Here is a 72,089-nt window from a genome sequence, read left to right as displayed (position 1 = left end):
GTAATTGGACTGAAATCTCGATCCATTCTTTCTGTATCCTAGGGCGACTTACTCCTTCTCTTTGCAATCCTATTTTTCAGTCCAAATTGTGCTCAACTTACCTAAAATAGTCACTAATTGACCATTAAAAAGTTCTCTAACAATTTCCTAAGCCAAGTCACATTTTCACCTTTCCTAAACCCTAATTCAATTTCATGATTTATGCCATTTACCTTGGTTAGCTACTAATGCATTACTCATATGTTTATAACTTCAAACATGGTTTCTATTTCACTTCAAGCTCATCAAAAACACTCCTAAATATTCCTTTTCTAGGGCAGCCGAAATTCAAGAGCTCCTACACATAGGTTTTTGGTCATTTAAATTACAAGTCTTACTAAATTTCAAGTCCAAAATCATGAAATTTAAGAGTTTTATGTTTATAGTTGCACTAACCTTTAAGTGGCAGAATTTCCCAAGCCCCAAACTTCACTTTCCTTCTCCCTCTTGGCTGCCAAAAGGTTTAGCAAGGTGTGGGATTAATTTTTGATGAAGGGACTTATGGGTTTTAGGGTGAGGAAGCATGGAAATTTGAAGCTTTCAAGAACCAAAAATGGAGGAGCATAGTGAAGGGATTTCGGCTGCAATGGTAAAGGAGGGATGGCTGCTGCATTTTTTTGTTATTTTGGTCTTCTTTTATTTGTTAGTCAAATAGTTGCTTAATGGTGATTGGTTGGTAATTTTAAATGACATCATATTATGTCATTATTTGCATTATTTTGCATTTTCTTTTCTTTTCTTTCACTACTCATTTCCAATTTCATTTCTAGTAATGTTTATTCATATTTTATGTCATATTAATTATTTACTCAACTGGACAAGTCGGCCAAAAATCACCTCTGAAGGCGAAATGACCAAAATGCCCTCCGTTTGGCTTAACGGGTCAAAATTGTCTGTACCGATTGAAAAATTTTTCTAGGTATTTTCTTGGCATTCTAATGCCATGGGAACCTCAATAACCCTTCTTTGGTGTCCCAAAAATTATTTTCTAATTTTTCCCCCGGGTCTAGGGCTCCTCGTTGCGAGAACCGCAACTTCCCTCTGGTTTACCCCTCGCTAGGGCACCGGCTCGTTTAACTTGGTTGTATTTTATTTCTAAAATTTTTACTAAATTTTTCTTATTAATATTTGAGTTAATTATGATTCCCGACTTTAATTTAAATATTTTTCCGGACGTTCTAGCTGTCCGGACCGACACCGGTCACCGAAACAGTAGAATGTACGGAGTTGCTACTGGGAGGGTGTTACATGTTTAGTGGTATCAGAGCCAGGTTTTAAAGTAAATTTTGAACTGTGAATTTGAAATATTTTGCCGGTACATATAACTGCTCAAATATTTAATACACATAGTACAATTGCAACATAAATATGAATTAATGGAGAGAAATCTCCTTGTGTTGGTTGTCCCAAGAAAAGAAAATTTTCTGAATAGAAATGGAAGAGGGGAATAAACTAGTAGAACAATCAGATACGATTGAGGCACAAGGGGAGGCCTCAGCTCTTCAGAGTGTTGAAAATCCGACTGCACAAGTGGCACAACAAATGGCCACCTTCTTCCAACAAATGGCTGATAGTTTGTCAGCCCAAGCTCAAACTCAAGCTCAAGCCCAAGTACAGACCTAACCACCACAAGGGCAGCATGAAATAGAGAAGTGTGAGAAACCTAGTGGTCAGAGCTCGAATAGTCAATTGGGGAAAAGAAAAGAATTTGAGGAACCCCAAACTCAGAGATATGATAGAGGTGGATTATCAGAGCAGAGGCCACCAAGGTCCAGTCATCGAACAACTAGAAGTTCATATCCTCCTCGCATCTGCAACTTTTGTGGCAAATTGCATGGGGGCATTTGCCGTAAAGCCACTGGAGCCTGCTATAATTGTGGAAAGCTTGGACACTTTGCTAGAGATTGTACTAGAGCACCTCGATCTACTCTCCGAAGTTCACAGACAGTTGGTCAGGGCTAAGCTAGAAATAGAATTGGTACTCCTCGCAATCCAAGCACAGTAAATCAACCCGAACCTAATAGCGCATCAGCTAGAGCGTTCACTATGTGCCAAAGGGAAAGAGCAGAAACTTCGGATGTAGCTGCTGGTGAGTTTTTAAATCTTTGGAAGAAACAATTGGTTATTATTTGATCCCAGCACTACTTGCTTATATGTTCGCGTTAGAATTATATGTTTTGCTGTTATTCCCTTGTATGGGAATAAATTTTGATATATTAGTGACCTGTCCTTTAGGATAAAAATTACGATAATAAGTGTGATTAAAATTTGTTTTGGAAGAGTTGTCAGCACAAAAAGTATTTGCTAGCATATATTAATTTATAAAGCTAAGTAGTTAGCCTATTTAATGTAAAGCAAGAGGACCTAAAAGTAAGTTATAGTAATATAGCTACCTTAGATACGGGTAAGGGTATTACTGCTGATAGATGTCAGTGGGTACCATAATCAAAATAAGTTTAAGATATTAGTGGATTTGAAAGAAATAAGATATAGGGAAGTTTGATCTATTGGGATGTATCGTAGTAACTATGCAATATTCTTGATGTTTGTGCTGTAAGCTGCAGATTACAGTACTGACTTGGGATTTATTGTGTAGAGCTACGTACTACCCAATAGTACACAAGGATAAGAATAGTTGCAAACGGCATCTGTTTTGGTATAGTTATGATAAGATAAAATTTTCTTATTAGAAAGGAGTTTAAAAATCCTAACCCGGGATTTAAAACTCTAAAGTTAGAATATCGAAAGGTTATAGTACAGTATAAAAGGAAGTAATGACTGCACATCAGTGCAAAATAAGCTATAGAATATCGATAGATAAAAGAGTTGTGGAAGTAAAAATTTGAATACTTGGAGCAAATGTAATAAAGAAACGTTATGAATATTAGTTAAAGTGTTGACTAGAATGGTCAGAGGACCAAGTCAAAGTAATATTGAAGTATAGCGGATTTATTAGGGATGATAAGAGGTGCTGAATCATAACTTGACAGTCGAGTTAAGAAAGAAGATAAGATTAAGGAATAAAATAATTAAAGTTATGTTGTGGACTAAAAAAATAAAAATAAATAAAAAAAAGAGATTACAAAGGAAAATAATTGCTAAAGCAACAGTAAGAAAAGATTATGATTGTACAAACAAACTAAATGTTACATGAGATTGTTAGAAGTCTTACACAGACTCAAAGGAATAAAGATTATAAGATTATGTAAAAAGGAGAAAGACTAAGTTCTCATTATCTAGGATCACACGAGGTCCTAGAAAGAGTGGATCCGTTAGTACACAAATTTGCTTACCTCTAGAATTGAAATGAATTCAAAATTAACTTATGACAGAAGCTCATAAGGAACTTGGCACACGAGGTGTAACACCCCTATGTTTGGTAGTGCGTTCTACTGTTCCGGTGACCAGTGTATGTCCGGACAGCTAGAATGCCTAGAACTACATTTTAAAGTTAGTGAGGAGACATAAAATAATGAAATACAAGAAAGGAAAATACAAGAAAAATAAAAGAAAAATAATAGCAATGAAATGAAACTAAATTAAACGAGCCAGCACCGCAGCGATGGGTGACCGCATCGGGAAGTTGCGGCGTTGGCCATTGACTAGCCTTGGACCGCGGGAAATCCAGGAAAATATTTTTAGGACTTAAATAAACATCTATTGAAAAATAAATGATATTAGAAATGTCAAAGAAAAATTAAATAATTAGTACAAAGAAAAACGAAAAATCGATAAATCGACAAAAATCGATGTTACCGAAAAATTGGGAATACAACCCGAAAAGGGGCATTTTGGTCATTTGACACCTAGAGTTGGCTTTTAACCTAAATGTCCATTAAAAATAAGTAGTGTTGAATTTTGAAAATTCCATGAAAATTTGAAATTGGAATGAAGTGGAATTAGAGAGAAATTAAAGGGTGGACTTATAATTAATCAAAGTTAATTATTTAAATAAATAAATTCACATAAGTGGAGCACTATGGGATATTTAAATACTCAAATGGCCATGTGTATTAACCATTCAGCATCTTCTTCTTCATTTCCATAATATTGCCGAACCCATTTCCTCTCCCAAATTCACCATAGATGGCCATTCATGCAAAGCTCCCTTCCTAGTGATCAAGCCATGGTTTCACCCATTTTCCTTCACTAAAGTTAAACTACACTTCTTGGGTATTGGGAGTAAAAAGGAAAGGATTTGAATAAGTTTTAGCAAGCTCCAATAAGAGGTAAGTGCTTATTTTCTTCCCTTGCTTAACTAAAGTTTGTATTGAGGTTATTGGGAGTATTTTGGTTGAAAATTTTGAAAGAAATTGTTGAGTTTGCAATCTGCCCATTTTAGGCAGCCAAGGTGAGCTTGCTTGAGTTTTTCTTACATTAAATTGGTAGGAATTGATGGGAATTAGTGTTGGTTGAGTCAATTTGAAGTGCTAGCAATTTAATCCTCTTGTATGTGTGATTGAATAATTAAATTTAAAGTTTTGGAAGTAATTATGAAAGCCTTAGCAAACTGTCATGGTTGATAGCTCGTAAACCCTTGAATTTGCATGTGAATTGATGAAAATTATTCATGAAATATGATGGAGTTGAATTGAGGGCAGTATGTGTGTATTTGTTATTGGAGTGTAGGTGACAATTTGGTGAGTATGTATATTGAATTTGGGTTGGCTTACATGTTGAATATTAATGGTGTATTGTGTGCATTGAACACTTGAGTGTTCTACCCAAAATGCTTGCTAGAATTGTGTTTAGTATTTGTAGAAGTGCTATGAATGAATAATGAAGTCATGAGGAGGAGAATGAATGTCAAATTGGAAGTGTAATTGTCTTGTGCAGGTTGTGTGTTGTTGGTAGTATCTAAATTAGGTTATAAGTGCAAAATTGTGAACCCAATTGGTATGAGACCAATGGGAGGTGAAACTAGACACCAAATAGGCCAAATTTCATGTAGAAATGTTACCAAAATTCTGCCTAGAAACTGACCTTAAAAATGACCAAATCCAGATTAGTGACTTGAAAGCCTGAAAATTGACCATTTGGGCAGCAGTTAGTGTTTTGACCATAACTTACTCAAAACAGGTCCAATTGACCTGAAATTTTTACCATGAATAGTTTATACATATATCTACAATTCTTATGAAGACACCAAAGCCCAGAAATGGCCAGAACCAAGCCAAATAGCTTGCACAAGTTCAGGTACCAAAACTGGCCGAACCAAAAGTGACCTAAAAATGACCTAAGCCTACCATTTTAGTGCATTCTCTCCAGCATTGATAAATTGACCATAACATGGTCTACAGAACTCAGAATGACCTGAAATTTTGCCCCGTGTGCAATAAGACACAGACCTACAAGTTTGTAGTTTGGATTGAAACCCGAAAACCGAGGGAACTAGGTCGTCCCGCTAGGTCAAAATAGTACACCGAAATCCAATAAATTATAATAAAATGCAATACACTTGAAAATGAATTTGGTAACATATACCAACACTAAAAGGCTATAAAATATGACATATTGGTAACATTGAAATTGACTCACTTAGAGTGCATCAAGGGTCAACATTATAAGTTGACTAATGAAATGAATTGAAGGGAATAGTACCAAGAAAATTTAGATATTGGATTTTATGGTTAGAAACAATTTAACTGAGTACTGAAATACTTTAAATTGTGTGTTTCAGTTGAAAAGGATATTGGGAAGCATAAGGAACATTGAGTCAAGGCCTTTGAGCGACTCAAATCAGGTATGTGCACAACTAGTTTTTAACTGATTTTGTTCTGAATATTTCATATGATTAAATGACATATTTTTCTTATGTATTATGTTTAACAAGCATTGGATTTAATTCAATGATTATCGAAATTGTTATAGTATGTATGAATTTAACTTTGTGAAATGGTATTTCCATAAGTATTAAGCATTGTTGTGAATTGAATAAATTATGTTTTGGAAAATTGTGATAGAACATGTTTTGAATTGTGATGGGCAATTTGCATGGAAAAATGCAAATTTATTATTTGAATTGTGATGAGCATAAAAATTATTGGATATTGGAATTGACTTTGAATCGAATTGTATTGTGATTTATGCTCACTAAAAGGATTGTGATATTGTTTTATATCTCACTATAGATGCTTGACTAGGTTATTACCCGTCTCTCTCATTTGTAGAGAAGACAATGGAGTTAGTTGTGTTTTGATTACCATGGTACGTGCACAGGCTTGGATTCTCCTCTTATTAGAGGTTAGATCTAAGTTTTTTTATGTTATGGCCCTTTCGGAAGATTCATTATTATGGTGTGTACTATGCACGATGATTCAACCTCCCCGACCATAGGGAGTTAGAATCCGATTCGACCTCCCCGACCATAGGGAGTTAGAATCACCCTGAAGATGGCCCTTGCGGATTAGTCTTGCATAATTAGTGAGATAAAGAATTGTTTTTTAGATAAAGAATGGTTTTTGAATAGTAAAGAATTGTGATTTCAATTATGATTTATGTATAATTGATTTTGTTAGAATTACCTTAAATGGTTAGTTATGATTTGATAAATTGAATTTCGTGATTAAAGTCATTTTATACAAATGATTTGTATTATTGGCAATGAATATTTTGAGTTTTGGAATTTGATGAGTATCCAGATTTTCAAATTATTTGCTGTAATTTTTGTTAAGGTATATTGTACTATATTTTAAATTATAGTTGTGCACCACTGAGTTCACCACTCAGCGATAGCTTTGTATGCTGTCGCAGGTGAAAAGAGCATAGAGCAATTGAGTAAACTTCTTTGAAGAGACATTCAGATTAGCTTTAGGTATACCTATGTATACAGGTTTTGATGTATGCATGTAATAATATGTATGTAAATTATTTGAGCAGTTGTATAAAAACTCTTGTAAAATATTTTGGTATGTAATTAAATGTAAATTATTGTAATGTAAATTTGAGATTTCACTTACCTGTATAATTTTGTAATATTAATTTTTGAGTCTTGTAATCAATGAAATGTTTCATTTATGATGAGGTTAGTTTGAAAATGAAATGATTTGATTATTGAGATTGAATTGTGAGATGAAATGAAGTTATTGGAGTTGTATTTGAGAAAACATATTGGGAGTGTTTTCCTTTTCAGGTTTGAAGAACTGTTTTCTCAAAACACAGCCGACACTTTGCCGAAATTTTGAAAAAATTTTATAACACCAGATTTTAATCAATGATTTAAATTTCACGAAAATTGTTTTAAAATCCCTTGTAGTATATCTAATGGGTTATCGGTAGGCGAAGTACGGTAATTCATTAGGTGTACTACGGGATCATGTTACATCTTACGAGGGAGTAGGGTGTGACACAAGGTGAGCAATCGATATGAAAATATTATTGGTTAAAGTGCTACGGACCATCATTCCGACGATGAGGCTACATGGAAATGTGAGAAAAACATGAGAAAATAACACATATGACTAATTGAGGACAGATAGTGGGCAGAATTTCGAGGATGAAATTTCTTTTAAGGGGGGAAGAATTGTAACACCCCTATTGGCATAGCCTGGTACATTTTACTATTTCGGTGACTGGTGTCGGTCCGGATAAGTAAGAGAAGTCGAACCACATCTAAGACACATAGATAAGCCTTGAACACAAATAATTAGTAATTTCCAAATAGTTAAGTAGAAAGAAGAAAAATAAAGTACAAAAAGTTAAATGAGCCGAGAGTCACAGTGATGGGTGACCTTCTCGGGAATGACTGCGAGGTCAGTCTAAACTCAAATTTCAAACCGTAAAATGTGATGCTACAGTCCTTAGGACTATTGTGAACACAGTGGAAAAGAGAAAATCACGAAAAATAATTGTTAAGCATGTCAAATAATTAGGTCAGGGATCCGAAAGAAATATTGAATTACTTGCAAACCGGATTGAACCGGCGAGGGGCGATTTGGTCAATTCACCCCTAGAGCTGACTCCTGACCTAACTGTCCAATAAAATAGAAGAAACGAATCTTTAGGAATCGAGAATTAAATTAAAGAACTAATAGAAAAATAAATGCAAAAGAAAAAAAAATTGAAAAAGTTTATTACATCATTGGATGACATCATCATGATCTCAAAACTAATTTTGATTTTCCCCACCATAATTGACCAAGTCAAATAAGACTAAAAGGCATAAAATAAACATAAAATTGAAAAAAAAAAACAAATTTCTCTTCTTCTTCTTTGGTGTGCCGCCCCACATCTTTCTCTCCATTGAAGAATTTCATGAAAGCTTGAATCTAAGCTTTCTTTTAACCACTTAACCCTACTTAACCCTAAACTAAACCATAAAAACCTGTTAGTTCAACTTGAGAAAGCTTTGGAGGAAGGAAAAAAAAGAAAAAAAGGAAGAAATTGAAGAGTTGAACTTCAAAGTTAAGGTTAGTGATTTGAATTGAAAATTTATTGTTTAATACTTATGTTTTTAGTGTAATTAACTTAGATCTTAACTTAAAATCAAAAGAAAACAATTGTTGAGGGACCAAACATAAAATTCATCCAGCTAGGGTTAGGGTTTGATATGAATGAGTTTGATGGTTTTGAATGGTTATTTGAGGTGAATTAGATGTGTAGAACATGAATACACACTTTAAATTGCATTAGATTGAGCTTTGTGTGTAGCTAGGGTTTTGAGCATGTGAAAAATTGAAGAAAAATTTGAGGATTGGCCAAATGATGTTATTGACCTTATTTGAGTTAAGAAATGGTCAATTGTGACCATTTGTGATGTGTATGAATTGTTGGAAACAAGTTTAAATTCGGATTGGTGAGGGTCAATCTATAGGCAGCTTGACCTAGGTCGCTTTCAGGGACCAAAACTAAAAATTTACCAACCCAATTGGTGTGAGGCCAATTGAGAATGAAACTAGACACAAAATGGCACATTTTTGTGAGGCCAATTGAGAATGAAACTAGACACAAAATGGCACATTTTTCATTCAGGAATCATGCCCAGAAAGTGACCATAACTTAGTGAACAATTAGGCCAAATCCGGAATTGGCAAACTGACCTGTACAAAAATAATCAAATGACCAGTAGTTACGTAAATGACCATAACTTGGTCTAGGAAGGTCCAATTGACCTGAATTTTTACCAGTAGAAAGCTGAGACATAGCCCTACAACTTTTTTGAAGAAAACAAACCCAAAATTTGACCATAAGCTGTCTGAAAATCCACCTGCAGTCAACCCACAAAATTGCCAAAATCCAGAGTTTGCCCAGAATTCTGGGTAAAATCAAATCCGGCCAGCCATGTTCAAATGGCTATAACTTGGGCTACAAAACTCCAAATGGAGTGATTCAAAAATGGAAATAAAGCTAAGACAATAAGGAACAACTTCTATGAAGAAAACTTAGTAAAATTACCACAGAAACTTGACCAATGGAATAGTAGAAGACAGAGGACCAAAACTGAAAAATTATAATTTCTCTTAGGAGACTTAGAAATTGAATTGGCAATTAATGCCAACAAAATTGACACCTAAAATGTGGTATATGGGTGCAATTAGAACTAATAAACTTATTAAGCATAAGAAAGTCAACAAATTGACTAAAATAGTATCATGAATAGTAACCCCGAAATGAAAATTTCCAAGAACGTTAGTTTAAGCATATTGGGGCTAGAAGTAAGTATATATAAATTAATTATTGGAATTTAAGTATTAGAAATGGATATTGAAGCACTTTAAATTTATGTGTTTCAGTTGGAAAGGGATCATTGAAGGAGAAACGAAGGTTTGAGTAAATTGAGTCGACAAAAGAGGTTTGTGCACAACTAGTTTTTAATTGAATTTGTTTTGAATATTTTACGTAATTAAATGATTTTATTTTTCCTTATGCACTATGTTTATCAATTATGGGATTTATTTTAATGATTATTAAAATTGGTATAGCAAGCATAAGTTTAGTTTTGTGAAATATTATTTCAACAATTATTGAATATTATTTTGGACTGGATAAATTATGTTTTGAATTGTGACGGGCAATTTGCATGAATAAAATACAAAATTTTGTTTTGGATTGTGATGAGCATAAAAAAATTGTGGAATATAGAAATTGATCTTGAATTAATATTGTGTTGTGATTTATGCTCACAAAAAAGATAAAGAAATGGATGATATGGTTTTATATCTCACTATAGATGCTTGACTAGGTTATTACTCGTCTCTATATCATTTGTTGATGAGACAATGGAGTTAGCTTTGTTTTGTTTCGAATACCATGGTATGTGCACAAGCTTAGATTCTCCTCTTATTAGAGGTTAGATCTAAGTATTTGTTATGGACCCGTCGGAAGTTTTATTATTGTGTTGTGTACTGTGCACGATGATTTGACCTCCCCAACCATAGGGAGTTAGAATCCAGATTCGACCTCCCCAACCATAGGGAGTTAGAATCACCCCGAAGATGGCCCTTTCGGATTAGTCTTGCATAGTTAGTGAAATAAAGAATGGGTTTTGATTGATAAGAAATTGTAATTTTAAATGAGATTGTGCACAAATGATTTTGTTAAAATAATTTGATTATTTCCATAATTGCAGGAATTATTTTTATTGTTGAGTTGTGATTTGACAAATTGAAATTTTGATCAAGGTTATTTTAACAAGTGACTACTATTATTGGCAATGAAAATTTTGACATTTGAAAATTGGTTAAGTTTCGAGATTTCAAAATTTTTGGTATAATTATTGTCAATGTATATTGTATTACATTTAAATTATAGTTGTACACCACTGAGTTCATCACTCAACAATAGCTTTGTATGTTGTCACAGGTGAGAGTAGAGATAGAGCAGTTGAGTGAGATTTCTGCAGCTGCACCTTGAAGACTACTTGTGACTAGCCTTGGGTATATTATAGGTATACCCTTGTATATTAGATTTTGATTATGCATGTAAATATATGTATGTAAATTATTTGAGCAGTTGTACAAAAACTTTTATAATATTATTTTGGTATGTAATGAAATGCAAATTAATGTAATGTTCAAATTTATTTCTAAGTTTTGTAATTAATGTAAATAATTCTTTTTGTATTTTATGAATGATAAATTATTTCCTTTTCGGAAATGAGATGTTTCAATTGCGGGTGATTTTGTGTTGAGCATATTGTATGGGATTGAGATGAAGATGAATTGAGATTGAATTGTGTTGAGAAATGATTTGAAATGGAGCTATGATTGAGCAACAATATTGAAAGTGTGTTTCTTTACAGGTTTTGAAGAACTGTTTTCTCAAAATATAGACGGCACTCTGCCAAAAATTTTTCAAAATTTGTGTAAAAATAAAAATGTACAAAAATTTTAACTAGTCTTTCAACTTCAAGTAAAAGTTTTTAATTCCTACCAAAAGTGCTCGCTACCTTCGAAAAGTAAGAAAATTGTTTTAAAATCTCTTGTAGTATATTTAATAAGTTACCAGTAGGCAAAGTATGGTGATTCATTAGATGTACTACGGGATCATGTTACATCTTACTGAGGGGTAGGGTGTGACAGCTACTGAGCATTGGCTAGAGCGGACTGAGAGGGTATTGCAGCAGCTACACTGCACCCCAGAGCAGCAGTTGGAATGCGCTCTATCGTTATTATAGGAGGATGCTTACCAATGGTGGGTGACAGTGTCTAGAGTAGTGCAACCTGCACAGATTACTTGGGATTTCTTTCTGGTTGAGTTTAGAAAGAAGTATATTAGTCATGTGTACCTAGAGGCTCGAAGGAGAGAGTTTCTGACATTGAGATAGAGACAGCTTACGGTCTCTAAATATGAGAGGAATTTTGTGAGGTTAAATAGGTATGCATGGGAGATGATGCCTACAGAGGCAGATCGGAGCTGTAGGTTCGAGGATGGACTGAACGATAACATCAGACTTCTGGTGATGGTACATGGGCATACCAACTTCTCGCGGTTTGTGGCTGCAGCTCTTAATGTGGAGAGAGTTAGAAATGATGACCAGTCTCGGAAGGATAAACAGCGGAAGAGGGGTTCTAGACAGGGCTAATCCAGTACACCAACTACTGGTAGTAAGAAGCCCAAGGGTTCATAGGGCCAGAAAGGCTAATCTGGAGTATCTATAGCCAGTTTCCCAGGCACAATAACTAGGGGATCAGCCCCAGTGCCAGAGTGTACCCCCTGTGGGAGGAGGCACCGAGGAGAGTGTCGACTATTGACTGGAGGATGCTTTAGATGTGGATCTACGGATCACTTTTTGAGAGAATGCCCATAGAGGGGTGCTCCTATTGCTCTACCGCCGACTGAGAGATCTGCCCCCGCGGCCTAGAGGGGTAGATGACCCACGAGGCCAGAAGTGATCGGTACCTCGCAGAGACCAGCTTCTGAGATGATTGAGCTGCCTGAGGCCCGAGTGGCACCTCGAGTATATGCCATGGCTCAGGAAGAGCTAAATCCAGCAGATGTTAGCAGAGGTATATTTTCTTTTTTTTATAATACTTTAGTATATGTATTGATAGACCCTGTATATGAGATGAAAGAAGATAGGTGTAGAACTAATTGAGATAAAATTTTAAAGCTAAATTTAGTAAAACAGACTAAGGAGAAGGTGAAGAATTATAACACCAAAAAGTGGAAAGACAAGGAGTACCAATTCCTCGACTATTTACACTAAGTAAATTTCAAGGACGAAATTTTTATTTAGAGGGGAAGAATTGTAACGCCCTCACTTTAGGTAGTCCGTACGTTCTATGTTCCGATGATTAACGTCTGTTCAGACAGCCAGGGTGTCTGGAACTACACTAAACTAGGGTGAGAAGACATAAATTAATTGAATAAAGACCAAGAAAAATTAAAGAAAAATAAAAGAAAAGAATTGTAAATGAGTTAAACGAGCTGGAGTCACGGCGATGGGTAACCATACTAGGAAGCGACTGTGAAGACAATTGCTGACCCCAGACCTGTGAGGAACCCTGTGGAATAAATATTTTGGATTAATTTGAAGGTTTTATGAGGATTAAATGACATTAAAAATTTCAAAGAAAATTTAATAAAATTAGCCTATTGATAAGGGAAAATATAATCCAATAAATACAATGAAGGGCATTTCGATCATTTCAACCCCAGAGTTAAATTTTGACCTAAATGTCACTTAAAGTGAGAGAGATTAAAACATATGAAATAAATTAAATTGTGAATTTATATATAGAAATGAGAAAAGAAAAGAAAAGAAAAAAAATAAAATTATTACCTAAGCATGATGTCATAATGACATAATTTAAAATTTGTGACCAATTAAAATTTAACAACTACTCTTAAAGGGATAAGAAGAGAATTAAAATGAGACAAATTAATTTAAATAACCACAAAAAAGTCATCTTCTTCCTCATTATCTTATCCTTGGCCGAACCTATGGGAGCTCTCTTCATCAATTTTTTTTTCTCACTTCTAAGCTTGATTCCCATGCAAACCCACCCCAAAATTCATACCTTCCTTCAATAAAAATTTTCCCCACACTTTGAGAAAGATAATGGCTGTCAAGAAAGTGAAAGAAATTAGAGTTTTCATAAGTCCAAGAAGTTGATCAAAGAGGTTAGTGCATTATAAGCTTTCCTTTCACTTCTAGGTGTAGTAAGCATGCCAAATTAGGTTAGAAATTCATGAAGTTGAAAGAAATTGATAAGAAATTGAACACCCCTAAATTCTGCAGCCATGATGAAGAGTAGACTTTGATGTTTTTAATTCAGATAAATTGGTGTAGTGATGATGCTTGATAAGACTACATGCATTAGAAGTTTAATGAATTGAGTTTGCACAAATTGGATAATTGAAATTAGGGTTTTGACCATAAATTGGGAATTTTGTGCTATGGCTAGAATTTAACCTTATTGAGATGAATTATTGATCTTTAGAAGTTCTATGAATGCCATTTGAAGTTTGAGAGTTGGAGGAATTGAAATTGGAAGTGCACATTTTCATGCAGGTTGTGGGACTCTTGAGTCCAGTGTTGTTTTTGAGCCATATCTAGATTTGTATTGCTCCAATTAGTATGAGGCTAATTGGAGATGAAACTAGGGTCAAAATGCCCCATTTTTCATGAAGAAACCATGCCCAAAAACTATCCACAACTTGACCTAATTACTGCTTGAATTTAGATGACCATAACTTAAACCCAGAAAAAAGACCAAATGAAGAGCATTCATTTGGCCATAACTCCCTCTAGAAAGGTCAGAATGACCTAATTTTTATACCATTGGAAAGGTTAGACATAGGAGCACAACATTCATGAAGAAACAAAACCCATAATTGCCTCTATCCAAACCAAATTGCTAGTACAATTTAAGTCAACAAAACTGTCAAGAACCAAACTGTCCAGAAATTCTGAACTGAAGCTTGCCTGACCAGTTTTGGCAAAAATATCATAACTTGGTCTAAAAAATTGTAAATGCAATGAAACCACTGCCAAAATTTTTATAAGACATAGATCTAAAATATTGGTATTTTGACCAGAACCCAGAACCCAAGGGAACTAAGTCAAATTGTTAGAACAATTCAGTACACCAAATCCTGGGATTTGCCTCAACCACCACCTGACCCCTGAATAGAGTTTATATCATATCTCCCACTAGAAAATCCCAAATGGGATAAGCCAAACTGTTCTGGAAACTTAAGAGACAGGGCTCCAACTTTGATTTAGAAACTTTCCTCAAATTTTGAGTGTAAGAACCCTAAAATGGGAGATAAAGCCACTAACCTGAACCTGAAATCTTGAAGGCATAGAGTACCTGGGTCTAGGCCAATTAATTTGCTATAATTAATTCTATAAAACTTGAAAAATTGCAAATCTTAAATCTGAGTGATCCTAAGACATAGGGTAACAACTCCTATGAAGAACATTAGGCCTAAAAGTGGCCGTAACATGTCCAAATAATTAGGAAAAATTTGACTCCAAAATAGGTCTGGTTCTGGAATTAGAATGAGTTAAGGAACTAGTTTTGGTTATTTAACCATAACTTGAGTTCTAAAAATCCAAATGACATGAATCAAAAAGGAAAACAAAGATAAAACATAGAGGAACAACTTCTATGAAGAAAGTGTGGCCAGAAAGTGGCCACATCTTAAACAATTTGCTAGGTGAAGTAAAAACACGAAATCTGGACTTTGAGAAAGGTTCACAAAATGACTTGGCATATGATATGGAATTAATCAAAATGACTTGCTAATTATAAAAATGACATGAATATGTATGTAGGACTTATGTTTCCCATCACAGGTAACATGAAAATGCTATGAAACACAAGTAGTACAGAACATGAAATAATGAAACTATAAGTACCTAATAATACTACTTTTCCAAAAGTATACCTTGACTTATTTATATAATATGGATCGATTGGTATACAAATTAGGGACTGCAGATTGTAATACTATCCACAGAAATAATCATTGATAGACAATATATGTCTAAGATAGTTATTCTACTGGCTTTATACTCGCCCGTTGGCCATTGTGCCTAATTTTATTTCTGGCTTTATGCCTGCCTGCTAGCCTTGTGCCTGACATGACAAATGTATACATGTTAGACATATGGATATTTAACTAGTATACTCCCATGTATCTAGTCTTTATAGATTGTTATAGGTTACTTAGGCACAGATAAGAGTAATAAGCCTTAAATTTAAATAAGTACATGAAGAGATCACAGGTATGAGTAATAAAACTAAACATGGAATAAATGAATAGAAAAGATCATGATTAACTTAATTGCTTCCAAAGTTCTATAAACATGTAAAAGATTTTAAATTCATAAAATTCTATATTTCTTTATAAAGTTATACGTAGAATAATTATTTCAGTTATTAGTTATTTTTATTTCAATTATTGCACCACTAAGCAGAAATACTTAGCACGATGGATTGTTTTCTCGCGTAGGTACAGGAGACCACCACTAGCAGCAGCAATAGCAGTAGAGCACCGATAGAGGATTGATCAGATTTGCTACAATGTCGGTGTCACCTCATCAGTTATTTTGATAGGGCTCATGTATATATTAGATGTTGCATTTTGATCATTATACATAAGTAAATGTTGTAAATTATTTTGTGATATATAATTAAATTTTTGGATTGTATATAAATTGTACATTATTGCATGTAAATTTTTTAGGAATAATGAAATGATATGACAAGGCATATAGAAGGAATGATGTGGATAGTATCACATATGATATGAAATTATTTTAACAGGTGAATGGTGGAACCCGCCATGCACAAATAAAACAGAAGAGACTCTGTCTGGGCGTCCACAAAAATAAAATGTGATAATAAAAAAAATAAAAAAATAAAAAAAAATTTCTATACGTAAGATAATATAATTAAATTAATATTGTACACGATAAGACAGGATAGGGTGCTCCGGCACCAAATGTGGCATACCTTGCTCGACTACACTGTAAACGGGTAAGGGGTGTCACAGATGTATGGGTGAAAACCCGAAAGGGCACTCCTAGCAAAATGAGAGAAAGAAGGAAAAAAACCCATAAGGGCGCTTTCTGCAAAATAAGAGAAGGATGAAAACCTGAAAGGGCATCCCAAAAAAGTGAACTACAAAAAAAAAAAAAAAGAAAAACTAGGAGTGAAAACCTAAAAAGTCACTCCTAGTAAGACAAGAAATGAATGAATAAGGTTGCGTGATAGGCTCAGAGTTGGATGGCAGCAAGTGACCATGGCACAAGGGTTCTTCTCATATTGCTAGTATCTCCAGCATTGAAAGAGTCCTAAATGTTTATTAAAAGGAATTCGTGAGACTTCCCTTATCTTTTCTTCTGAGAATTGTATACCTTTCATGTGTTCTTATTTCTCATTATCAAAAATCATAATATTAATTTTTCTTATATTTCATGCATGACCCACCAGCCCATTTATTTTGGAATTTGCACTGATAACTTATTAACGTTTTATTATAAGGTAAGAATTTAAACATCGGTAACTCTATATATATTGCTTTGAGATTGTAGGGGATAAAATTAGTGACTCGAGATTAAAAAAAAAAAAAGATAAGATATAGGGGTGAAAATTTAAAAGGGCGCTCCTAGCAAAATGAGGGAAAGAATGTGAAAACCCATAAAGACCCTTTCTGCAAAATGAGAGAATGATGAAAACCCGTGAGGGCATCCTGAAAAAGTGAGATTAAAAAAAAATAGCAGGAGTGAAAACCTGAAAAGGTGCTCTTAACAAAAGGTGAGAATTGGAAGGGCCACTCTCTATAGTAAGGAGCCTCTGAATGACTAAGGGAAAGGGGATTAGAGACGAATGAAAAATCCTTGTCTTTGGATCTACTTTTGCTCCTCCCATCAATCATTTTGCTTCAGGTTCATGATTAAGTAAACTTTTGACTAGGTAGAGTTCTCTCACCAAGTTTGCTTTAAAGATTGAACATTCAACCTTTCATAACTAAACTTATGCTAGATAACCAAGCTTAAAATCAGCCTATTCATTTGGATATAATAGTAATCATTTGTTCTAAGCTTTAGTTTGTGTTAATTTCCTGTTATCAACCTCTAGATTCAAAATCCAAGTTGATTTTAATTTCATGCAATTTATTTTTCTGTCATTAACCTCTGGATTCAAGATCCAAGTTGATGTTAATTTCCTACAATTTATTTTCTGTCATCAACCTCTGGATTCAAGATCCAAGTTGATTTTAATTTCATGCAATTTATTTTTCTGTTATCAACCTCTGGATTTAAGATCCAAGTTGATTTTAAATTTCCTACAATTTAATTTTTTGTTATCAACCTCTAGATTCAAGATCCAAGTTTATTTTAATTTTTCCCAATTTAATTTCTTGTTAGCAATCTCTGGATTCATGATCCAAGTTGATTTTAATTCCCTGCAATTTATTTTTCTGTCATCAACCTCTAGATTCAAGATCCAAGTTTATTTTAATTTTTTGCAATTTATTTTTCTGTCATCAACTTCTGGATTCTAGATCCAAGTTGATTTTAATTTTTCGCAATTTAATTTTCTGTTATCAACCTCTAGAATTAAGATCCAAGTTGATTTTAATTTCTTACAATTTATTTTTTTGTCATCAACCTCTGGATTCAAGATCCAAGTTGATTTTAATTTTCTGCAATTTATTCAAGATCTAAGTTGATTTTAATTTCTGGCAATTTTTATGTTATCAATCTCTGGATTCTAGATCCAAGTTGATTTTAATTGTCTGCAATTTAATTTCTTGTTATCAACCTCTGGATTCTAGATCCAAATTGATTTTAATTTTTCGCAATTTAATTTCCTATTGTCAACCTCTGGATTCTAGATCCAAATTGATTTTAATTTTTCGTAATTTAATTTCCTATTATCAACCTCTGGATTTTAGATCCAAGTTGATTTTAAATTTCCTGTAATTTAATTCCTTGTTATCAACCTTTGGATTCTAGATCCAAGTTGATTTTAATTTTTTGCAATTTAATTTCTTATTATCAACCTCTGGATTTTAGATCCAAGTTGATTTTAATTTCTTGTAATTTAATTTTCTGTTATTGACCCCTGGATTTAAGATCCAAGTTGATTTTAATTTCCCCAATTTATTTTTCTGTCATCAACCTCTAGATCAAGATCCAAGTTGATTTTAATTTTTAGCAATTTAATTTCTTGTTATCAACCCCTAGATTCAAGATCCAAGTTGATTTTAATTTCCTGCTATTTAATTTTCTATTATCGACCTTTGGATTCAAGATCCAAGTTGATTTTAATTTCCCACAATTTTATTTCATGTTATCAACCTCTAGATTAACTCCGCCTAATTAGTTTGTGCTTAGCCGGTCCCAAGCCCGAATAAAGGAGGAGGGTTGCGGTAAGTGATAACCAGTGTAAAAATTTTGTCACACCTCATGATATGGATTCAAATGATATAAATGTTGGGACGTGCTCTACTTATGGTGCGCTACTTCGGAGCCTGGGTGTAGTAAGAAATATGCAAGGGTATAGGGCATTCACCGAAAGTGATGCGCTATGCCAGCGCCTGGGTGTGGTGTTAAATGAGCAAGGATTCCCACATCATGGACGGGTGTAGGTAAAGAAGTTAGTCCATAGGACAGATAATAGAGCAGATAGTGAAACAGAACACAAGATAGGCATAAAGAACAATAGAAGATATCATAGAAGGAGATTAATTAGGAAGGAATAAGATAGGAGGAGAATTAGGGTTGGTACTTAGAATGTTGGATCACTTACAGGAAAATTAATGGAGCTTATGGATACCTTGGAAAGGAGAAGGGTGAATATTGCCTGCATTCAGGAGACAAAATCAGAAAAGTAATGAAGTGGGTAATTCAGTGTACAAATTGTGATTCACTAGAAAGAAGAGGAACAAGAATAGAGTGGGCATAATCATAGACAGGACATTGAAAGTAGGAGATAGAATTATACTAGTAAAGCTAGTATTAAAAGGAGAAACAATAAATGTAGTTAGTGCTTATGCCCCACAAATAAGACTAGATAGTAAGAGCAAACAAAGGTTTTGGGAAGATATAGATGATCTAATGCAAAGCATACCAAATAAAGAGAATGTTTTCATTAGTGAAGATTTGAATGGACATGTAGAAAGTGATAGGCAAGGTTATGAGAATGTTCATAGAGGTTTTGGCAGCCGAAATAAAGGGGGAAAAAGTATCCTGGATTTTGCTATGGCATACGACCTAATACTAGCAAATACCTACTTTATAAAAAGAGAGTCACATTTAATGACTTTTAAAAGTGGGCAACATAGAAACCAAATTGACTTCCTCTTAACTAGGAAGATAAATAGAGCTCTATACAAGGATTGCAAGGTCATTCCAGGAGAGGTTTTAACAAGTCAACATCGATTAGTGGTCTTGGATGTCAAGTTTAGGAACAATTCAAGTAAGGTTAGAAGAAATAGTATAGCTCGAACAAAGTGGTGAGAGTTCAAAGGAGTAAAGCAAGTGAAGTTCAAAAATGAGCTTCTCAAGTCCAAAGTATGGAAGCTAGATATGGAGGCCAATGATATGTGATACAAATAGCATCAAAGATTATAGAAGTAGCTAGAAAAGTACTTGGAGAGTCTAAAGGACATGGACCACCCTCAAAAGAAAGATGATGGTGGAATGAGAAAGTATAAAAGGCAGTAAAGAGAAAGAGAGAATGGTATAAAAAATTACCTAAGTGTGATAATAATGAGGCATATGAATAGTATAAGATAGCAAAGAAAGAGGCAAAAAAGGCAGTTAGTCAAGCAAGAGCGCAGGCCTTTGAAAAGTTATATAAGAAACCTGGAACTAAAGAAGGGAAGAAAGATATTTATAGATTAGCAAGGAGGAGATAAAAGAAATGTCAAGATCTTAATCAAGTTAGGTGCATTAAGGATAAAGAAGGAAAAGTATTGGTAAAAGATGAAGACATTAAAAAAAGATGGAGAAATTATTTTGATGATCTCTTTAACAATAGTCAAAGAGGTAATAGCGTGAATATATACTACAGAGCAATAGAAAAGAATGTGAAGTATACTAAAAGGATTAGATCTTTAGAAGTAAAGGAAGCACTTAAGAGAATGAAAGTGGGTAAAGCATGTAAACCTGATGGAATACCAATTGAAGTGTGAAAGTATTTGGGAGATATGGGAATGGCATGATTAACTAAATTATTTGACAAGATTCTAAACTCAAAGAAAATACCTGATGAATGGAGGAGGAGTATTTTAGTACCTATTTTTAAAAATAAGAGAGACATACAGAGTTGCTCAAACTATAGGGGAATTAAACTCATGAGCCATACTATGAAGTTGTGGGAGAGAGTTATGGAACATCGATTATGTCATGACACTTCTATCTCTCCCAATCAATTTGGCTTCATGCCCGGTCATTCAACTATGGAAGCGATCTTTCTCATTAGAAGCTTGATGGAGAAATATAGAGATGTGAAGAAAGATCTAAACATGGTTTTTATCGATTTGGAGAAGGCTTATGATGGTGTTCCAAGAGATGTCTTATGGAGAGTGTTAGAACAAAAGAGGGTATCTATTACGTACATACAAGTGTTAAAAAATATATATGAAGGAGCAACTACTATTGTGCACACAGTGGGAGGGGACACAAGAGATTTTCCTATCTCAATTGGAGTACACCAAGGTTCAGCTGTAAGCCCTTACCTTTTTACATTAGTTTTAGATGAATTGATGAAACATATATAAGAGAATATCCATTAATGCATGATGTTTGCAGATGATATAATTCTAATAGATGAAACGCGAGAAGGAGTCAATAGAAAGCTAGAGCTTTGGAGAAGTACTCTAGAGTCAAAGGGTTTTAAGTTAAGTAGAACGAAGATAGAATACATGCACTGCATATTCAGTGAAGGCTGAACTGGTGATAGGGAAGGAGTTAGTTTGGATGGAGTGGTACTGCCCTATAGTAATCACTTTAAATATCTCAGCTTAATCCTTCAAGTAGATGGGGGATGTGAGGAGGATGTTAGTCATAGGATTAAAGCCGGATGGTTGAAGTGGAAAAGTGCCATGGGAGTTTTATGTGATCGTAAGATTCCCAATAAGTTGAAAGGAAAATTTTACTGTACAGCCATACGACCGGTCATGTTATATGGTAGTGAGTGTTGGGCACTGAATGAGTCATATGTGTCTAAGATAAGAGTTGCGAAGATGAGAATGTTAAGGTGGATAATTGGTCATACTAGACTAGATAAAATCTGTAATGAGAGTATTAGAGAAAAGGTAGGAGTGGTGCCAATTGAGGATAAGTTGAGAGAAGGGAGATTGAAGTAGTTTGGTCATGTGAAGTGTAAACATACGGAGGCTTCAGTTAGACAAGTAAAGCACATTAGGTTAGATGATAGAAAGAAAAGAAGGGGTAGACCTAAACTGACTTGGAGGAGAGTAGTACAACATGACCTAGAAGCATTATACATTTCCGAGGATTTAACCCAAAATCGTTTAGAATGGAGAAAGAGAATGCATATAGCCGACCCCAAATTCATGGGATAAAGGCTTAGTTGAGTTGAGTTGAGTTGAGTTATCAACCTCTAGATTCTAGATCCAAGTTGATTTTTTTTAATTTTTTGCAATTTAATTTCCTGTTATCAACTGCTGGATTCAAGATCCAAATTGATTTTAATCATTTAACCCGTCCAAAATATGAGTCTATATCTTTACATGTTTCCTATTTAAGGAGAATGAAATTAAAATTTCATTCTCTTTAATAGAAAACATGTAAAGAGGGGTAGCTGTAAACACCATATTTTGGCTGGTCAATAAATTCATCATTTGGCAAAAATGATAATTCTAGTTTAATTAATACGCAATTGGCTTACATCTGTTGAAATTTTAATGTTCATCAATTTCATGTAGTAAGTTCCTGAATCGAGGTCCGATCCTAACATTATTCGATCTCGATAAAGGTTATAATTCCGTTATAGTCCGATCTCGAGATTGCTCGAACTCAATAATACTGGTTTTAAATTTCATTAAGCTGAATCCTATATACTTGTTCGAGTTTCAGTTTCTCAAAATTTGAGTGCTGATTATCCGATCTCCAAGCTCATTCTTATTTTAATTTTAATTAAAGTTTGATTTCCTGATTTATAACCCAATCTCAATAATTGTTTTTATTTTGTTCTAGTATAGTCCTTAGACCATCCAATCTCGATAAAGTTTAATTCTATAAATTTGCTTAAATTGCAATTTTGTTCTTGATTGAAGTTCGATATTATTTTTTATTTCTAATTTCTACACTGTTAGTCCGATCTCTAAAACTCGTTGCATATAATTGAACTTGTGATGTAATTCCTATCATGTGATTATACGATCTCGATAAGAAAATGAGAAAGACTGATCTTAAAGAAATCTTTTATTTCATTAAACATTTTATTACATCATTTTGTGGGCGGGTCCTCCCCAGCCCACTCATCAGTTACATTGTTTATATCCTCTCCCTCCCATTCACTCTTGCCCTTAGCCTCAACACTTTGAGCAAGCTTCTCGAGCTGGGTAAAGTCCTCTTCAGGATAGCGCTTGATGGGCTCAGTTAGGAGATCGCCATGGGCCTGCACATAGGCGCCGGCTTCCTTCTCTAAGGCTTCGTTCTCCTTCGCTTTTATCTCCTCAGTGAACTTAGCCAGGTTAATAGCTTACATGGCCTGGGCATCTTCGAGTTCCTTCCATAACCAAGCTATTAGCTCTTCATAAGACTTTGCTTGTGGCTCTAATTCTACAATTCGAGCATTCGCAGCTGAAAGCTGGCTCTTAGAAGCCATAGCCTCCTGAACCGCCTTAGAGATCTCCCTCTTCAAAAAGTTAACCTTCTGACTAACCATGTGCTGGGTAGCGACTGCTTCCAAGCTTAAGCTCATTGACTAGTTGAGGAGTTCATCAATGCTCTCTGGGGCCATTTGAGCTCGGTCTTCAGGGAGGCAAATTAAAACATCGATGACTTAGGCCAGGTCTATATTGCCTCGCACGGTGTGATTCCTCTCTAATGAGCTAATTAGTATCTAAGCACCTCAGGAGAGTGGTCGCTCAAATGGGATTGCTTGCCATGAGGACCCACCTTCCGAAGCAGCAGAGACCAGAGGTTGAGTAGTGGGCTATTCCGAGGCAGGGACCAGCCCCTCAATAGCCGGTTCCTTTTGAGCTCGGGCTGGGGAGTTCGTCCCTTCCACTTAGGCTCATTTTTGGGCCTTAAGCTTGGCTCTTATGGCAACAGCAGTAGCCTTCCTTTTCTCCAAAACTTTTCTGGCAAGCTGTCTTTTCCTCTTCCGAGCTACCTTATCAGCAACGCCTCTCGCCATATCTACACATAAAAAGAAGTTAGTGAGTTCATAATAATCATAGGATTGGAGATGAGAAGTTTTACCCTTCTTGGGCCCGAGGTCAGAGAGCTGGAGTGGGACATTTTCTTAGGCGATCACGTTCATCATCCACCATTTAAGCTCAGCCCCAATAACATCCAAGCATAAGAATCTGCGAGAGTTTGCCTGGCTCTTGAGCTCTTTTACCATGGCCTTTTCAACCTCATTCAGATTGATCTTTTTTTCTAGCTCTCTACCAAGTAATTCCAGCTCCGTGGGATGCCTTCGAAGCCACGGGGATCTCAGCTCCGCAGGATAAAAAATCAGTCTTTCCAATTCTTCAGTGAGGAGGGGAGATTAGTGAAGAGCCCACAATTCGACTTCACCTGGAAAAACCAATATTCATTATTCTTTTGTTGGGCGAGTTGATGTAGTTTGGCAAAAACTTTCACCGTGGGCTCCAGGCCTTTAGCCCAGCATAAACGTCAAAAGGCCACTAGAGTTTGTCATGAGTTCGGATGCAGTTGAGCTATATAGACTCAATTGTATCTCAAGACATCATTATAAAATGGATCCAAGGGAAATCGCAGCCCGGCTTTGAACTACTATTAATAAACCATAATCTGATCTGCCTCCTCAAAAAAGTGATCAGCCCGGAGATCCCCGTGACATCTAATGAGCTCAAAAGCATCGGACAGGAGATTATACTCCTGACTGATCTATGCCAACTCGGAGCAGTTAAGAATTAATGCCACCTCATCTACCAGGAGAGTTTTTTTCCTTAGGATCAGGGCTTGTCCTCGGCTCAGGCTAGCGAGCTGGTTAGAGATCTAATGGACTGCTACTTCAATCTCAGATCACCCACTTGGTCTGACCTTATCACCCTCATCGGAGGTCCATGAAATGTGTACTGATGGTGGGCTCCTTGCTCTCTAACCATCCCTGCCACTCATTTTCAGTTGAAGAACAAAAATGTGCAATGGAAAAAGATCAAACACTATACCTTTGATGGAAAAATATTGCCAGAGATCAAGGACTTGGAGAAAACTTGCTGGTGATTTGAAAGAGAAGAGAGAAAGTAGAAATGCAAAATGTGAGAATGATAGCCTCCCCCCCTATATATATAGCCCTGGGCATTTAATGCTTGAGAGACCCAAAGCGATATCCTGGTTAACGAAAATATTTAATGTTTTCCCAGTATTCAAGGCACACTGGAAAAGACTGGATAAGGATAGATCAGATAAAGGGGATCGGATGAAGGGTTTTTAAGTGACCACAGAAATCAGACTGAAAGAGTTTGGATAAAGGGTGACGTGAAGAAACCGCAGGTTTCTAAGAGATCGGAGGAAGTAACTTCATAAAGGGAGACACAGGACAGATCAAGAGAGAAGGACTAAGGATGTTTCAGATGACTGAAGATCAATTCAGATAGAGAGACTTGATAAAGAGATTGAAAACCACTAGATCGGAAGGATATCAAATAAAGATCGAAGTAGAAAGGTTGTGTGAGGATTTCAGAGACATCACTTTGAATCCTAGCCTTTGGTTTACAAGATCAAATTTTCACCATTAGATTTGAGTTAGTTCAAGCGATTGGGGTACAATTCAATCTTCACCATTAATCCTACTTGTAAGGATGAATCCAGGCCATTGATTCGAGGTAGTTAAAGCATTTTGGTACGCTCCAGTCTCCACCATCGATTTTATTTGTAAGGACAAATGTCAAGCCCTTGGATTAAAATGGTATATGCAAATTTGGTACCTTCCAATCCCAACCCTTAATCTGATCTGTAAGGCATAACTCCCAATCGTTAGATCAAGGAAGAAAAGGACGGAGAAGTCCTAGGTTGATCGCTGCCCTTAAATCCTTGGTCACTTTAATTCTTGACCCAATGATGAGATGAATGATGAATGAGCCGAGAGTCCTCCTCACTTATCATAAATCTCTAGGAATCAAATAATGCCTCTCCAGAATTAGAGTATTAATTTTGCAGAGGGAGGAATTTAATAAAAATTATAATAAAAGTCAAAGTCACAATTCACCCTAGGATCATTCCATCTACTTATGTTTTTAGGACAACCCCGAATGGTGAAACATCAAACATTCCTATAGTAAATTGGGAACTAACATCGTAATTTAAACCCTAAAATTATGGGTTTTAAGTTATAAAAAGTATATCTTTTAAATCCACCTACCTCATTGAGGGACGATGTGGGGTGCCTAACGCCTTCTCCACACATATGCGGACCCCAAACTTGGAATCTCTGTCTTTAGAAGTGGTAAAATGATTTTTAACAATAAATGGTTTTTTTTTATTTTTCTCAAAATTAAAGTGGTGACTCCTCACTTTTCACTTCAGTGAAAATTGTCCGACGACCGTAAAACCCTTGCGACATCTATGGAACCCTATGTTTCACAAGAATTTCCCATCCACGATAAGAATTTTAATGTTGAAAAGTAGTAGGTGTTACAGTTAAAGTCCTAAACTAAGAATCTATAAATTCCTTCCCTTGTAAACTTAAAGATAAGAGGTAGAGAGCTTATAATCAAGGGATCCTAAAGTCTACTAATAAAAGTGAGGTAGTAGAGCCTAGTAGGCCAAGATGGTAGAACCTACTTTAAATGTTTTTAAATAAATTAATTAAAATAAATGTTTATAGCATTACTAGCACGGTCATGCATCATGGTAGCTATGTGACTTATATTGATTATAGTTGCATAATTAAGTATAGACAAAAGGCTCTTTTTGGCCCTATAACTATTGCCCAATAGTAAAAAAAGCCCTAAAATTTTTTTTTGTCTTAATAAGCCCCTCAACTATTTAAAATGGACCATAACACACCAAATTTGACAATGTTAAACACTGTTTTATGGGAAAGTTGAGTATGGCCCATAAATTTACTTAGGGTGGCTGCAATTTTCGTGTTACACAACTGAAATTATAGAAGACCCATTTAACAAGTAAAAGCTCAAATTTTGTGTGAAATCTATGTAATTTTCTCTAAAAATTTCTCTTAGTTCTACCATTGATATTGATGGGGACGATTGTATTGGTGAGGGAAGAAGATATATAGAAGCATAGGAGGAGGACAATTGTATTGGCGGTCTTCTCTCGAAAGGTAATCCATTTAACACATACATAATTATTCATTTCCAGATGCATGAGAGTGATATTATGTGTGTTTCTTACTGTAATAGTTTTTTAATGTTTATAACAACTGAGAAAATTAGTTTATAAGTGTTTAAATAAGTATGGGTTAAAAGGAATATAGGACATAAACATGTCTCTATGTGGGTATGTAGGATATAGGATTACATATTGTCGTTCCTTTGTCTTAGTGTGAGTAAATGTTTTAGAAATGTGAATAAAAATTGAGTAGAAAAGGTTTTGCAATGGTATTAGATTCAAATTTGTTTAATGCAAATTATTTTTTAAAAAATGTGATTTATTGATTATGTGTTTCATATCCAATTATCATTTGTGATGATGTTTGATTATTGAGCCTATGGATTCTTACCTTCACTAGGAAAGGGACACACTAAGGCAGCACAAATGGTTAATTCACAACAACTTGGCTCAAGTTCACAACCAATTTTCACTTCCCAACCAATTGGCCATTCACAATCAATTGGTCATTCACAACAACCATCAAATTTGGTAACCTTCGTAATTTATTTTTTTATTTTAGATTATGTAATTACTGTATACTACTTACCTTTGACTTCATGTTAAATTTTTTATAGAATGTTAATGAAATATTGCATGGTACTATGATTAGAAGCAAGCCTATGTCTACTGCTAAACCACCACAAACTAAAAACTTGGTACAGTCTGCAGATTTGTGTTTTGGTGCTACATCTGTTATGTATGAATTTGATTAATTTATAAAATCTATCTTGATTTGGTTTTAGAAAATCAATGAGAGTTATGCTAACAGATTTCATGGCACATGCCATAGGAAGCCAAAAGACGCTGATTTGAGAATGGGACCATATTATGATGATTCATTTGGGAAAATGATTTATAAGGTATTTTCAAGCAGGAAAATTCTCTGAAATTGTGTTTGTGCTATATTGTTAATAATCAATAATTTCTAAATTGTTGTAGCAATTAATAAAGTCTAGAAAAGCTATCCATAAGGGAATGGGGAGCAGTCAAAACACTAGTGTTCAAATTGGGACCAATCACCACAATACAGTTACTGATACTAGGGGTGTATGTGGATCGATTTGGTCAGGTTACATGTATTTGACTCAACCGAACCAACACAATTGGTTTTGGTATTATTGAAACCAAAACCAGCAAATTAATTTAGTAAATCATATGTCTCGGGTTAATTAGGTTTTGCATTATATTAGGTTCCTTTCAAGTTGACTTCTCATACACATAAATTGACTCTTGTTCTTGGGATTGTACAATTCACCATGTGATATTGACTTTTTTTTTTTATTTTGATTTATTTCCATAAAAAATAATAGTATGTTTTCTTGGGCCAAATTCAAGATTTTGGACTTGGGAAAAGATGTACATATATTGGGACTTCAATTTTTTTTTTTTTTTACTTATATGTACATTCGGTTTGGGTATGCTTTAAATCAAAAACTGAACCAAAAATTCGGTTTTTCTATGTTTACAACCTGTAACTCATATATAAATATCTAAACCCATCAATTTCGGTTTTAGTTCACTTAGTTTATTCAAGTTATTCAGTTTTATGGTTTTTTTGTACACCTCTAATTGATACAATGTCTTCTAATGGAGTAAGGCAACTTGGAGTATTCAATGAAGAATTTGTTGGACAACCTCTAGTCAATTTGGGATTTAAGGCTCCTGGATTAAAATGGGCAGGACATCCATATGTCACCAATAGGCATTGAATGAAGAAAGAGAGAAAAAAAAAATTGGCCAATCTACAAAGAAGGCTAAGAAGAGTGATAATTAAAAAGATCACTAATTGATCTATGAAGCTATTGTTGATGTGTTTTTAGGTCCTACTATACTGAACAATATGAAGCCATTATTGATATGTTTTTGGAAGGTCATTTTGTGATTATTTATGTGTTGACCAGGCAACAAACAATATGCTTTTGTATTTATTTTCGTTATAATCCTTTGTGTCTATGTCAAAGAATTGAATTATCAGACAGTTGTTGGTATATATTTTTGTAGTGTTGCTTGGTCATTTTGTCCTCTTATTACTGTTAACTTTTGCTCATTTAGATCTATTGTAATCCATTTGGAAAATTAATATAATGGACCTATATATTTCAATTTACAATACAATTTCATTCAAAGTTTTGCTTCCATTTCATTTATTTTACCAATGATTTTTGTCATTTCTATACAATGTCTTCTGCTGGTCATTCCCAATTAAATTTTAATCAATTTTATGTCATCACAAATGAGTATCCTTTTTACACATTTGTTGTCACTTTTTGCTTTTAAGACCATAGTTGCAATAACTCAACCACAAAACATAGGGACATGGAAATTGGAATAGAAAGCAAAGTCCAATTTCATACTTCATACTTATTTGATTACACTCATATCACCTGAAAAACTCGTTCAAGCAATTTATATCTCTAACAAACTACAGATACCAGCAAATGAGTTCATGTCATTTAACTACTGCATCCTCAACTTCTATAGTCAATCCCAGACCACAAAACACTATTATGCATTTTAGCAAAACACCCACAGCCTATCCCAAACTACCTCGGACACAACAACAATGCAAAAATCACCCATGACATGATTAGTGCTAGCAAGTAAAACCTTTCACTCCTATTCTTCCTTGAGTTGCCCTAACCATCTTCATTTTTCTTAGCTTCCTTTAATTGTTTCAATTCTGCTCTGACTGACTTGATTTCATCCAAAATGAAATCATCCCTATGCAACTTCAATGGAAGCTTCTTTTTCTTAATCAACAACTCATTAATCAACTTAGTTGCCTAAGATGGAGTTCCTTTATTAGTCCATTGAAAAAAAATCCTCAACCTCTGCAATCTATAGTCTACAATGGGAAAAAAAAAACTAAAATGCATAAATTATATACCTTAATTTTAAACCAAACACATACCTTACAAATCAATTACAAAAATAACTCTAACTCACCCAAAATTTGGCACACCTAAAGAGTCTTCAACCAGGATTGGTCTCCTTCCATGTTGTCCTTATTTTCAGTGGTACTCGATAGTAGCAACTCACCAAGGTCCCAGCATCGTCGACTAGTAACCTTTTGCATGAACACCCTAGCTGAAACAAATGATCTCCCCATGGATGAAGAAGAATCCATTTTCATCTCCTATAATCCCTCTTACAAATGATGAAGGTAGCTATTGAATCCTTAATAGTGTCAATCTTGTTTATGCATCAAATGGAGAGATGACAATAGTTCATTAGAATGAAACAATCGTCGGTCATCATGTTATCACGTGCTAGAAGTTTGGTTTAATGTGAGCTTATATTTGTTAAGTTTGCGTTATATTGTCCATTTTAAATAGTTGAGGGCTTATTAGGACCCAGAAAAAGTTTTGGGGCATTTTTTACTATTGGGCAATAGTTAAATAACCAAAAAGGCCTTTTTCATGTTAGTAACACATATCACGAAGATGTTGAATTATTAATTCTACTATGTTGATTCCCAATGGAAAGGAAAGTAAAGGAAATGGCATGAATGCATAATGAGCTCGTTTGTTATGGGATAATCGAATAAGGCAATTCTATGTCTTCAGCCCCACTTTTTGATATGACATTACAAGTGGAAGTCTTGAAGAGTTCCCATAATGGGTCGGGCATACTGAAATTATGATCATGACTATGATATGGCTGGAGGAACTGGTGACATGAATTACCTTGATTTGATGTGTTTGTGTTGTGAAAACTCATATGAATGATGAATTATCATGTGTTTGTATTATTTTATTTAAATATGAGTTTTTCTTCCCAAAGTAGGCTTTTACTCACCAAGCCCCATGCTCACCCCCCTCTCCCTCCTCCCCTACCCCCTCGACCTGCCCCTCGTACACCCCACCTCCGCCCCCCTAGTTCTATCTTCCCCTTTAGGGATAAGAGCTAAAGATACAAACAGCATATCTAAGCTATAAGTTTCAAAGGCTATTACCTCAATGTGTTTTTCAAAAGGTATATGTAAAGTTTATAAAACTCCTTTGTAACATGTAATAGTATAAAGGTTTATTGTGCATGTAATTAAATATTCTATGATGTAAACAAATGATTTTATATGTTTAAAAGTGTTTTATGAATGAAGTGGACCTCACCAATGATAATGAAAGTGATGTTAAGGCTTGCTATAGATTCTGGTGGCTCCTTGCCTACCCGTTCTCTCAACGCCGCTAACAATCTTGGATTTGAGTTGTTACATAATAGAAGAGCAAGTTAGGAGCTTAAAATATTTTTCAGCTAGTTAGCTACTAAAGCAATTCCCAATGGAATCGATTGCTTGTTTATGCTCCTAACAACAGATTACTATCTCCTTCCTCCAGAGAAGAGAAAGTTTCCTAGAAGTGAGAATTTGAAAAATCCTAATCTTTACCTTTATGTTCTCCTCAGAATAAGTACATAACAAAAGAAAGTTTTGACAAGAAAAGCTTTGAGGCCAAAGTTGCTCTAATTTGAGCTAAAAGTTCACAGTAAATGCATTATGAAAAAAAAAAAAAAAAACTACCTAAATCAAGCCTCTTTGTAAGATAAAAAGCACATAACTATTTTGAATCTACAAATTGCATAAAATAGTTGAATGCGAAATTCTAAAAAATAAAAATAGCAATAAAATACTTGCACAATTAATAACTGATCTTATCAATCACAACCTCAAGATTATATGTACCCTCTCCTCACCAATAAATATAGAGCGTCAATTTCACTAATCAAGAAAGAAGAATTTAAAAAGATTTTTTTAAAAAATCAAGAAGAAAGTCGTACATGAAGGGAATTATAGGAATCACCACATCAAAAAGAGAAATACAACTATGCCGGAAACACATTGACAGATAACAAAAGAATTTTGCCTCCAATGATAAGATGCCTCTATCATTGTACTAATAATAAAGTTAATTAGAAACAAAATCTCAAAATCAAACATTTCATCAACAATGTGCAGGTGAATCAGAAGCAAATCTAAAGGAAGAAGCACAACAGTAGAGACGAAGCCACCTGAAAGTCAGTTTTGCTAACAGTTTTACTAGTATTGTTAACAATCTGTTACGTAAAGCCCACTGTATAATAGTGAAGAACTTCTTTCTTTTTTTAATTAATCATGCTATTCACTTTTTTTTTAAACCAAGATATATACAAATTTTGAAAATAAAATTCATAAATAATTGAAAATATAAAATTTAAATAATTTAAATTTTCTACCATTACAAAACAATCTATTATTAAAATATAATTAGTATATATTATACCTTCAAACACCTTTTTTTTTAATTTGGAGAGCTTAAACGGTCTAATAATAATAAATTAAAATAATTATAAATATTAAAAAAGTGTGCTTATTTTCCAATTTCCATGACATAAATTGTTGTGGCTAATATTACTTGTATAGAATTAACTATATAATAAGACATAAAATAACAAAAGAAAATGGCAATAATAAAAGAAAATGGCGTTAAGATTACAGAAATAAGAGAAAAGTTAAAATTTATTTAGTATTAGTATTGGAATTGCTATTAAAAAACACTTTTTAAATGCGTTAATTAGACGGTATTAAAAATTATTTTAAAATTAAATTTAACATTTTAATTATAAAAAGTTTAAAATAATTAAATATATGTTTTAAAATTATTTTTTATAATATCTAAATACTCTAAAGAAAATCTTGATTTTCATTCTCCTGTCTTCAACCTAAAATAAACCATTGCGATTCAGTTGAATCTGATCGAATTCTTATTTCATATTTGGTTACAAATTCCATCAGAAAACAAATTATTGAGCTCATTCTCTCCATATTCACAATCATTCTTCAATTAAACTTAATTTTCAAACCAGAATTAGGTATGGAGAGAAATGCGTAATGTAATTTCAAGGATTAACGAAGCCCATGAGGCATAGTGATGTCTGATACGATTCCTGCTTTAAATTGTCAGGAATACTATTGCGGGCAACATTCTGGCAATATCTGACCTTTCATTTTTTTTTTTTTCAGTGTTTCATTGGATATAGCGATTTACCAAGGATTATGGATATGGAGGTTTTCCTCATCAAGTTGGGGAAATTTTATCACCTTGCATTGTGAAATGCATAAAACCAGAAACATGTGATCGCAATAAATTAAGAAAAGTTATTATATAAATCCAGAGTCAAAAGAAAATATTACAAAGTGTTGAATTTTTGAGAGACGGAACATCTCCGCAGACCTTGGGTAGTGTTTTACATAGGTGCATACGGTGCTCCATGGTGAAGGAAACTGCTGTCATTGCTTAACCATATGCTTTCCACAGGTGCATTCCCTTGTAGGACCTTAACAATCTGCGTCAAATAATAATATGATAGAGTTAATACTTAAACCTATAAAATTAATAATTTCTATGGGCAGGGAAGACTAGTTATCACACCAAATTGTTTGTTTTAATATAAAATAAGACCGGTAAAGTAAATATGCAATCCCCTTAGATTTTACACACCTGGCTCATTCTTGGGCGATAATCTGCAGGTTTATACACACAAGAGGCAGCACAATAAATCATTCTAATTATTTCATCTTTATTATCTTTATTTTGTAATTCGGCATCAATAATGTCATTATAATCGCCTTTGTCCAAAGCTCGTTTCAGTAAAGGCACTGCCTGAAATTTAGAAAACAAAAATATTAGTTACTATCCTTAAATAACGCTAATAGCTATAACTATTACCTTTGAATAATTCTCCTATTCGCTTAATGATAATGATAATATAACTGTTTATTTCAATTAAATATCATAAATCATTACGGTTGATTGTAAAGAAATATAAAGTTGAATTAAAATTCAACTACACTCTTGACTATTCAACTTTCTCAATTACCTAAATAAGTTACTGAAAAAGGACAGGACTGCACTCTTTACGATCAGACTCAAAATTTGAAATCAAATGGGCAGCTGAATTCGCTGACCTTTTCACAAACACTACAGAGCTAAGGGATAGCTCATTTAACAACTGACAATCAGACACAACCAATCCAAAACAAGAAATATCAACAACAGAACTTCGCAGCGACTGAACCAAAACCCAAGCAATTCGATTCAAACACAACATTCAATATGCCCTTGCCTTTAAACCAGCCCACTGCCTCTCTAAACGAGAAGGCCTCCGCCAAAAGAGGATCCATTGGACCAGATAAACAACGCTGACAAGCATTCACAACAGGTCCTGGTCCCACTGATAGTGCATTTTCAAAAACTGGAACATCATGGTCAATGCTCATTTCCAGAGTTTGGTCCTTAGCAGAAGACATCTCATGATGACGTCACTTTAGGTCCACAATAAGCATCCCATCATGTGAAATCGTATCACCAAGAGTGCCTAGTAGAAACAAACCCCTTGTGTTTCAGACGTAACTTGCATGTCTGATTTTCAAACCCAACACCCTTATCCTTTAAAGCAACTCCACCCCCACAATCCCCTCTTTCCAACTATACATGTTTCGGGATACTGTACCGATCAACTGCAACATCTTCCACCTCCGACAATTCGTACCTCAACCACAGCTGCCCCATCATTTGATTATTCCAATGAGTTAGCGCCCTCGTCTCCAGCCCATATCTACGCCCTAGCTGCTCACCATGGGCTTCAAAAAGAAGGGGACAAAATCCCTCCGTATGGCCAAGCAAACCATATAGAAAGCAAAACCTGGGCAGGCTCTCATATCTAAAAGAGAACCAAACCCACTCCCTACTCGGCCGTTTGAGTTTCATCTTCCTCTTCAAGGGAACCTGATCTTTGATATGAACCCTAATCCTCCTGAACCTGAACCCAAATAAGAGTACAAAAGAAATGGGACCTGCTGGGGTTGTTCATGGGGCTGCAAATGATGGAATAATAATAAATGTTGATAAAAAATCCAAGGAGACATTTCAATTACCCTTTGCACATCAACAGCATGGAAAAATTGGAACATAAACAGAGAATCCCCAATCTCCCGAATACTCACCCTTCCCTGGATGCCACAAATTTGCCATTGTTTGCTTCATGGCATTGAAATTAATGCCCTTCTCCATCAAAAACCTGCCTACCAGACAAAAACCCTTCTCCTGCACAACTACCTCCACCTCTTCCACAACTAAACCAGCCACCTCTTCATCCAACGTCAGGAGATTAATTCCCTCAGCCAAATTGCCATCCATAGTCGAAGTCGCTGCCATTAGAACCACTACAAAGAAAACGAAAGAAACTACACACCAACCAATGCTTATCAACAGATACGACGAACCCTACTTCTTAAAAAATAGGACACAACGTTAGCTGTAGTTGCTAAAATCGCGAGTTGATTCGTAAGAATACGAGTTAAAATCACCAAAACGAATCAAAATGTATGTAAAATCAAAATATACTAAAATTGAGGTAAAACAGCAAAAATCAGATGAAAAAAAAACACGATTTTACGAGTTTATGATTCTACGATTTTATATATTTAAAATTTTATAATTTAAAATATTTCATTTTAGTTTATCAAAATAAATGTCATTTGTTTATTTTAACATCATTTCTAGATTTTTCAAGTTTTTAAATATACTAATAACTATTATTTTGTGCTGCTACAATTATCATGTATATATTGTAATTTTTTATATTATTTTTTCAACAACTTTGATATATTTTGATTATGATAAATGTGATCTAATTTCTATATATTATTCATCAAATATTTCTATTATTTGTATTTACATCTTTTCAAAGTTGAAAACTTTGAATTATACTTTCAATATGATGTTTATATATGTATATGTACGGGTAATTTTAATTATCACCATATTGAATATTTGGTGATGAAAATATTTATAGTTAGCCTAAATTATAATATAGTCCCTAAAGTTTTATTTGATTGACAAAATAATCCATTGGTTATTTTATAAAATACAAAATATATTTATATTTAATTTTAATTGAAATTTTATACTAAAATATTAATTTTCTTCATTAAAATATATTTTAAGATAATAAGCAATTCGAAAATTACAAAATAATAAAATAATCATAAAATAATCACTGTAAAAATTTTTTTCAGTTGTCAATTATGCAAATTAATCATATTATAATAAAATCATTAAAGTTACAGATCGAGTATAGGCCATACAATCAATTATAAAAAAAAGTTTGCAATTTCATAAATAAAAATAACAATTAATCTTTATAAAATCATATTAATTACTCATCAGTTTAGAAAAATTAATATACTTGACAATAAACTGATGACTAGAAAAGAAATTTACATAATTGACAAGTAGAAAAAAATTTTACAATTTAAATCAATGAACTTTATTGTCAAGTAAAAAAAAGTTGTTTTATTATAATGTGATCATTTTACATAATTGACAATTTAAAAAAAAATTACAATGTGATTATTTTTTAATTATTTTATTATTATTTAATTTTTCAATCGTTTATTATATTAAAACATATTTATCAATAAAAATAACTTTTTAGTATAAAATTTCAATTAAAAATAAATGTAAAATACAATTTATATTATAAATATATTTCATATTATAAATAAAAAAATTTAAATATAACATTTAAATCAATGAACTATTTCGTTAATCAAAAAAAACTTTAAGGACCAAATTGTAATTTATAATTACTTTCTCAAATTCAATTTATTCACTTTAATTGCAATTGTGACAACTAATTAAGTTTCGACTATAAGACAAAAAAAATGTTTTGACAATAATCGTGAAAAGACTACAAGTTTAAGATTTAAGATTTTTTTGTCTGATAAGCCTTATAGTTATCTTTTTAATAAATTTCTTTGCTTATCAAAAAAAAATATATTTCATTTAAAATTAAAATGATTTGAATTACAAAGCTTTTTTTATAACTTCTTATGCTTATATATATATATATATGAAAGATTATTTATGTACTTATATAAATATGATTATATTTTTTTTAAAGGTATCTTAAGTAAATTGTGAAATCTTAAGATTTTACATCCCCTTCATCGATTCTAGGTTAAAAAAGTGAGTTTAACAACCTTGACATTAGTTGTCAGAGAGAATTTTAACTACCTCAGTAATTGCCATTTTTTCCTTTTCTGCCACAAGAAGAAATTATCTAGAACAAGGTAAAATAATTTCTATTTTGGAAAATAAAATTTAAGGTATTTTTCAAAACTTTTCTTAAGGATTAGCCAAAAATTAATTTCATTCTGATTGTTTGAAAATTTAATGATTACATCTCTAATGCTTAATTTCTTTTACAAATTCATTTTTTTTATTCAAAATCAATTCAAATTCAAAATTATCCCCAGTCCCCTCTCTCTCTCATATCACCAAAATTTAAATTTTAAGCTTCAAAATATGCATTTCCAACAACTAGACGAAGACCAATAAACTCAATTTGTTCTAGAATAAAGCTACATATAAATACTGTCTTGTCTATGGCCATGGCGCATAGACGGTTCTTTTCGGTCTTTTCATTAATTTTTCTTAATTTTACTTTCTATCCTAAAACCTTTCCTTCTTTTAAATGATTGTCTATGGCCATAGTGCATAGATTGTCCTTTTCGGTCTTTTCATGAATTTTTCTTAATTTTATTTTCTATCCTAAAATTTTCCTCATTTTGAAAGAAAATATAAACATTCTACCAGTTCACTATTCAAGAGAGTATGCTCCTACAAAGGCAAAATTAGTTGTCATTTAGGAGAATATATATATATATATATATATATATATATATATTGAAGCAGTAATTTCATATAGCCATCCTATATAAAATAATGTCATTAATAATGGATCTTATACAATCAAGACTTCTTCACTTTTTACGTGTCAAAATTGATGAGATTTCATGCTCCAAATTAAGGGCGAGTGTTACAGAAAGTCAATGTGTATACATATATATATATATATATATATATATATATATATATATATATATATATATATAAAGAAGAAAGATATAGTCTTTTGTGTTCTTTCCTTTCTCTTCCTTTCTTTCTTTCTGATTCATCTAATTCTTACATCTTAACATTATGGTCTAACAATCCAATTTTGTATTTGCAAATAAAATTATTCGCTCGCTTATCCTTTTTTTCCTCAATGACAATTATTTCTTTTTTTAATTCCAATTACCTTGCCTATTTATTGGTCACTTTTATTGATTTATAATTTTATATAAGATGCCTATATGAAATCATATCCTCATTATATAATTTTTCTTATTTAGGGATCTTCACATTGAGTCATGCGAATTCAGGTGAAATTCACTTGAGGTTGGACTAAAAAATCCTAATGGGCATATGATTCAATACATTTTGTCATTAACAACTGCAAAAAGAAAGTATTGTAGATAGAGAAACAAATACGTACCAAAATAGACAATCTATTGTGAAAAATGCCTTCATTCTTAATAGCTCTTTTCCCAGTAATCAATTCCAGAAGTATAATACCGAAGGAAAAGACATCGCACTTATCAGTAAGCTTCCTACTATTGATATACTCAGGAGCCAAATAACTGTATGCAATTAGAGAATGTGTAAGAAATAAAGTAATAATAGAGATCCTCCAAAGAATGAAAATATGGGGGATGCAATCATGCAAACCTAACAAATGAAAACATCTTACCCCAAAGATCCTTTTGAATTATAGATAATAGGAATATAAGAATTTGAAAGCTCCTCATTCTCTTTGGCAAATCCATAATCTGAAATCTTTAAAAAAAAATGATATAAGTAAATTTATTATGTAATGTAACATAAAATTAAAGGACAACCAAGTCTAATTTAAATAATTTTATGTTTTAGAGTGGGTTCGCACTTATTAATAATATCTTTCAAAATAACATTTAATTTAAATTAGGCCTAACGGTCAATTTTGGCCAGTACTTTACGCGAATCATCAATTTTGGCCAAAACCTTTTTTTGTCCCTATTTTTGCAAATTAGACTCAATTGTAGCCAAGAAGAATTGGGTCTAGAGACACGCATGTGACAGCCAAGTTAGCATAAAATAATAATATTTAAATATGAAACATAGTTAACCATTAGTATACTATGTTAACATCATGAAAAAAGTCTGCATTTTGGCCAAAACCAAAATGCAATAGTTCAATTTTCTTCTCTTAAACAAAGAATTCTTCAAAATTCTAAATTAAAATCTTCTTGTTCTTAGGGTTCTTGCGCAAAGGATAGTTAATTAAGTCCAAGGTTCTTGCTATGGCTTCTATGCATAGCTATTAAAGGCTCAAGGCGCACCACGGCACCAAAGGGTCCTGAAGCAAAGCCACAATGCACAGGCGCACACTAAGTGAGGCGAGGCACAAAAATTTTAAAAAAAAATCCATTAAAAATAAATATGAAATAAATTCATTAAAAATAAGCACTACAAATTGAATTACTATAACAATAATTACATGTGAAACATGTTATTCATTTCATTACTTATTTTTATTTATTACACCACCATGATTTTGAGAAAATTATCATTAAAATGTATTATATTTATTTTATTTTTCCAATTAAATATAATATTAAAATAATAATTTTAACTTTTCTATTGTAAAATAATTTTAATTTTCACTATATATTAAATTTAATAATAGCTCAGTAAACTAGCTTAAAGTAATTCTATAAACTTACTACAAATAAGTATGTATCCAATATAATAATCATTTTTATTTATTTTAACTTATAAAAATTCAAATTAAAAAATACATGAAAAGAAAACTAATAAAATATATTAGCTTTTCAATTTAGTTTAAAGGGGCGTTTGGTTCATCTTTTGGGTGCAACTGATGGCTGATAGACACTCAAACAGGTAAACTAGAGTGTTTAGTAAACTTAAAAAAATAGAATACATAACTGATAGTTAATTAATATGATACCCATCAGCTGCAGTTTGTATCAACTATATTTTTATAGCTAATTCTCATCAGCTATCCTGCAATTTTGTTAAAATATTTTTCATTAATAACATAAAATATAAAATACTTATTATGAAAAAAATACATTTTTTTACATATAAAAACTTAAACTTAATTACAAGATTTTTTTCTTTATCGACAATGATAATTACTTTATTATTTTATAACTACATTTTTAAAGTTATTTAATTATTTTTCAAGGAATTTAATTATTTTCTTATTTCAATAATAAAATAAATTATGTAATATAATAAATCAATAATTATATATTTATTTTAATAATATAATAAATGATAGAATATTTTTAATTAATAATTATATATTTATTATAATAATAATATAATATAATATAATAAATTTATAATTTTATATTCATTTTAATAATAAAATAAATTATATAATAATAAAATAAATTATATGATATATACCCTTATTAGTCATTTCACATATTAACAAAAATAGTTAAACATAATTTTACCAAATACTTAACAAAAATCAGTTATCATCAGCTATTAGCTATCAGCTATTAGCTAACAGTTATCAGCTGCATCCAGCAGCTAAACCAAATAGACCCCAAGTCATTAAAGTGTTGCGTTTTACTTTCTTTAAAAGATGCCCATTTAGGACTTCATGAAATGCTACAGTTTCAAAATTAATTGGGATAGGTTTTTTGTTAACTCTGTCACTCAACCCATTTAAATAATATAATAGTGCATGACAGATGTCACACCAATAAAAGTCCATCACTTCTTCTTTCGTTTCATGGCTACAGTCTTCTTCTTGGTCTTTTTCTTCTTCTTCTTCTTCTTTGTTTCATGGCTGCTGTCCGCATGTGGGTAAGGAAAGAAAAAGCAGTTTCTGGGCTTTTTATGGCTGGGCGCACCCCTAACTCCTTTGTGTGCCTGGGCTTTTTTAGTATTCTTTTGCATTTACACGTTTTTCTTTATAAATTCTATTTTACATAAATTAAAAATAAATGTAAATATCTTTATAAAATTTAATTTACCAAGTTAAATTAGTAAGATATTATTAAATTAAATATATAGTAAAATTTAAAATTATATTGTAGTATATGTATATATACCCCTTATATTCAAGCGTTTTCCTCACATTTTTGTTTCCTATATTTTTGAAAAGGTCGTTTTTCCATGTCCGTTTTCCGTTTCCATTCTACAAAGCTCTCTACAACACAAAGCACGCTTTGATGTCAGATGAACCAATCTCTATTCTTCCTTTGAGCACAATCGAAACCCTTGAATAATCCCTCCTTACTGCCAGTTGCCACTCGATTCTTCTTTCTTTATGCATACAAGTTCAGAGAGCATTTAAAACAAAGCTTTAAATAGTCAATGCTTGCTTTGTAATGGAAGGAAATTGAACAGTAACATTTTAGTTTTGCCAAAATGCAAATGTTTTTTCATTATATTAGTACCATAGTTAACTACTATGGACCCCACATTTAAATATTATTATTTTATGCTGACCTGGCTACCACATACGTGTCTTCAGACCCAATTCTCTCCCCTAGCCACGATTGAATCTAATTTACGAAAATATGCCAAAAGTGACCAAAAAAATAAATAAATTATGATTGCACCAAGTTGTATAAGTTGATCAATGTGCTTTGGAATTTTTTTTTCTTTTTTGGGAAGGTGTCTAGCTAAGTCTGGCTGAAAGTAAACTCGAATTCAATGTGCACCTTTGTTTTGAAAAATATACTATTCAGTCCCTTTATTTCGTAATGAACTATTTTAAAAGAATAGTTGCATTATTCGAATTACGGGGACTGAATAGTTGATGAATTTAAATTTTTGGGAATTCAATAATTGTATTATTCAAATTAAAGAGACCAAATAATTGAGCTGGGAAAAAAATTTGCTTTATAATAATGGCACAAATTAAATAGTATATTTTTCAAAATAGATGAATTACGTAATTTGTTTTGTTAAAATAAAGAGACTCAAAAATAATTTACCTTAATCATAATTGATTTACGTAATCCAATTAAAATTTTAAAGATTAGAGTTTAGATTCAATGGGGGATTTATTAGAAATATTATTTTGGAATGAGTAGATGAGCTCCAAGCTACACCCATGCCAGAAGGCACAACCCAATACACCCAAGCCTAAAGAGTAGCAGCCTCCTTTACAAAAATAAGATACATATTGAAAGACCAAAAGCTCATAACAAATAACCCAAACTTTGAAAAGCGAAATAGAGCAGATAATTCATGGAGACAAACCAAATCTAACCAAAGGATCAAATCAAATTAAGAAACCAAAAAGCACAAAGAGAGGAGAGCCAAATGCAAAGAGAATAAGAGAAAAACAAGAGATTCAAGAATGGTTTCAAAAGTTGCATACATATGTTAGAGATATGTGTTTAGTGTTTATAAACATTCACATTATCCTTCATCTGAAAGTCTGAAACAAAATTAATGCATAATAGCATCATTCTATTGTGCTCATTCTTTATCTAGACTAAGGCTAGGTTTCGTGAAGAAAATAAATCAACCTTAAGGTTGCAATTAGCTGAGCTCTATTCAAATTTTAAACTGAAAAAATTGGGTTATCTCAGCTCAATAATAAATAATATCTAATAATTACCCCCTTTTCTATTTCAAGGACTCTACTTCAAACCTTAAAAGGTAGATCATGAACGTTTTCTAGGGATTATACAAGATAAAATTATAAAAAAAAATTCCAATAATTTGGGAGATGTTAAAGAAAAAACTACATCTACAGATATAGAGATTAACAAAAATTATAAGAGCATACATAAAGTTTTATTCCTCATAAATCTTACCTTTGGTTCAAAGCTATTAGTAAGAAGAATGTTATCCACTTTAATATTTCCATGTATGATCTTAGGCTGACCTAAAATACATATATCACAGAAGTAAAATGAAAGTAAGTGATCAATTGTTTAAACATGAAAACAGAATTTAACTTATTATGTAGCTAAATACTCACACCATTCATGCAAATAGGCCAATCCTTTCGCGACACCCATGGCGATTCTCACTCTGGTTGACCAATTCATAGTCTTCCTGATATTTCCTGTGATTAATGATATCTTACACATGATTTTATATATATATTGGATACATATAAAGGCGAGAGAGTGTTAGGGTTTTAACAACCCTAATTAATCTACTCCACATGATTATCAATCATATATGTGTGTGTGCATGGCATATACTTTTTTTGTTACAAGTTAGATATGGGTAAAAGCTCACTCTGTAAATGAAATCGCAAGGATTTGTTGGGAGCAAGCTCATAAACAAGCAATCTATTGATTCCTTCATTGCAGTATCCAATCAGCTTAACAAGATGTCGATAATAGATGCGGCTAATGGTCTTGATCTCCTCCTCAAATTCACTTGTGCGCAATTCTTCACCTAGATATTTAAGCTTCTTAATTGCAACGATCCCATTATTTCCGAGAGAGCCCTTATATACCATACCAAAACCACCCTCACCAAGCAAATTGTTGTTAGAGAAATGATTTGTTGCCTTTGCTAGTTCTTGATAAGTAAAAATTACTGGCGAACTAATTTGTAGGCTCTCAATGCCAAGTGCAGATTGTAGATCAATAAGAGCGGCCCCTATAGATGTCAAGGAGAACAGAAAAAAGCTCAAATAGTTGAATTTTAGCAATAATGATGAAATTTTTATGGTTAATTTAGACTTGATCCATTAGAATGGTCAAGTTAATCAAATCAAATTAATGTTAGATTAAATATCAAAAATTTATCTAAGCTCCATCCAACTCCTACAATAAAATAAAATATTTTAATACAAATTTAATATAAAAATTATTATTCAAATAAATATTTATATAAAAAAAATTTTAAAATATAAATAATAAATTTGGATTGGACTAGACTAGTGGAGCTGTGGATCATGATTATTAGTCATCTGTTGAATAGATACGGTAAATTATGTGGTGGTGAACAAACTTTAGATGCACTCAATTTTCATTAGACTACAATTTATTTAGGACAAAAAGATTACAAACTATTTTATTTTGATTTATAAACTTTAATTTATTAAAAAAAAAAAGGTATCTCATTGTTGCCTTAAGAAATGGAATTTTATATATAGTACATACCGTGAAGAGATATTGTCCCCTCCATAGGTATAGTTCCTTCAAGAATTTCAATTATCTGCATGGAATGGCATTGTTAAAAAGAGACGCCACACACATATATGACTATCATGCAACTCAATTAATAAAATAAATATCTTTTAAGATTGTAAAGTTATGTGTTTGAACTTTAACCAAGTAGGGGAAAAAATCATGATGCAAGAAGATATGACTTTTTTACCAAAAAAATTGTACATACAGTGTCAAATTATAAGTTTGCCATGGATAATTGTATGTATAGGGCAATGGGAAGCTAAAAGAGAGAGGCTATCAAGTGAAAAGAATGGAAAGATGACAAGATAGATGATTTGTATAGATGATGCTTTGTCACTATGTGTAATTCATCATTTTGCTATTTTAAAGTGAGAAATCATTAAAATCAAGGGAAGATGATACCTTTGATTCACTAGCATTTTTCTTAGACCCATTCCTATCTTTTTACTCTCACCAATTTTGTCATTGCTCAATATTTTTTGTACCTAGTCTTTCATTTTATCCAAAAGATTGGCTTGGACCTAAAAACTTGGATTTATAGGACAGTTGATAAGCTTAGAATTGAAAAAGTTTTAGGGATATTTTGAGTTTGAGACACTGAAAGAAGTAGAGCCATCAGAATTTGGATGGCTTTTGCGATTTGAAAGCTTGGAATTAGATCCAATCAGATGAGACAGAGTGAGAGAAAATTTCCTTTTTATCCATTGTTCTCGCTAAGGGCAGTTTGAGAATTAAAACTTTAATTTAGGGGTTCAACATTCAATTCAATTGTAGGCAATTATTAACAATAATTAAATTCAAATTTAGACAAAAAGATTATGTCACACAAGTTCCTCTCCTACTAGGTATGGGCAAGAATAAACAACTTGCTAGAAATTTCCACAGTAATCCATATATTTGGTAATTGAAATTTGTACACACCATATAAAAATCACTTCTTTTTAAGCAATCTCAAGTATGAATATCACCTCATTTCTAATAATAATAATAATAATAATAATAATAATGTAAAGTTACTCTCACTAATGTAAAATGTATAAAAAGCTAAAAAAGAAGAAAATAACTCATAAAAGTAAAAAACTACATTCTATAATATTAAAATACCAAAAAACTAATGACAACATATATATATATATATATATATATATATATATATATGGCATTTTTATAGCATCTCTCAGGGTATTGGCAATGGTTTACTCTTACCTCTTTCCTGCTTTTAAACAACAATACATATTCAGAACATAATAACATTATTAAAAGACTATGTTTGCATTTTTATAACAAGTTTCATTTGTCCTTTTATAAGGGTATTTATGTAATATGTTAATCAAATAAATTTATATTTAATATATTTAAAAATGAAAATTGAATTGTCTACTAAATCAAAATAAAAATTTGAGTGTCATACGTTTTTTCCTGAAAGTATATGGGACAATTTATATATTCAGTGAATGACATTTTATTTGACTTGGTCAAACATCAAAACCATTTTCATAAATTACACAAAGATTTTCACCTGTTTCATGTCTGGTCGAGAGTTTGAAGGTTCATATACACAAGCTGCAGCACAAGAAATCATTCTTTGCATTTGTCTTTCATCGTAAGCCCCATGCAATTTGAAATCAACAAAATCCATGTATTTTTTATTGTTCAACGCTTCTTCAATTCTAGATTTTGCCTAAATATAGATAAATACAATTATTAGTTATATACTAATAAAAAATAAACTTTAATTTTCTATCACCATTGCTATTTTTTTCCTTATGACGTTTAGTGCAAAGGAAATTTATGGATTGAAGGATTTGAAAATTTCCATAGATTTTAAAAGGCTTCTTTTGGAATAAATCAAACGATTATCCAAGCAATCTAGCATATTTCTCTTAATTATTAAATCATAGATTTGAAAAACTAAGAGATATAATTTTATATTTTTTATATATATTAGAATTAAAGATTTTATATGCAAACAAAAAAAATTAACATAGAATTTAGACCTTATCATATATCTTTAAATTGAATAGAGTGATTTTTATATCACATCAAAGCCTCCATTTACGTCTTTTATGTGAATATTTATGCTCCAAAAGTTTCTTTTTGCTCTGTATCTCTTACAAAATATTGTCCCATTTCTCCTCTTAGACTCTATTTGCAAAAAAATAAAAAATAAAATAAATAAATCATTTTAGATGCTGAATAAAAAAGTTTAACTGGCGTAGAATACATGGAATATTTGCAGTATCAAGCAACAAAATAGCAGTCCTCTTCATCCAGCATTTCTCACTTTGGTAATTCCCCTGTTTGTCTAACCAAGTCTTCACTCATTACACCCATTAGTCCATGGATCCTAAACTAAGGTGCCTCTAATCACATATCTAGTAATAACAACCTGTTCTCCACTCTTGTTTCTCCTTCAACACCCTCTAAAGTCACTTTAGCTAATGTTTCACAAACTGTGGTTAAAGGAATGGGAGAAGTAAATCCTATTCTTTCTATTTCTTTAATTTCAGCATTATTTGCTCCTGAATGCCAAAATAATCTGATTTCCATTAGCAAATTGATTATTGCTAATCTGTTATTGTGCAGAACCGGAGTACAAGGAAGATAATTGGAATAGGAAATGAGTCACAAGGATTGTACCATCTCTCAACTCCAAAGTCTCCAGTTACTTTTGCTTCCACCACTTCTACTGATCTCATTCAGTCGTCTAGGTCATTCGAGTCTTGCCAAGCTACAGAAAATAGTTCCAAATCTTTCTACATAGTCTTCTTCAGAATGTGAGACATGTCTACTTAGGAAACAACTACATGCTTCTTTTCCCAAGCAAGTCAACAATAGGTCTACTTTTATGTTTAATATTGTTCATTCAGATATTTAGCTTGTGGAAACCTTGGAAAAAAGAAGAGTGAATATTGTTTGCATTCAGGAGACTAAATGGGTAGGAGAGAAAAGCAAGGAAGTGGGTAATTCAGCGTATAAACTATGGTTTACCAGAAAGGAGAAAAACAAGAACGGAGTGGACATAATCATAGACAGGACATTGAAAGATGCTGTAATAGATGTGAAAAGAGTAGGAGATAGAAATATACTAGTAAAGCTAGTACTAGAAAGAGAAACAATAAATGTAGTTAGTACTTATGCCCCACAAATAGGACTAGATAGTGAAAGTAAACAAAGTTTTTGGGAAGATATGGATGATCTAATGCAAAGCATACCAAATAAAGAGAACGTTTTTCATCAGTGGAGATTTAAATGAATATGTAGAAAGTAATAGGCAAGGTTATGAGAATATTCAAAGAGGTTTTGGTTTTGGCGGCCAAAATGAGAAGGTAAAAAGCATCCTGGATTTTGCTATGGCATACGACCTAATACTAGCAAATACCTACTTTATAAAAAGAGAGTCACATGTAACGACTTTCAAAAGTGGGCAACATAGAAGCCAAATTGACTTCCTCTTAACTAGGAAGACAAATAGAACTCTATACAAGGATTGCAAGGTCATTCCGGGAGAAGCTTTAACAAGTCAACATCAGTTAGTGGTATTGGATGTCAAGTTTAGGAATAATTCAAGTAAGGTTAGAAGAAATAGTGTAGCTCGAACAAAGTGGTGGGAGTTCAAAGGAGCAAAGCAAGTGAAGTTCAAAAATGAGCTTCTCGAATCCGAAGCATGGAAGCTGAATATGGAGGTTAATGGTATGTGGATACAGATGGCATCAAAGATTAGAAAAGTAGCTAGAAAAGTACATGGAGAGTCTAGAGGACATGAACTACCCTCAAAAGAAAGATGGTGGTGGAATGAGAAAGTACAAAAAGCAGTGAAGAGAAAGAGGGAATAGCATAAGAAATTACCTAAGTGTGATAATAATGAAGCATATAAATAGTACAAGATAGCAAAGAAAGAGGCAAAAAAGGCAATTAGTCAAGCAAGAGAGCAAGCCTTTGAAAAGTTACATGAGAAACTTGAAACTAAAGAAGGGGAGAAAGATATTTATAGATTAGCAAGGAGGAAAGAAAAGAAATGTCAAGATCTCAATCAAGTTAAATGCATTAAGGATAAAGAAGGAAAAGTGTTGGTAAAAGATGAGGACATTAAAGAAAGATGGAGATATTTTTTGATGATCTCTTTAATAATAGTCAAAATGGTAATAGCGTGAATATAGACTACAGAGCAATAAAAAAGAATGTGAATTATACTAGAAAGATTAGATCTTTAGAAGTAAAGAAAGCACTTAAGAGAATGAAAGTGGGTAAAGCCTGTGGACCCGATGGAATACCAATTGAAGTGTGGAAGTATTTGGAAGATATGGGAGTGGTATGATTAACTAAATTGTTTAATAAGATTCTAAACTCAAAGAAAATGCCTGATGAATGAAGGAGTATTTTAGTACCTATTTTTAAAAAATAAAGAAGACATACAGAGTTGCTCAAACTATAGGGAAATTAAACTCATCAGCCATGCTATGAAGTTATGAGAAAGAGTTGTGGAATATCGACTACGTCATAATACTTCTATCTCTCCCAATCAATTTGGCTTCAAGCCCGGTCGTTCAACTATGGAAGCGATATTTCTTATTAAAAGCTTGACGGATGAATATAGAGATGTGAAGAAAGATCTACACATGATTTTTATCGATTTGGAGAAGGCTTATGATAGTGTTTTAAGAGATTTCTTATGGAGAGTGTTAGAATAAAAGAGGGTATCTATTAGATACATACAAGTGTTGAAAGATATGTATGAAGGAGCAACTACTATTGTGCGCACAGTGGGAAGGGACACAAGAGATTTTCCTATCTTAATTGAATTACACCAAGATTCAGCTGTAAGCCCTTACCTTTTTATATTAATTTTAGACGAATTGACAAAACATATACAAGAGAGTATCCCTTAGTGCATGATGTTTGCGGATGATATAGTTTTGATAGATGAGACACGAGAAGAAGTCAATAGAAAGCTACAGCTTTGAATAAGTACTCTAGAGTTAAAGGCATAGTTATTAAAGGCGCGCCTCAGGCTCAAGGCTCACCAGGCTCGAACCCTAGCGCCTTATGCACCTAGGTGTGCGCTTTTATTCCAGGCACAAGGTTCTAGAAAGGCATGCTTTCTTTATTTCTATCTTTAGCGAGCACATTCATTAGCAAAAAGGACAACCACTTAAACTCAAACCAGCAAACCTAATTCAAGATATATGCTAAAGGAAAAAAAAGAAAAGCATCACATTTATTTGATTTTTATGAACTTTTTAAATTTTTTACTTTTGCGCCTCACCTCACTCAGGCCCGCGCCTGAGCCTTGCGCCTTGCGCCTAGGCTCCAAGATTCCTTGGCGCCTTAGTGCGCCTTAAGCCTTCAATAACTATGGTTAAAGGGCTTTAAGTTAAGTAGAACAAAAACAGAATACATGCATTGCAAGTTCAGTGAAGCCGAAATGGTGATAGGGAAGGAGTTAGTTTGGATGGAGTGGTACTGTCCCAAAGTAATCACTTTAAATATCTCGGCTAAGTCCTTCAAGTAGATGGGAGATGTAAGGAGGATGTCAGTCATAGAATTAAAGCCAGATGGTTGAAGTGGAGACGTGTCACGGGAGTTTTATGTGATCGCAAGATTCTCAATAAGTTGAAAGAAAAATTTTATCGTACAGCCATACGACCTGCCATATTATATTGTAGTGAGTGTTGAGCGCTGAAAGAATCATATATGTCTAAGATAAGAGTTGCAGAGATGAGAATGTTAAGTTGGATGAGTGACCATACTAGACTAGATAAAATCTATAATGAGAGTATTAGAGAAAATGTAGGAGTGATGCCAATTGAGGATAAATTGAGAGAAGGGAGATTGAGGTGGTTTGGTTATGTGAAGCGTAGACATATGGAGGCTCCAGTTAGACAAGTAGAGCATATTAGGTTAGAGGATAGAAAGAAAAGAAGAGTAGACTTAAACTGAATTAGAGGAGAGTAGTACAACATGACCTAGAAGCATTACACATTTCCAAGGATTTAACCCAAAATCGTTTAGAGTAGAGAAAGAGAATCCATATAGCCGACCCCAAATTTTTGGGATAAAGGTTTAGTTGAGTTGAGTATTGTTCATTCAGATATTTGGGGTCCAAGTCATGTTAATATAACTTTGGAATTTCATTATTTTATTACGTTTATTGATGATAATTCCCGCTGCACTTTGTTATTCTTAATGAAGAATTTCAAAGTTTCTGTGCTGAAATTCGTAATCAATTTAGTGTTTCAATTAAAATTTTACGAAGTGATAATACAAAATATCCATGTGCTCCCTTTGCTCACTTTTTGTCTTCTCAGGGCATTACTCGCTAAATTTCTTGTGCACATACCCCACACAACAGAATGGGATTGTCAAATGCAAAAATCGGCATTTAATTAAAACTGCCTAAATCTTACTCATACATCATAACGTTACTCTTCATTTCTAAGGAGATGTTGTACTTACTGCTTGTTACTTGATTAACCAAATGCCTTCTTCTGTTTTTGTAACATCAAAGCCCCCATTCCTTTTTGTTTCCAAAACAAAACTCCCATCGTCCCGGCGTGTGTTTGGATGTGTCTACTTTGTTCATGATCATACTCCCGAAAAAAACAAACTTCACCCCAAATCAATTAAAAGTGTCGTTTTAGTCATGACTTCAAAAAGGTTACAAATGCTATGAATATGATCCAACTACAAACAAATATTTTGTATCTACAAGTGTAACCATCTTTAAAACATCTCCCTAAATCAATCTCCAAGAGAATAATTTGGGTAGTTCAATGTTGTAGTCCAAAAATTTAGAATAAATTTCAACAACTGTCCCTGAACTTATATAGTTGTAACACTGCAGTCCTTTAACTTTAAAATGTAACATAAAACCCTCCAAACTTTCAAATTTTGCACAGTAAAATCCCTTTGACTTTCAATTACTGATTTTTCAGTTAGAAACTTATGTGAATAGCTCCCGCATGGTACTTAGTCAACATTTCTCTCTCCTCTCTTATGCAAAGTGTAAAATTATTCTCTTTACACATGAAAAATTATTCTGTCTATAGAGAAAAAAAAGACTCAATTTACACATGGCTTGAGAGAGAAGAGAAATACTGACTAAACTCCACGCTGGAACTGTCCAGGTGACGCTGATTGAAAAACTAGTAATTAGAGGTTAGAGGGATTTTACTGTGCAAAATTTGAAAGTTGATAGGGTTTTATGTTACATTTTTAAAATGAGGGACTGTAATGTTACAACTAAATAAGTTCAGGAACAGTTGTCAAAATTTATCCCAACAATTTATGATGTCTCGGAGTGAAGCTAACCATTCAGTATTTTTCCAACATGATCGCCATGATATATGTATTTATCCAGTGATTTATGTTGATGACATTGTTATTATAGAAAATGATCAAGTTGGGATCTCTCAACTCAAATGACACTCATTCAATCACTTACAGACTAAAGATCTAGGGAAGTTGAAGTATTTTTTGAAAACTGAGATGGCACAGTACAAGATAAGTATTGCTAATTCTCAAAGAAAATATGTTTTGGATATCCTAGAAGAGACTAGCATGTTAAACTATAGACATGCGGATACTCCTATGGATCCAAATATCAAACTTGTTCCTGGAAAAGGGAGCCATCGGAAGACATTGGTAGATATTGAAGGTTAGTTGATAAACTCAACTATCTCACAATTACACATCCAGACATTTCCTTTCCTGTGAGTTTGGTTAGTCAATTTCTCTAGACACTATGTAGTAGTCACTAGGATGCAGTTATACGCATTCTCAGGTACATCAAAGGAGCTCCAGGGCAAGATTTGTTGCATGAAGACAAGGGTGATCATTCGCAAATTGTTGGTCATTCAGATATAGATTGGGCAGGTTCCCTTTAAAATAGGTGGTGCATTTCAAGATATTGTATTATGATTTAAAGAAATTTAGTATCTTGAAAGAGTAAAAAGCAAGATGTGATTGCTAGATCAAGTGCAAAAGCCAAGTATCAAGCCATGACCTTAGCATCATGTGAACTTGTACGGATGAAGCAACTCCTTCAAAAATTTAAGAATGGGGAAATTAGTTAAATGAAGTTGATATGTGACAATCAAGCTGCCCTTCATATCGTCTGTAATCTGGTTTTTCATGAAAGAAAGAAACATATAGAGGTGGATTGCCACTTCATTAGACAGAAGATTGAGTTAGGATGTATTGCTACCAACTTTGCCAATTCAAATGACCAACTAGCAGACATACTTACTAAATTCCTTAGAGGTCATCAAATTGAATACATTTATAACAAGCTTGGGGCATATGACATGTACTCTCCAGTTTGAGAGAGAGTGCTGAGATTCTTGCCCTTATTCTTGCCTAATTAGTCTGCTATAATTATGTGATATTATTAGGATCTGTAAAATAGCCTAGAATCTGTATATTCCTGTTTAGGTATACATTCTTATTTTGTAACTGACTGTATAGCTATATAAATCCCAACTAGCTTGAGGGAATAATCAAGCTTAGTATTCCAAACAATATTTCTCTATTCTTCTTATTCTTTTCCACTTTCATAGATGTCTTCAACTACATGGTCAATAGCCCTATCAACAAAGGAAAATAGTCCCTTCCTCTTAACTTTAAGTACTCTGCTTATCAATGGGCAAAAGCCTCTTTCTACGAACAGAAAGTTAAATAACATTTCCACGATACTCCTATTTATAGCATTAGCTTCTAAAATCATAATCTAAATAGGAATACCACTCAAATTTATGAATAACATAATAAATAATACTACTCCACATAAGAAATAATCCTCCTTCCTATTAAGAAATATTCATCCCACTTAAATCAAGAAAAGGCATCTTCCAAAACCCACTAAGATTTTGAGTCATAAATCTAACAATCTTTATATTACTGGCTTATGTTACCTAAGCTAAAAAATATATATATTTTTTATTGCTCAATTTAAATCTTATAAAATTCAATGAACGATTAGTTGATATATTAAAATTGCACTATTATGGATTAGTGTCATACCCAATTAGCAATATTATCACTTTTACTTAAAGCTTTTTTTCCAGTAATTAGCTCTAGAAGAACAATGCCATAGGAATAGATATCTGACTTCTCAGAGACTTTTTGTATTCCATACTCTGGATCTGCATAACTGCAAAGAAAAAATAGAGTTAGGATTTTTTTTTCCTTCAAAAATTGAAGATCAACATAGAAGGACTCAAAATCGATGTCCTCTCACATGTAAAATAGTTGAGCTTTGAAGAGCTTAAGCTTAGCTTGATAAATTTTTACTGAGCTCGAGTTTGAATTTAAAGCTAAAACTTGACTCATCTAAATTTGATTAGGCTCGAACTCAACTTGCATTTAGCTTGTTTATCAAGCTCGCAAACTCAGCTCATTTATTAAGCTTATGGACTCAACTTATTTATTAAGCTCGTGAACTCAAACTCAACTCATAAAGATAATTAGCCAAATTATTGAAAAATTATAATTTTTATTAATTATTATCTAAAACTCATTGAATGATAGGACCAAAAAATCTTAGCAATTAAATTAATAATTATAATGCTTCCATTTGCAGGCAAATTGCCTGTTCCATCGAAAGTCTGTCAAGTGTCATTTTTCCTATAGTTAAATGTTTCATTTTGCGTGCCTTTAAATGATTTTTATAGAATTCTCTTTATCTTCTAGTTTTCGTTTTTGTAAGTTGTTGTAATATGTATTTTACCATATTTTAGTTATTTTGTTTGTGCGTTTCATCTATTGGACTCTCTTTCTTTGTGCTATGACTATGTTCCATGAAACAGGTTGATTGGTTGCTGACTTTTTTTAATTTGGATTGTTGAGTTGTTGTTGTATTTTGATTGGTGCGTTGAATCTTAAAGCTTTTGAGTTTGGTGTTATGGGAGGAATTGTCAATTGTATTATGGATTTAAGATAAATGTTAAGTTGGTTGCTTTTTCAGAAGTTTTGTCCAGGTGAATTCTACTTAGTTGATATGGGAGGACCCATTCCTTATGGTTGCTTTTTTTTTTATTTAATGGTTGTCTTCTTGGTTTGATTTGTAATTGACCACCAAGTTTTTTAACTTAACACATCTAGCTTGGATGTCAAAGGAAGATCAATTGACTTGGATTTGGGTTTATAGGTAAAATTAATGTGGTATATATAATTTTTTTAAGAAATCATTTGTACTATTTAACTCTTTATAATTTATTAACATTGTATATAATTTATTCATATATAACTTAATTATTCATAATCAATTAATTGAGAATAAATATGAGCTGAATAGCCATGCAATTATACTCGACCACATCCTTAACAAGAGAAAAATATCTTACACGTTAGCTCCCTTGAATAGACTGGTGATATGGCTAACATTACCAATATTTGGCAAAAACTTGGCAAGCGAAAAATCTGTAACCTGAAAGAAAAACATATTGATTAAGTAGATTAGTAGATTTATTTAACCATATAATTTAATATTATAAAGTACCATACATAATAATGTTAACTTACATCCAAATATCAAATTCAGGATTTCATGAGTTTTTTTCAATATTTTCTAAAAAGAAAATTTTGATATTTAACTCAATGTTTAATTGTTAAAATTTTATTTGTTATCAAATTAATTTACCTTTGGCTCAAATTTATTGTCGAGAAGTATATTATCTGCCTTAATATCTTGATGTATAATTTTACCTGAAAAATATATATGCAGAGTAAAATTATAAGAAGAAATTTATTAATAACGCATAAATTTAAAAAAAAAACAAAAAAACATCAAGCTGAATAACTAATTATAGCCTAAAAAGCAGTGAATTACTCACAGTTTTCATGCAGATATTGCAATCCATATGCAGATTTTATGGCGATTTTCATTCTCATTGACCACTCTAATACATTCTCTTTTCCTGTTTAAATTACAAACTCAGCTCAATAACTATAGCTAACAAATATATATATATATATATATATATATATATATATATATATATATATATATATATATAGCTCCAATATAATTTTATCTATGTATATAAGGGCGAAAAAAGGACTCACCGTCTAAATGATGTCTCAAGGTCTTATTGGGAACAAACTCTAAGACAAGCAATTTATCTGCGCCTTCATCGCAGTAGCCAATCAACTTAACAAGATTTCGGTGACTCACTCTTTTAAGGTACTCGATCTCATCTAATTTATGTTGTGGCTCTCCATCCTTTTTATATTTAAGTTTCTTGATAGCAACGACTTTACCATCTAGTGATCCCTTGAAGACATCACCAAAACCACCTGAGCCAAGCCTATTACTGTTGGAGAAATAATGAGTCGCCTTTGATAGTTCCTCATAAGTATATTTCCTCAAAACAGGTGGATTTGGTTCTTGTAAAGTAGATCCACCATCTGAGCAAATCAAAAGAGAAAGAAAAGCGTGAGAAATAGTACAGATTTCTTGTCTCTAACCTCTAAACCTCCAAACAAATTCTATGTTCACATAACCCATTCACATCAGAAAAACTTCATAAAAAAAATACCTCTGGTGTCAGCGCTCTTTCCAGAGCAGGAAGCCATCAAGAGTTGCAGAGTCCCAACTAACACCTATGCTGTAAGAGAGGGAGCGAGTTGCAGAGTTAGGCAATTTTCTTGCTCGAATTTCTCTTTTGCTTGATGATGGCTGTGAAAAAAGATGGAAAAGACTTAGAGAGACAGATAGGGATTTCAAAAAGGGTATGTCCTCAACACGATAGGAATTCTAATTAAAAATAAGATGGATTGGCAATGCGCAATTAGGGATTGACAAATGACAGGTGATTAAGGGAAAAAAATAAAAGAAAAAAACTAATGGCAGGGGATTGAAAGACCCGGTTTTATTATTTTTAGTATAATCTCTACTTTACCCTCATTATTTTGTGTTTCAGCTTTAGTAGCTTTTGCACCTTTTTTTGTTTTTTTTTTTTATCAAGCTTTTGCACTTTGTTTGGTAACCCGCAGCCGGAAGGAAAGAACATAAAAAAGAAAAATAATTGAAGTTTTCTCTTTGTCATCTCTCTTTTTTATTTCAATGGGAGGATAACAAAAGGCTTGTTTGGGAAGGGAATAAAGTGTTGGAAGGAAAGAAAATATTTTATGAATTTACAATTATATTCTCCATATTTCTGAATAAAATTTAAAATATAAAGGATAAATAAATAATTTTAAGCTTAATATTAAAATTTTCTCTCAATTAATCTCTTTTTGTGAAAAATAATTTATATATAAAAAATATAAAAGTTATTTTTTATGAAAATAATTTTCATATAAAAATATTTTCTATTATTATAATATAAAATTAATATTATGTATTTATATTATTCACGTATAAATATTTTCATAATTATTAAAATTATTAAAATTCATAAAATAACTTTCTCATTTAAAAAAAAATTTCAAAATAACTTAATTTTTCTTTTGATTAAAAAAAATATTTTATTTTAACTTATTTTTCTAAGCAACTCAAATGTTAGAACATGCAGAAAATTTTTTTAAGAAAATATTTTTCACAGAATAAATGAAACTTTAAAAATGGAGAGAATAATATGAAAGAAAAATGAGTTTATTTTCTTTCCTTTTATAATTTTTCAACCTTAATTCAATTAGTATTTTCAATATTCTAATCAGTTCTAAATTTAATTAAAATTAATCTCCAACCTAATTATTATTCAAATAATATTTGAATCTATTTAACTTTATATATTTAATTAATAGTCAAACTAAAATACTAATAATTTTATAAAACATTTAAATTTTATCTATTTAAAATATACATGTATATATATATTGTTATATTTAATTAATTATTTATATAAATAAATTTAAATAATTAATATTGAAGCATACAACTGAATTTAAACTGAAATTAATATAAATATTATTTTTTAAATTTAAACGTATCTCAAAATATGATTGTATATTACTAATAAAATTTTCTTTAACAAAATTAATAAGATTCGAGTACTCCAAATACTCAATCCAAACAAAAGGTTGGAGTCATTCTAACTCCAAGACACTCTAGAAGTCACCGTCATCCACCTACTCCATTTTTAATTAGAAGCATAAATATTAATTAAATAATTATATATACTCATAAAAACGAAGCGTCCACCTTCATAGTTCATTCTGCTCAGAGTAGTATTAAAAAAAATTGTGTTCAATAGAAAATTGAAAAATTATAAATTAAATTTTATTTAAAAAATTAATTTACTCTCTTTTAAATATTTTAAATAATATTAATAATAATTAAAAATTAAAATATAATAATTAATTTTGTTTAAATTCGTACCAAAAATCCTCTAGTAATAATGATTTCATTGATTTAGATATTCTACTTGTATTTTAATTTATCAAACTAAAAAAAAATTCATAATTTTTTATGCGCATGAAAGCCATAGCATGTGCAGCGTGAAAGTCATAATTATAATTTTTAATTTAAAATGACTTACAGCAGGGGAGACTATATCTTGTTCTTAACAAAATTAGAATTAATTATAATTTAATTCCTTAAATTTAATAAAACCTGTGTCTACCTATCTCTCTCATCAATTATTCTAAAGTCCTTAGATTTTGTCATTATTCATTAGTTGATATTTGAATTTTGATGGTATGAACTTTACTGTGAGAAAGAAAATTATAATGATAAAAGTTCATTTACTTGTATATTGACCAATAATAGAATTTGATTAAGAAAAAAAGCTCAAAAATACTTTACAACTAAATAACATACCCATTAACAACTAAATACAGTTTGTTTCTTGAACTTGGATGCAGGATAGAAGTGCAATAAATTAAGATGACTATAACATCTCTAAAAATGCCTAAGATCAAAGCCATGTCATCATGGTTTTGAAATTTCAAAATATTTTGTTAGCCGTTTATGTTGTGAATCAAAATTGAAGCATAGGATACTAACCACAAATTTTAAACAATCTTTAACTTTTATTAAATGTTAGTAGCTATTCGGAATATCAATCCTTTTCAAGGTGTTCAATTATACTGTAACTCAAATAGGCTCATTGTCCTTGCGCCCGTGTGCAGTTGCAAAGTCGCCACCAGCCATTCCTGTAAATTAAAAAGAAAATTAGTTAAAGTACAATTATCTCAAAAGGAGAAATTTATGGATTTACCCTCTTCTGACGGTCTGGATGTCTCTCCCACACTGAACCTTGATGGCTTGCCCACACAAGGTTCCGCTCCAACTACATGGAAAAGGATGTCAAAAGGATTATTATAGCTACGTGTTAACACCTCCAACCTATACGTTTCCAACTTGGCGACTTTTTCTAGCTCCATCATTATATTATGTTCATTCTTGTTCAAAAGGAGTTCTCCTTCGTGTTTCTTGGGTTTGGGTGTCCAGTTGAGGGTAAGCCTCCCACAACTCCTTCCTTCTTCTAGAGCAAGCACCACCGTTTCAAGGATGAAGAAAGCCTGGTCAAAAGTGTGAATCCACTCTTAGCAATAAAAATAGCAAAAGTTGTCAATCTCCTGTGGGCAAAGAAATTATAGAAGTTATAGAACACTTGGGCAGTGACAACCAGATTCTTCTCTTAATAAAAGGCAAGGAATGCTGCAAGATCCTCCAATTATTATGGTGGAGTTAAGAAAGTGCAACATTGTAAAATTTTAGAACATCTATAAAAAGGGGATCCAGGGGAATTCGTACCTCTGCCCATAGGCGAGCCTCATAAATCATCAAAGTGTTATTGCAATAGAGAATGTCATTTGCCCTCATCCTTTCCTTAGGGTGGTATGCAACCCTGTAAGGAGGAAGGTTATACTCGCCTATTATGTCATGAATATCATCACGAGAAACCTTACATTCAATCCTTCCCACTCTAGGGGAACTTGAACTATTGGCCTCCTTGGGCAAGCAAGGATGTGTTGTTGTAACCATAGTTTGCCTAATAGAATTCACCCCCCACACAGAAACGTTTTGTTCCTCGCTTACCCTAACTCTTTTCGACTCTTCCACTAACATCGGAGCTTCGTTCATCTCCACCATCACCTAGTGTGCCTCTCCTTCGGGCAAAAAAACCTCACAAGGAAGGGTGGTAAGATTGTAGACACCTATTTTTTTTTATTCTTGGAATGCATATTTTATAGAGACAATAAGGAGCCCTATATGAAAATACCACTAGATAGTAAGGAATCCTAAAGTACTAAGGAAGTTATGGAATGACAAGAATACTATAAAAAAAAATAATTTTGCATTTTAGGAAATTAATAGTATTGTTTTGAAAATAAAAAGTTTTTAAGGGGCTATAGGCTTGTATTATTTAATTGGGTTTAATCTAATAATTTTGAAGGTTTCAAATGGACCTAGGAAATATTTACTTGAGCTAGATTGAATAATGAAGCCAATTAAACTTATAATTTCAGCTATTACATAAATGTGGGCTTGTATATTTGGGCTTTATTAAAGGGCATTTTAGTTAATTAATAAAATAAAAATTAATAAAAAATAATAAAAATTAGAAAAATAAAAAAATAAAAAAATGGAAAAAAAGGGTAACTTATTCTTTGTTGCCGTATAGCATGAAAGTAATTTTTTTTATTATCTTATTTATTTTTTATCTTTTTAAATTCTAATTAAATTAGTTTAGTTTATCCTATTGTTTTCTCTCTATAAACACATTATTATGATTAAGGTTTCAGGGGGAAAAAAGGTGGCTGAAAATTAGAAAATTTTTAGGTTAAATTTATACAATTGTGGTGTGTGGGAGGCTACTTTCTAATAAGTCTTCTTTCATTTCACAAGATTTGGACACAGTTCTCTACATTTACACACAATTCACCATTGATTTCATATAGTTTTAGGTTAATTAATTTAGATAATCACTAAAATATTTATTTTGTTGTGTTTATGCCATTCTGAAGTCTTCCAAGATGCCAAGGGTGTCTCACAATTCCAAGAAAATCAATCAAATAAAAGTATGTTTTGATTTGGAACTTATAGTCTCTCTTAATTGTCATTTCGTCACTTTTATTATTCATACATTTTCATCATGTAATTGCTAGATTTAGGACTTGAAAATAATTTTATAAGGTTCATTGATTATTTCCATATGGAATAGCCTTTTAAATCACTAAAAAAGTTGTTTTGTAGGCTTAGATATTAATATTTGAAGTTATAACCTAGTTATGGACGATATTTATGACACTTGAAATTATACAATTTGTTCAAGGGTCAAATCTTACTTATTTTCAGTCATTCTTTTTTTTTGGTGATCGTTTAAGATGTTTAATTTATTCTCACATTTTTAGATTTCTAAAATCCTTGGTATATTGGTATGAGTAATTTTTGCAAAATTATTGTGCAATGCTTTTTAGATTTTGGTGTTGGTTAATTCAATTAATTTTCTTTATTTGATCTAGGATAGAATAATTATTTTCCTTTTGCCATTTTTAGTTTTGATATGTTAGGTAGCTTCTGGCAAATTTTTATGATTTTTCATGATATTTTAGTATTTTTCCTTGATTTCACAAAGTTGCCGCTTAGTTTTAGAATTTTTGCATGTAGGTCAGTATCGGTCAATTTTACATTTTTTTTAGTATCAAATTTTTAGTCTTTTAATTTTTTCCATTTAAAGTTTGGTATGTTTAGAACTTCAAGTAATTTTTCTAGATTTGTATTTTTTATGGATTTTACAAAATATTCGTACAAATGTAAAATTTTTCATATCTAAGTTATTTTAGTTACAATTAAACTCTTTTTTATTTTTAATTAATTTACACATTTTTTATTAATTAATTGGTGATAATTATGCATATTAGATATGTTAGAATTAGGATTAAATGATTAGCTTAGGTTAGGAGACTTTAATTGATTAAAATTAATTCTAATCCTACTTTGATTTAGTTTAGTTAATTAGGTTAATCTTATCTTTGATTTTTTTTTGTTTTCTGTTTATGCAATTCAATTAATTTTTTGTATTTTTATTTTAACTTAAATACTTTTTTATATATTTTTGAGTTTTTTGCACATGTAAATTAATTAAATGAGCCAAAGTCCACTAAAGAAGTCCAAAATCGAAATTGCAAAGTAAGAAGGTGTGCAAATGGATTTTGGTGGACTGAAGTGAAGATTTGAAATTCAAAGCCTCTTGCATGAGGATAATGGGCTTAAGGCCTTGTAATAATTGGAGTTAATTTATTTCATTTTTATTTTTTGAGATTGTAAAGGCCATTTTAAGGTTTTAATCTCTATTATCCTCCCTCTTTCTTTAGTTTAGAGATTTAATTTTATTTTAATTGTTTTGAATGTTTTCAAATGGACCTTTGACATGTAATTGGGTTAGTAAAGATGCATATAGGGAAACAGAGTAAATAATGAGCCTAAGTATATAGCCTATAAACATTGAAATGATTGGGACCCTCCTCTTTCTTTTCTGCATGCACTTTAGATTGAAATGCCTGTGACTTTTTCTTCTGTATGCTATGTATAACTTGTAAAATGAATTGGCATATAATTAACTTAGTTAAATATACATGTAAGGTAAGATAGTAAATAAGTTAATTCTTTTAAGACATGATAGGACTTCTATGCACATGTGCTTGTTATTTTGAATGGTTGAATTCAAATGTGTGTTTGCATAAATATATGATAAGGGAATTTAATAAAAGAAATAATATGACAAACTTTAGAAATCGTTAATAGAGGCTAGCTCTTGTTCGAAGATAAGTCCAAGTAGAGAAGGTGCCTAACATGTCATGACCTGATCTCACAGGCTGGACCAGCACTAAGACCTAGGCCAGTATAAAGCCCTCGAGGCCTATAGTAAGCCTCACTGTTCCCAAACCCATAACCAGGACCAAAATCAAGACCCAACATGCGAACGAAAATAAAATAAAATATTATAAATCTATTTGGGCCAACCCAATCCGATGACTATCAAAAATCCACTACTAAGAGAGTCTAGCTCAACCCTGGTACACAGCATGTACAAACTAATTAATATCATTAATTTTCATTACTTAATACAATATATAAACACTGGTATCACAACATAGTTCTAATGATTAAACAAATAGATAAACAAATAAATAAACACAATAAAACTATTATATAAGAAACACTACAACCTGCGGAGAAAAATGTAAATTAGACTTGAAAATAAACTTGCTTCTCCTACAACCTGCAAAAAATATTTAAACAGAAATGAGTGATCAATTCAGAGAGTTTAGATATTGATTATAAAGGCAATTTCTATAACTATCTAAAGCTAATAAAATTCTACTAGGAAATGCACATCCAACACATATAACAAACAATTCATCTAGTATTTATATGAGAAGATAATTTAAACTTACTCACGCACCCAGTGCATCACATCAATACATAAATATAGGAACTAATTCCTTATACAGCTCGCTCAAACTGAATCCTGCCAACGAGCTAAAACTCAAGCCAAACTTTTACTTAAATCCAAGTGTGCGGGCCAGCGAGATCAACTTAAAGTTGTGCCTCACTCCCACTTTCCATATCCATAAGGACCAAGTTCCAGCAAGACTAGCTCAAGCTACGACTACTCGTCCAATCCATATCCATATGTACCATATAAAAATAACACACCCAGCTCCAAATTATCCTTAGGGTGGCAATCACAAACAAATAACAACAATTAAATATGCCGCAACTAAAATGCCCTCAATATATTAACTATTTATGTGCATAATTAAATATTTATAAAATGCATGAACATGGCAAATATATAATTAATATTGAAATTATAAAAATAATCAATATCTAACTCACAGGTTGGTCGACCCAATTGCAACTGTTCCAGTTGGAGAGAAGAAAGGTTAGCTAACACCGATCACTTATTCAAACACAATGACCTCTATCAATTAACTGACAAAATTAACCAATTAATTTAATTAAAGAAGCAAGAATAATTCATAAGGTTTTGCTTAAATTTCGATAGAGTCTTCCCTAGAACTCTACCTATTGTAAGAAAATGTAACAACAACAACACACAAGGTCTCAAGCTCACAATAATAATTATAATACCCATCCAGGGCTTACAAAAAACTTAATTAAGGCCCAATCTTCCAAACTCTAACTTGGGTCCCTAACTCGTTTATAGTCCAAATAATTATTTTTAATACTTCAAAAATTATAAAAATATTCCTGGAAGTCCTCCACATTGTTCTTGTATTAATTAAAGTCATTTTGCTTAATTTTACTAATCCAGGAATATTTTACAGATTTAACCAGCTAACTTAATCAAGGCACAAACTACTCAATTTCAGTTAGGGACTACCTTGCAAAATCTACTACCTGAAATACATTCAAAACGTCTAAAAATGTTGGGATCGACTATAAATACGACCACCTTTCGGGATGGCCCGATCGAGCCAAAAACTCATTCTCGAGTGTCAATGAGCTATTGCTGATCCAATCACACCTAAACAAAGCCCATAAATTGTTAATAATTGTCATATAATTTCTTTTAATTTACGAAAATTGAAAAGGCTTGATAATCTTACTGATTGATCTAGGCTGTCCGATGATCGTCTTTTTCAAACTGTATCCGATTAGAGTGGGTTGCTCCTATCTCGAAGGTTTTGGCATGGTGAGTTCAACGGTGGTCTCGGATTGCCGATCCAATGATCGAATTGGCCAGAATCTCATCGAAAAGTGGCGAAAACCCATTTTCTCTCTCCTTGCCAGAGCTAGAAACGACCACCAAATTTGGCATGGTTTGTCTCATCTGAAAGCACTCTTCACCAGGAGTCCATAGCAACTAGAATCGCTCCAATTGGACATCAGGATCATCGGATATGAGCAATTAAAGTTAGGAACCCATTTTCTCTTTCTTTGCAAAACCATCAGAAACCACCATTGCCAACTGTCGTTCCTGGCTCTTGGATGTTGCCGAAGCTTGCCTGGGGTGCTGGAGATGTCACTAGTCATGGGTCATGGCGGCTCACCAGAAAACATGGTGGAAAAGGGAGAAAGAGAGTTGGGGAGAGAGAAAAGGTGGTGGGGGGTGGTGGGGTTCTAGTGGTTTTAGATTTTAATTAATTTTTTTAAAAAAAAACCCAATGAAATCATGTTGTTGTCAATCAAATACACACACACACACACACACACATATACACACACATACTTTTATTTTTTAAATACATAATATTTTATTAAAACACCTTTATCAAATGTCTAATCAATTAGATATTATTAAAATACTATTAATATTTAAAATAAACTCTTACTTAATAAATTAATTAAACATAATAATATTAGTAATAATAATGGTAGTAATTACATTAAATTTAAAAATATCAAAACATAAAATTATAATTAAAATTCAATATTCCAAAAGATTAAATTCAAGACTTCATAATAATCTTATAAAATATATTAAGATAACTAAATAATATTAAAGCAAGCAAATATATAAATTATTTATTCTTTAGCTAAAAATAAGACTAAGCGCAACTTAATGTCATGTAATATAATTTATTAACTATAAATTAAACAAACTTATTAATAAATTATCTTACTTTGTAATAAATTGTATAAATCAATTATGCAATATTAAAAAAATATCAATATTTATAAAAAAAAAATTCTATTACAAAATCCAGGGTATTGCAATCTTTTTCCCTAAGAAAAATTCATCCTCGAATTTTAAATAAACAAGAAACAAAAAAACAAAAGAAAGTGAATGGACAAGTTCGAGTACTTGTCCTTGGAATCTTACTTGTCCTTGGAATCTTACACAAACCATTGAAGACATTCAACTTCTTTCTGACTTTGCTATAGCATTCTAGTTGTTATTACCCCTATGTAGCAAAGCTCTTATCTCTGATCACTAATTGACCTCTTTTTATTTCTTAATCTTTGCTTGATTGCTAGTTCCATCTGCTAGAATTCTAATTTTGCGATTTGCTTCTAGCTACTCATTCTTCATATAATATCATATTACGATGCTAACCTATTATTTACATTATGCATCACCTGCAATCCACCTTGGAAGAATCGTCCTATACCTCCTTTCCCAACTTGACCATCAAAACCTTATTATCCCTGTAACGTCTCGAATTTCTGAACTCTGAATAGTACCATTTTCAGTCAGTGAATAATACTATTCAAAACTAGTTTAAGGACTAAAAATAAGATGAGAATAAATTGAAATAAGCAGAATACAAATCAAAGTGACCATCGGGCTATGGACTTAATTGGTATTAATGAACAAGATGGACTATAACCTGATAAGGGGCATTTGGGTCAATTCAACCATGCTGGCAGTACTATGATAGCCTTAGAGCGCAGATGTCTCTGTCCCTAGGAACGTGATGCTTAGGTGCGAGGTTGAGATGACGGAAAGACAGAAGAGGATAAGCAACAGAAATGTGGCATGCCACACTGCCTTGGGCTATTGTCTTATAATACAATTCTGTGATGGTAGCAAGCGACTCTTTAAGCAAAGAGGTTTGAATCGATCAAATGTGAACTATGAGACGCTTGCATTTGCCGGGACATTATATGCTCTTTTTCTGTCGTCACACCAGGGATTTGACCCTGAAGTAGAGAGTAAGGGCTGGTCTTCATCTCAGAGGAAAGAAGCTGGCATGGGTGTCTCTTCATTGTAGTAGCTTTACCCGAGTTGACTTTTGACCTAAATATCAATTAAAATGTGTGAGATTAAAACATTGAAAGGGGATTAAATTTATGAAAGGTGTATGAAAATTGATAAAGGGACACATAGGGAATTAATGAAATTATTAAAAATTATAATAATTAAAATTGATATTCAATTAATATATAGAGAGATAATTGTAATAATAGACAAAATGCATTTAATTTCATCTTATCCATCTTCATCTTCCACCTCCCTTGGCTGAACCACCTAGCCTTCACTCTTCCACCATTTTTTGTCACTCCAAGCTCCAATTTCATGCAATTTCTACCATAAATCTTATAGCCAACTTCAATAAAACTTGATATTAGACCTCCATTTGATGATTGGAAGCAAGAAGAGTTAAGGAATCTTGAAGATTGGAAAGTTAGGAAATTCCTAACTAAGGTATGTGTACTCTCATATTAAATTCTTGTATATTTCTTGAATTTAAGATTGATTATGAGGAATTGACATGAGAAATGAAGACAATGATGCATGAATGAGGGGTCTTGATTTTCGACCAGCCTAGATGAATTAGGACTTTGATGTGTTTGATGGAATTGATCATGAATTCTAGCTTAGGTAAGGTTATAAACTTGAATGGTATGTTGAGTTGCATAAGTTTGCATGAATTGGGAAGATGAGCAATTAGGATTTTGGAAAATTAGAGGTTTTGTGCTATGATGTGCAAGTAATATTTTTGAGGTCAAATAAGGACAAACTGATGTGGAATGAATGAGAAATGAAGTTAGTTGGTGACAGGAAATAATGAATTAAAAGTGTGGTTAATGTGCTAGAATCTGGATAGCTTGTGTCCAGTGTACTTGAATGCCTATAAGTTGAGATACATAGCTCTAATTGGTGTGAAACCAATTGGAAATAAAAGTTAAGACATAATGCTAAAATTGTCATGAGGAGAGGTTACCCAGAAAATGACCATAGGAAGCCTTGATTAGGGATTGAATCTGGGTTACTAATTCTAGACTGGAGAAGATAACCAAATGAATAGTACTTAGTAAATTAGTCATAACTCACTCTAGGAAACTCCAATTTAGGTGATTCTTGAACCTATGGAATTCTGAAACATAGGAGAACAATTCATATGAAGAACTTAAAGCCAAATTATGACCCTAACTCAATTAAATTGCTAGATAAATTTGATCCAGAAAACCTGTCTTGGTTCTGGACTGAACCTGGAAATCCTAAACATTTAGGTATTCGACCAGTTTTGGCAAAATTGCCATAACTCAAGCTATAAAACTGCAAATATAGTAATTTTAAATCCAAAATTCTCCTAAAACATAGGACTACAACTTTTAGGTTTTTAGAGCAAAGTAGGGAAATTATTAGGATAAGTTAGGAATGTCAAATATGGAATTCCTGCACCTAAAGTATTTTGTCTTATGACCTCTGAATGGTTATTAGGCTATAACTTTCTCTACAAAACTCTAATTGAAGTGATTCAAAAAGATTTGGAAACCTAAGACAAAGGCCTAAAACTTTGTTTTAGGGACCTCAAGCCAATTCTTAGCCTAAAGTGCTCGGATATTAGTTGCAAAATTTGATAAAATTCTGAAAAACAAGGAAAGTGCAGGGTTTAGTACCTTGTAATAGTACTTAGTAATTTGACCATAACTTGTCACACCCTACCCCTCTGTAAGACATAACATGATCCCGTAGTATACCTAATGAATTACCAAACTTCGTCTACTGATATCCCATTAAATACACTACAAGGGATTTTAAACCTTTTCTTACTTCTTTTTACAGTGGTGAGTACTATTTACAGGTGTTAAAAATTCTTTTAACTGAAGTGAAACCAAATAACTCATTTGAAGTATTAACAATTTCTGTAAAAATTTTGGCAGAGTGCCATCTGTATTTTGAATAAAATAGTTCTTCAGAAACCTGTAAAAAGTACTTCCAATATTTTCCTCAATCTCAAACTCCAATAACCAATCAATACAATAAGTTTCTCAACATTTGCCAACTCAAATCCATAATAATTTTCCAGTGTTTTCAAAAGCTGAGATAAAAGAAATTTATCACAATTTTTACAAGCTAAAATAATTTACAATTTAGTTTACAACTTTAATGTACAATTTTAATTTACAACTGCTCAAAACTAAGAACAATATATACATACAGTGAACATACATTACAATACAAAATGCAGAATATGGTATACTCAATATACCCGATGAACTCTCAATGTAGCACTAGCAGCCTAGTTTGCTACCTGTCAGTCTGTCTACCTGCGACAGCAATAAAAAGTTATCACTGAGCCAATGTCTCAGTGGTGCACAACATTAACAAAATGCAACTTTAAATCATAAATCATAAGTCATATAAATAGTGGATACTTAAAACCATAGTTAAATTCAAAGACAGTGAATGTCATAAAGAATTTAAACTCTATTTCACAATATCACAATAAATATCAATAAATCATACACACAACTTAATCATGTTGCCAAAGTCTAATTCGTCCCAAAAGCCGATGGCTAGTGAGGAATAACATAGCTAGCTAGCAATAATATGAGTACTCATTCTATTCGTCCTCAACAGGCACACACCTCAACACTTCAGCCAGAGAGGGAATTCAAAGTCAATTCGTCCCACTAGACAAGCTAGTGAGGAATTCAATCAATATACATGATAGCTGTGGTTTCAAACTATTTACAATATTTTTCAAGCAATAAGTATCCATCAAATATCCATTCAAACACGTTTCCACAATTTAAAACAATAATATACAAATAGTCATAATTTATTTCAATTGAAAAATTCAAAAGAAATAACTATTGTGCACAAACCTCTGATAAATGTCTCTTGGCTCTGACTCAGTGTTTCCTTCCCCTTCCCTGAGTCTTTGCTAACTGAAACGCACAATTTGAAGTGTTTCAGAACTCATTTAAACTGTCTCTAACAATAAGGTTCATTAGTTAATTTATTGAATTCTATTATTTTCCTTAGTCAACCTAAAATGTTGACCCTCGATGCACTCTAGGTGAATTAGGTTTAATGTTACCAATATGTCATATTTTATAGCCTTTTAGTATTGGTACATGTTACCAAATTTATTTTCAAGTATGTTGCATTTTATTGCAATTTGTCGGATTTCGGTATACTAATTTGACCTAGCCGGATGACCTAGTTTCCTCGGTTTTCGAGTTTCGGTCTAAACTAAAAACTTGTAGGTCTATGTCTTATTACACGCAGGTAAAATTTCAGGTCATTCTGAGTTGTGTAGACCAAGTTATGGTCAATTTACCAATGCTGGACAGAATGCACCAAAATGGTAGGTTTAGGTCATTTTTAGGTCACTTTTGGTTCGGCCAGTTTTGGTACCTGAACTTGTGCAACCTATTTGGCTTGGTTCTGGCTATTTCTAGGCTTTGGTGTCTTCATAAGAATTGTAGACATATGTCTCAACTATTCATGGTAAAAATTTCAGGTCAATTGGACCTGTTTTGAGTAAGTTATGTTCAAAACACTAACTACTGCCCAAATGGTCAATTTTCAGGCTTTCAAGTCCTTAATCCGGATATGATCATTTTTCAAGTCACCTTCTAGGCAGAATTTTGGTAAGTTTCCTTCATAAAAGTTGGCACATTTTGTGCCTAGTTTCACCTCCAATTGGTCTCATACCAATTGGAGTCATACACAAAAGGTTCTAAGCCAAAACACACACTGCCCTACTACACACTTCTCATCACTTACCAATTACATATTCAACACTTACCAAACTACTTCCTTCATGCCAATTCTGGTTTATACCTTACCATTAACACATTTAACAACACATTTTGGTCATTTTGGACAGCTTGTAACCATTCTCAATATGCACACTATAGCATATAATTTTTTAAAGTCCATTTACACCATTTAACCACATGAACATTGTAACACCCCTAAGTTCGGTAGTGCGTTCTACTGTTCCGGTGACCAGTGTTGCCCGGACAGCTAGGATGCCTAGAACTACACTTCGATATGAGTGAGGAGACATAAAATAATGAAATACAAGAAGAGAAAATACAAGAAAAATAAAGGAGAAATAATAGCAAAGAAATATAACCAAGTTAAGCGAGCCAAGAACCCTAGCGATGGGTGACCGCACCGGGAAGTCACGGCGTGGACCGTTGACTAACCTTGGACTGTGGGGAACCCTGGAAAATATTTTTAGGACTTAAATAGACATCAATTGAAGTATAAATATCATTAGAAATATCAAAGAAAAATTAAATAATTAGTACAAAGAAAAGTGAGAAATCGAAAAACAGACAAAACCCGGTGTTACCGAAAAATCGAGAATGTAACCCGAACAGGGGCATTGTGGTCATTTGACATCCCGAGTTGTCTTTTGACCTAAATGTCCATTAAAAATAAATAATATTACACTTGAAAAATATAATGAAAAATTAAATTGGTGGTATATAAAGTAAATAGCAAAAATTATGGGTTTAATGTGGAATAAATGAAAATTAAACATATAAAATGAATTAATTTGTGAAAGTGGACCACTATGGAATAAATTAAGAACTAAATGGGCAGGTGTACACCTATTATACAATCTGCAACTTCATCTTCCTCACTTGGTTCATCCATGCCGAAATGAAGAATTGAAAACCTCCATTGCCATTTGGCTTAAAGCTTCATCCTCTCCTTCATTTTACCTCCAATCACCTAGGTTGTTTCATTAAAGATTACCTCCACATCACAAGGAAGAGTTTGATAGCAAAATCAAGAAGTTTTAGTGAAGATTTATCAAGTCCTAACAATAGGTAAGTTTGTATTTTTGAATATTGCTTTGTTAAAGTTTGAAAACATGTTATGGGTGTTTGCTTGGTGAAGAAATTTTTAAGTTTTGAGGAGTTATTGACATATCCAATTTTGGACAGCCATGAAGTTGTATATGTGATGATTTATTCTTACATATATTTGGTGGGAATTCATGTTGAGTAGAATGATTTAATGTCCTAGTAAGTTATTTCCATGTATATGTGGTGATTGTGCAATTGGGATTGAAGTTGACGAAATTATGGGACACTTTGGCAATGTGAGCATTTTGGCAGCCTTGGGACTCTTTGATGAATGTTTGAATTCATGAAGATATTGGATGAATTGTGATATTGAGGATTGATGAAAATGTATGTAAATTGGTTGTGGAAATTGTATGTAATAATGAGTAGTGTTTATGTGAATATATTGTTGTATTTGGACTTTATGAATTAGAGTTTTATTTGGTGTATTGAGGATATTTGTATTCTGCCCAAAGTGACTTTAAAGTGAAGTGATATATGGTTTTGGTAATGTACCAAAACAGAATTGGGTTGAGGAGTGGATTTATGGCAAGTAAATGTGCAATTGATAGATGTTAAGCAATGTATTTAAGGGCAGTATGCATTTTAGCCTATAACTCTAAATGTGTAACTCCAATTGGTATGAGACCAATTGGAGGTGAAACTAGGCACAAAATGTGCCAACTTTCATGAAGAAAACATACCAAAATTCTGCTTGCAAGGTAGCTTGAAAAATGACTAAATCCGGATTAAGTGCAAGTGAGGCCTGAAAACTGACCATTTGGGCAGCAGTTAGTGTTTAGGCCATAACTCACTCAAAACATGTCCAATTGACCTGAAATTTTAACCATGAATAGTTATGACCCATATCTACAAGTCTTATGAAGACACCAAAGCCCAGAAATGATTATAAGCAAGTCAAACAGCTTGTACAAATTCGGGTCCAAAAACTAGCCGAACCAAAGTTGACCAAATTGACCTAAAATGACCAAATTTGATGCCATTTGACCAGCAATAGTAAAATGACCATAACTTGGTCTACATAAATCGGAATGACCTGAAATTTTGCCCCGCGTGCAATAAGACATAGATCTACAAGTTTGTAGTTTTGACCGAAACTCGAAAACCGAGGGAACTAGGTCGTCCGGCTAGGTCAAACTAGTATCCCGGAATCCAGCAAGTTGCAATAAAATGCACTAAACAAGAAAACGAAATTGGTAACATGTACCAACCCTAAAATACTATCGAATGTGACACATTAGTAACGTTAAAACCTAATTTACCTAGAACGCATCGAGGGTCGACATATTAGGTTGACTAAGTAAATATTTGAATTCAGTGAATTACTTATCGAACATTATCGTTAGAGACAATTTAATTTAGTACTGAAACACTTCAAATTGTGTTTCTCAGTTACCAAAGACTCAGGAAAAGGGAAGGAAACACTGAGTCCAGACCAAGAGACAGTCATCAGAGGTTTGTGCACAACAACTATTACTTTTGAATTTTTCAATTGAAATGAATTATGACTATTTGTACATTATTGTTTTAAATTGTGGAAATGT

The 72,089-nt window shown here is 32.5% G+C and overlaps 1 protein-coding gene across 5 annotated transcripts; it reads right to left on the bottom strand.

Moving 5' to 3' along the window:
- Nucleotides 1–33,062: 33,062 nt before the first annotated feature.
- Nucleotides 33,063–55,971, bottom strand: LOC110641019 (proline-rich receptor-like protein kinase PERK15). 5 transcript variants are annotated; one of them, XM_058150050.1, is made up of 15 exons: nt 55,595–55,971; nt 55,122–55,463; nt 54,890–54,973; nt 54,697–54,761; nt 54,401–54,483; nt 53,079–53,208; nt 45,577–45,738; nt 44,028–44,082; nt 43,153–43,521; nt 42,887–42,973; nt 42,720–42,790; nt 38,618–38,703; nt 38,363–38,507; nt 33,481–33,642; nt 33,063–33,325 (listed from the first exon to the last, which is right to left on the bottom strand). In XM_058150050.1, exons 1-15 carry the CDS (start codon nt 55,629–55,631, stop codon nt 33,227–33,229), a joined length of 1,977 nt encoding a protein of 658 aa, XP_058006033.1. In that variant the 5' UTR covers nt 55,632–55,971; the 3' UTR covers nt 33,063–33,226. The 5 variants fall into 5 exon arrangements, 3 of the variants coding, with proteins under 3 accessions (XP_058006033.1, XP_021648301.2, XP_021648303.2); XR_002492211.2 differs by lacking the exons at nt 33,063–33,325; nt 33,481–33,642 and adding exons at nt 33,739–34,801; nt 34,917–35,189 and having other exon boundaries at nt 55,595–55,938; XR_002492212.2 differs by lacking the exons at nt 33,063–33,325; nt 33,481–33,642 and adding exons at nt 33,739–34,801; nt 34,986–35,189 and having other exon boundaries at nt 55,595–55,938.
- Nucleotides 55,972–72,089: the final 16,118 nt, after the last annotated feature.

The sequence above is a fragment of the Hevea brasiliensis genome, chromosome 7 (assembly GCF_030052815.1).
Source record: "Hevea brasiliensis isolate MT/VB/25A 57/8 chromosome 7, ASM3005281v1, whole genome shotgun sequence".
NCBI lineage: Eukaryota > Viridiplantae > Streptophyta > Magnoliopsida > Malpighiales > Euphorbiaceae > Hevea > Hevea brasiliensis.
The sequence above is the reverse complement of the archived record's forward strand: the minus strand, read 5'-3'. Positions and strand labels throughout refer to the sequence as shown.

What these genes read in the sequence shown, in the direction of transcription:
- LOC110641019 (XM_058150050.1), bottom strand. Translation starts at nt 55,631, where the DNA reads ATGGCTTCCTGCTCTGGAAAGAGCGCTGACACCAGAG. An exon ending in CTAATAGCTTTGAACCAAAG is followed by an intron (nt 38,704 to 42,719) that starts GTAAGATTTATG and finishes TTTTTTTTAAAG; the next exon opens with ATTTCAGATTATGGATTTGC. An exon ending in ACAATAGATTGTCTATTTTG is followed by an intron (nt 33,643 to 38,362) that starts GTACGTATTTGT and finishes TCTAAATTTCAG; the next exon opens with GCAGTGCCTTTACTGAAACG.